The sequence below is a fragment of the Vidua chalybeata genome, chromosome Z (assembly GCF_026979565.1).
Source record: "Vidua chalybeata isolate OUT-0048 chromosome Z, bVidCha1 merged haplotype, whole genome shotgun sequence".
Lineage (NCBI taxonomy): Eukaryota > Metazoa > Chordata > Aves > Passeriformes > Viduidae > Vidua > Vidua chalybeata.
Window position 1 is genome coordinate 73,225,851 of NC_071570.1, and position 72,089 is coordinate 73,297,939.

Here is a 72,089-nt window from a genome sequence, read left to right on the forward strand (position 1 = left end):
TAGGGAATTAAGAATCTTTTTGCTCTCTGTTTTAAGTAAAGAAATCAGAATCATATAATGTTCATGTGGTGGTGTAAGTATACTCAACTTGGTGAAGAAATTTTTTCAGAAGGCATTTTCCAAAAAATTTATGGTGAATGTAATAGCAGCAGTTAGTAGACAATATTAATGCACTTCAGATTCACCCATTCTATTAAGGAAAATATTGCAAGAATCTGAAGAGCCGTGTGTTTTCTCGATCTAGATTGTGCCTGAGATTCTTGCACCACGTTGCTATCTGCTAATGGATGAAGCTGGATATCAAGTCAGAGAGGTTTACAGCTTTCCAGTAGGAAAAGAGGAACCTCTTTGCTCATCCCTTCCTCATTTTCCAAATAGGAAGGAGAAAGAAAATGGAAAAACATCAATATGTGAAAGTGTAACATTTTCCTTTTCTTTTTTTTTTTTTTTTTTTGTACCACTGTTCTAGGTAACCACAGGGTGTCTTGAATATGTGTTTAATTTTCGTTCTTGTCCCTTGCCACCACCATCCCCCTCCAAAAAAACACCCAAAACCTATAAAAAATCCAACAAAAAACAGAGAACTTTCAAACACTTACATGAAATTCAAGTTATAAGGGGAAAACTGATATCATGTACATGACCATGTACTTTTACTAGTACTGAATGCTTCTAAAATTGAATAACTGTACTAATTAAAGGTGATTTACAGACATGCAGCTAATACTGTAGTTTTGAAGACTAACATGTAATTCAAGCTCTTATACCCAAAAAATGTTGTTCTGTTGTGTATTTTTAATGGAATTTTCTTTTTGTTTTGGTAATATGTTTTCATGCTCTATTCAGAAGGTGGCATGTTCATGAACTTGTTTATTGCTGTTATTTGTGTAAACACTTGGTGATCTACAAACATCAGAATTAGTGAAGTATATTGCAAAATAAGGATTTGTTTCTTACCATAATTAATTGCAATCTGTTAAGCTACTTTTTTTTTTTAATATTCTTTGATTTAGCCTCTAATTTATTTGCCAGCTTTATTTCTTCTGTTCCCTCCCTGACATTTTCAGCTGAATCGTGCTATCCTGTGTATATATTTTGTTTGTTTGTTCCATGTGGTGAGCACTTTTTTCCTCTGAAATCTGGGACTGGGATTGGAGAGCTGGATTGCCACCTCCTTGTCAGTACTGATTCTCACCTGAGGCTTGTCTCCATCTTCATAGCTGCAACTGTCCTGAACCCAGGAATGCTGCCTTCTGCTAATGAAAACATTCTGGCAAATCCAAAACTCCCCAAAAGTGCTGTGATTTAAAATGCAGTAATTCTAATCCGTCATCTGTGTTTTTTTGTCATTAAATCATGCAGGTATATAACTTCTTCAGTCCCATGCTACTTAACCTGAACACGTGGAAACAAAACTTCTGGTAACCTTCTGGGATTTGCACAGATTGAAAGCAAGAAATACTCCCCAGGCTGAAATTTATAGGAAGCAAAGAAATCTAATCGCACTTGGAACTCCAAATTATGGTTTAAGGAGCATAAAAGTAAAGCATTGTTTTATTGGATTGGAATCCAAGGGATTAGAAGCTCCTTCACCATTCCAGAAATGGACTATGAAGAGGAAGAATCATTTGAGCCATGGGCACAATAAATAGCCAGGGGCTCCTGAGGAGCTGGAGAACCCCACACATTCTGATGGGCAGAGGTCTGTGCCTGTTGAGGCTGTTGAAAATGAGATGGGGCTCAAAAAGCATTGACTGCAAATGCAAGGCCTGAAAAAGAGTTTTAGGTTCAGACTTAATGTGGGGACAAATCAAAGCTGAGTCTGATTAATTGAATCCCAGTTCAAATTTCCCTGACTAAAAGAAGCAGGGAAGAGTATGACTTGGGGCTAACCATACTGAAAGTGTTTGTTAAGTCCAAAATATATGTGCATATGAGATAATTACTTGATGTGCTGTTATTTCATTTAGCAATTTCTACAAAAAACGCTGCTGATACCTTGATAAGGGACAAAAAAAAAAAAAAAACCCAAAAAACCAACCAAACAAACAAAAAAAACCCAAAACCAACAAAACCAAACAAACCAAACCAAAAAAAACCCCACCAAAGAAGCACAAGCCCCCTTGAAGTCAGTAGAAATTAGTCAACAAGAATTAGTGACGAGACATAACGTTAAATGACAGTGAGAAAATATCTGAGATGTCTATGATAAAATGATTCCGTGTTTTTATGACTCTATAAAAATACTTTTTATATTTTCCTCCCTTGTTATGTTTTTTCCTCTTATATCTTTCTCATGCTGCTCTGTCACCACCTTGCACTTGAATGCTGGCAGTGTGGTGTTATTCTCATTATCTTTTTCTAGTTCCATTCTCATTCTCAAGTCCTTCCCTTTATTCCTATTGTTCCAGGGAATTTCAAAATTACTGGAATTTTTTTTTTAAAAAAAGCAAACTAGAATCTATCTGTTTTACTTGTGGCATTAGAAACTGTTAATAAATAAAAAATGGGAAAAAAACCCAAACATGTTTTACTCTTGTGCAGAGTGAAAAGGTATGTTTGAAAACTCAGTGTGAAATAATGATATTCTGGTTCTTCTAAGTAACCATAATTACTAGAAAAAATATCTCCAGTTCCCTCAAAAGCCTCAGAGACAATTCTACAAAATGCCTTTGTTGGGAAAGAAGTTGTATAGCTAAAAGTGGAATGTTTTGGGGTTCACAAAATCATATCTATAAACTCAAAGATAAAACGGGTATTTTTGTTGTCTTTGCAGTAAAGGAGAGTTCTCTTCAGGGTTTTAAAAAAATATAAGTGACTAATTTTCCTGCTTAGTTATTGCAGCTTTAAGTGAATGTGGTACCAGTGGTCAGCCTTGTGCATGGGGACACTGGGAATACAATGCAGGCTGCAAGGATTCCATAATTCTCCAATTCTGTGCCTCCATGATTCTTTGATTCTAGGATTCTATGATGCCATTACTCTACTATTTAGTGATTCCATCATTCCATAATTCTCTTATTATAGGCCTCTATTAGTCTATGACACTATGACTTCCTGATTCTGATTTAATTATTCAATTATTCTACCATTATCTGATATAGCTTTTCTACTACTCTATGATCCTGTGATTCACTGCTTCTGAGTCTATGACTCCATGATTCTGAGATCCATGATTCCCTGATTACATTATTTAATTATTCAATTATTCTGTGATTCTGTAATTGTATGTTTTTTTTGGGTCCATGGTGCATTGATTCCATGACTCTATGACTCCCTGATTCTGATTTATTATTGAATTATTCTGCTTATCTGACTGTAGGCTTCCATGCTTCTATGATGCAATTTTTCCACTGTTTCCTCATTCTTTGATTGCATTAGTCTTTGATGCAATGGTTCTGTGACTCCACAATCCCATGACTCTATGATTTCATGTTTTTATAATTGTCTGATTCCACAATTCTTTGATACCAAGATTCTATGATTCCATGATTCCATAACTCTATGATGCCTTGGCTCTATGAGTCTGTGAATCCATCTCTGTATGCTGCAATGAATCCATGACTCTAAGACCCTGTAATTCCCTGAGTCTATGAGTGCTTGCATCCATGATTTCATGATTCTCTATGTCTATGATACAATGATTCCATGTTTTTATGACTCTACAATTCCCTGATTCTATTCTGGATTATTTTCTGATTTTGTGCTTGTATGATTCCATGACTCTTGTGATGCAATTGTAATGATCCCACTATTCTTTAACTCCATTACTGTGATGCAATGATTCTTTGATTCCCTGATGTAATGATGAAAATATTCCTTGATTCTATGATTACATCAGTATGTGGCTCAGTGACTCCATGATTTTATGATCCTTTGAATAAATAATTTCACAATCCTTTGATACTATGATTCTATGATTGCTTGATTTTATGGTTTCACGTTTCTGTGACTCTTATTATTCCCTGAGTCTATGAATCCAAGATTCTCTGAATCCATCATTCCTTAACTGATTCTGCGCAGTTTCAGCACTTTGTTTGCCCAATAAATCCTGCTTTTTCTTTTTCTTTTTTTTTTTAATCATAGTCTGTGTTTTTCAGAAGGCTTTTCATTCACAACATTAAAAAGTTTTTCTGAAAAGATAAATACCATTATAAAGACCAGACATCTATTTTTTTTTTCCAGGTGAGATCTGTTTCTGAGCTGCTGCTGACCCTGAGCAACTCTTAAAAATGAACAAAGCTGATGTAACTCCCTGTAACATGCAGGGGAAATTTAAGTTCAAGTAAAGTTGAGAAATAGTGTTAGCTCACTTTGATGGCTACATGCTGAAAGGTGATATCCAGTTTTGAAAAATTTATATGCCACTTTGATGTTGTAATGCTGGGAAGATGGGGGTTACAGAGGGATAAATGAAAACACATTTTCTTCACTGTCTGGCAGTTCTTTCCAGGGGTTGGGAGTCAGGGTGTGAGCACAGTGGAGGTTTAACATGAATGTGAAGAATCCGTGGTCAGAAAAAAAGAGTCCAAAATGTCTTACGGAAATATTGCCACTCTGAGGAGTGCAAAGTTAAAGGAGTAAAGGTAGAGTGTGAACAGTGTCCTTGGAAAACTCGGTTCTGGAAGTGAAAGAAGCAGGAACAAAGACCAAGGACTAAAAAAAAAAGAGATGGTTGTATTCACTGCTGCCGCGGCTCCGGTCTGGCGGGGGAAATCCTCGACTGGCCGGTCCGCGGTCGGCGCGATGGGGTACGGATAGCTCCACCAAGAATACGAGAGGACGCTCAGGCTGCTATGATCCTCGAGAGTTTATTGAGGGTAAGGCAGAGGATGAGGGAGGAGAGAAAGGTGCAGGAAGACAGCCACTCGGGAAGGGAGCAGGCTCTGAGAGCCCCGAGGGAAGGCAGGGCTGGGTTTATAACTGTGGAGGAGTGGGAGCGGTTAGGGTACAAACAGTCCAGTCGGGAAAGGGATAAGGGGAGGAGTAGGGATGGGGTGACATACACAAAACCAATGAGGGCACGGGGAAGGAGTGGTCTTACAGAGGGAGCCAATGAAGGTAACAGAAACCAAGAACTTACTAGAACAGGGGAGTAGATTAAATGCTGATTGACATTAACGAGGGAGGGTACAACATTTGGTGAGCAGATCTCCTTAGACTTCCGTCACCTCCCATGACAGTGCAGGGGCCCCTCCCACAATGGTTTTTAACTTGTTCCCATTTTCAACACAAAAATGATCTCCTAAAGCACATGGTCTGCCTGGGTAGAGTCCTAAAGGGTCAGATAAGGCTGTGCAGAATGGACTCCTCTGAATCAGAAAAGGACATGACAGCTCATTAAAAATGCAACATCTTTTGAACCAAATAACGACAGATTCCGCACTGAATTGTGTTCAGTTGCCTTAAAGGATGTGAACCAAATCACTGGAGTGTAGCAAACCTTAGCTTCAGGACGTTAAAAAAAAGAAAAAAAGAAAAAAAAATCCATCTCATCAATGTAGATGACCCTCAGACATTTGTAAAAGTCGATCTGTAGGAATTATGATTAGTTATGTAGAATGCACACATTTATTTTTAACAAAACAGAGGTACACGCTCTTGCAACAGAATGAGGATAACATTAAAAAAATGTTCAAATGTGGGTGTCAAATATACGTAAGTGACTGGGCTGAACACGTTTCTTGCCCATTATTTGAAAAATATCATAGTGACAGTTATTATTTTTTTTTAAATATGCATTTGAAATATATTGTTTTCTTTGATAATTATCACATTTCAGAGAGTTCATGGAAGATGTTATCACACCGATCATAAGGAGTTCATACACAGGATCCCCCAGGGTGCTTTTTTGGCTCACAGAAACCATATTTTCTTGTGGAAATGTATGATAATTAAAAAATCCATAGATATTTGGTATGTTATAATGAATTCTAGAGTGCATTACTGTTCCAGAAGAAATTCAAGGTGTTTAAGGCTACATTTTACATCATCGCATGCCATAATAACAGAGTGCTCCAATCTGATGTCCTTGGTGTTAAGGCCCCTGTAAGTGGTGATCTGAACCTGACTTCAAACCTTAGCTCTGCTCTGCCAAATTCTCTCCTGATTGTTCCTCTGAAGATTTTCTTTCATAATTTTCTGTACTTGACTGCACTTTCTTTTTCAAGTGTGGAATGTTATTTATCAGGTTGCTCTCATGCACATTTAAATTCTGTTTGAAAAGCTGCTTGGGACAAGAAAAAATTCAAATTAATTACAAGAAATTTAAAAATTTAAAAATTTAAAATTCTCTCCTTTATGGCCAAAAATCAGGAAGAAAGTAGTAAGTCCAAGCATGCCATGATAAAACTGGTTTAGGAGCCAATTTCAGCTTCCAATGAGTTTAGTAGGAATGGAAGAGGAAACTCAGTCCTTGTTTGCTGCTTCCTGTTGAGTTCCATCAGCCATTCAGGCACTAATGACATTAGGTCAGTGACAACATTTTTGTGAGATGAGCTTTGACACATAGAGGAAAAAAAGAACATCTTCATAACATAGAGAGTCACAACTAGTAAGAGCCAATTTTGCCCATTAATAACAGTGAACAAGTGAAGATAAATGAGGTGTAATGCATAGCTTTGAAGCATTAAAAATTGTTGTAATGCTCACATTTAATTATAATTTATCTGCATTCATTTCTCTTTAGATACCTGACAAGACACTGTTTCATTTTCCTAACACTTGCTACAATAGTTAGCTTTTTATTTCCTGCAATAATTTCATCACTACACTTCAAAAGCACATCTATTCCTTTCGGACCCAAGACAAATGTGTTTGTTGACTTTCAAGCTGTTAAAATTAGCCATAGCAGTGGATTAATATTCATTTGGAGCAGTGACTCCTTTCATCTATCTGAGTCTAGGCAGGCAGAGTCTAATGTATCGTCTGACTTTTATGTAAATAAATATGCCTCCCGCCTGCAGAGTTTGATGGCAGCTGCAGACCTTCCTGAACTTTATGGAGTTCTCCTAGTGCAGCAGCATCCTTCCCCTCCTGTCCTCTGATTGCATAAATAGCCCTCGTTGCAATATTTATCAGGAGCTTCGTTCAGCATGGGCTGGGTTCAACTCTCCAGCACTTTCACATCACATCTCAGAGAGGCCCCTAAAATACTTCAAAGGCTCTGGTTTGCTAAAAGGTTGTGGGTTTGTTTTTCCTCCTCCCTTTTCCTATCTCTGGTGCTGTCACATAAGTATTTCAAATGGCAAATTTTTTGCTGTTTTATCCTGTGTGTCTCTAGCTCTGTAATTTCCCTGCCATTTATTTCTCCCTCATAGCTCTGCCACTTTCATCCTTTGTACATAAGTAAGGAGGAATTGGTTGGAAAGGACTCGACTTTTCCCTGTGATGATGGCATTAAAGTTACATTAATTTCAAACTTTTGAGATCCACTGGGAATGTGAAAGTTTTTCCTGTACATTTGCTACAGTAAACAACCTCAAAAGAAATGTGAAATTGCATTGGATCCTCCTTTTATTGTTATCATTCTTTTCTCAGGACCTAGAATTTTAATTTAAATGATGATGTGGCTTTGTTCACTAATGATGTTCCTTAGAATTCATGTATCCAAAACGTGTATTTTAAAGTGATATCTCCTTGTGTATTAACTTGAACAGAAATATCCCTTCACAATGTTGCTCCTTATGGTTTTCTTTCACTAGGAATCTGAAACTGACAATGCTTTGCTGATATTTGCTTAGAAATATTGTTATTGTCTAATCTTCCAGTCTGATGGTGGTTTAAACAAAGAAAAACCTAGGAATGCTTTTGAACATTGGGGAACTTGTTTAGGGAAGTGCTGTTTTATATCAACTGGTAATCTGTCCCTTAAAATTTTCCCCTGCACCCCTATGATCACTCAGATTTGTGCAAATAACATCTGTCTTTATTCTGATACATTTAGGTTTCTGCTTTCATGGATTTGCTAATCTGTACCACTCAGCATTCCACACACTGAATTCAGTGATAAATCCCCAAATTTGCTACCTGTTTTGATTCAAAGCTTGGCCAGCCCCCAGCCCCAGGCAGCTGCTCGCTCACTGTCCCACCAGAGGGGTTGGGGAGAGAACTGGGAGGGTAAAAGCTGGAGAATTCATGGATTGAGACCAGGACAGATTAAAAGGGAAAGAAAAAGCCTGTGCACCTGTCCCGGGTTGTAAGGTAAGTGTGTATTCTATCGCCATCTGTCAGAGGTGGGCAGTTCTCTTCTGATCACTGGGCAGCTTTCTTTATCTCTTCCACAACCAATCCCCCCTCCAGGAGATCTCTTCTGTTAGTTTGCCATGAATTATTAATTATCTCCTGTTCATGGGCCAGTGAGTGTCCCTGCATGGCTGAGAAAATTCCATCATCCCATGGGGAGATGCTCTGCCCAGGGGGAGGAGCCAAGCATTCCTACCTGGATACAATCTGAGCTTTTGGACACCACAGCAGCCTTTGCCCACTGCATTCCCAGAGGAGCAGCTTTCTGCCCCACTGCATTCCCAGAGGAGCAGCTTTCTGCCCCACTGCATTCCCAGAGGAAGCCCAGGCTCATCTCCAGCAGCCCTGGAGCTCCAGAGGAAAACTCCAGCCTTGTCCAGGATCCTGCTCCAGCAGAAGCACAGCTGGCACTGCAGGAGGGCTGAGCCACCATGGAATGGCACTGCTGCCATCACCTTGACCCACAGGGTGTCTGGCAGTGGTTTTTTTTTTTTTTTATTTTTATTTTTATTTTATTTTTTTTTTCTTTTTTCTTTTTTCTTTTTTTTTTTTTTTTTACTATTTCATTTCTATTTTTAATTTTCCAAGTAAAGAACTGTTATTCCTATTCCCATATTTTTGCCTGAGAACCCCTTAATCTCAAAATCATAACAATTTGGAGGGAGGAGGTTTACATTTTCAATTTCAAGGAAGGCTCCAGTCTCCCTCAGCAGACACCTGTCTTCTCAAACCAAGACAGCACCAGCAATAAAACCCCAAGGAATCAAGTCCCTGTTTCCCTGTTTCCCACAGATGAGCAGGTCGTGAGCACCTGCAGCAGGGCAGGGTCACATCCTGCAGAGCAATGACTTGGAAAACAAACACCATCATTCCAAACATCCCCTTCCCACTTCTGCCCCCAATTTCCATACGGAGCACGATGTCACATGGCCTGGAACATCCCTTGGGTCAGTCTGGGTCACCTGTCCTGGCTGTGTCCCCTCCAAACCTCTCAGGCACCCCCAGCCTCCTCACCAGTGTGGCAGTGTTGGAAATGATAGAACTTTTTAATAATTTCAGTTAATGGTTTTAATTAACTCCTAAATTAATTGTTTTAATGAATCATAACCAATGTATATATACTAATTATGACTGTGTGTTATTCTTAGCCAGCATTTATCAAAGTTGTTATGAGCTACTTTTGCAGGAGCACAGCTTGGGAAAATTACTGAAACTTAAAGTTTTGATAAACTAACTCTCATATGCTTCAATGTGCAAAGCCTGGGAGAGAGAGAAATGTATTGTTGAGGTTGGACATCTGGAATGCAGAATCTGTGGGCCACAAAGGCATTTTGCAGAAACTGGAGGAAAAAAAAGAGACCAAAAAAGACTCAGTATATGCATTGGAAAACCCAAACCAGAAAAAAAAAAAAAAGATGAAAAAAGACTAAAAATATGGACTCATTAGCATAAGAAGTGAGAAATCAATAACTGATAGAGCAGAGAATACTGATTAATGAGGATTATGTAATTTACAACCATCAAACATTATTTTAATTGTTTGAGAAAAATGTGTAAATAAGTGACAAAGTTTTGTGTCTGCATCTGTGTGGAGGCCAGAATTTTGTCACTCACAAAGACAAACCCCCAAGGTAATGTCAAAGTACCCCCAAAGTAATGTACAAACAAAGTCTGACTTACTGACAATAAAAATGCAGTGTTAAAATGGTTCGTTTAACCCAATGATTTTGGAGGATTTGGTACCACCAGAAAGAGGAGTAAAAAAATGCTTTGGCTCTCTGCAATCCCTGCTCATCAACAGTAAAAAAACATTTCTAAATTTCCAAGTCTGTGCTCATCACAAATCCAAACCAGAACCCCATAACAGCCACTAGGAAGAATAACTCCACTCCAGGCAAATCCAGCACAGTTGATAATCTAATGTTTAATTTTGGTCAGATCTGTGGACTTCACTACCAGATTTGCAGTAAGCTATTAAAAGTAGATTTTGTTCTAACCATCATAGAAATAACTGCCAGAACTGAAAAGGGGCAGTGTGCAAACTGATTATTGTTTCAAAGCATCCTGGTAAGTAGAAAAATTATTCTTACTATGGTGGTAGTAGTAGTAGTAGTAGTAGTAGTAGTAGTAATAATAATAATAGTTCCCTGTAGGTCAATAAGCTCTTCACAAAAATCTCCATTTCTCAAACTTCCCCAAACAGGAGTGGGGCTTTGTAGTAGCAATATCAGGAGGTTTATACCAGCAGGAGTACCACCCTGATACCTCAAAAAAAATCTGAAAAAGCCTGGATAGATCCTAGTCAATCTGATTTTTAAATAATTGCTGGGCAGTGGAGAGGAAAAAAAAAAATCACACTGCTTTCGACTGTTGATTTGTGAATAGATTTTTTTTATACAAAATTTTTTGTAGCATAATTTGACTTCAGTGTGTCAAGGTCAATGCTCTCCAATGAGTACAATTTCTATGGAAAAACTATGCTGCTACTTTTGCAATTGACAACACAGCTGGGTTGTTTGCAATAGATCAGAAAAGACAAAATATGAAGGACTAGTAAGTGACAGACAAAATCAAAGAGCAGTAAAGGCTAGTAGCAGGAAAAGCGAGGAATGGAATATGCTATGGAAAAAGAGAGAAAATGGATATTAAAGGGCAACTTCCTACCCCACTCCCTCAGTGTTTTCAGTGTTTTGGCATCTCTGTGCTTACACAGAGATAGCCTTTTCACCTTTGGTTAGTTTAGTACCTCCTGTATTTCCACTCACTATCAAAATCTGTGGTGTGGAGGCCCCTTTTTCTGTCTCACTTGAAAGGCCTTAATGAGATCTGTCTGCAGTATTTACAGAAAAAAATGGTGAACTATGGGGAGGAGGAAGAATTTATTCCTTCCACCTCCATCAGGTCCAGTGGAACATGATTTGGAACTATTTTGGGAGACTATTCACAGCAAAGGAAGAGGGGAGATAACAATTCTTCAGTTCTCTTCCCAAGTGCAGTAGGAAAATCCTGCCACCTTGGCCGAAGTGTCAAGCCCTGACTCAAGGAGCAGTGGGATCAGACACAATTATCTTCCTGTCATTAGGTTATTGAAACCATAACTCTTGCTCCCAGGATTCTGCAGAGCACCAGGCTCTGTGAGTCTCTGCTGTAACAGTCTGAGGCTGGGGATGGAATAATAATAAAAAAAAACCACAAAAAACAAACAAGCAAAAAACCCACAAAGACTGGTAAAGTTTCTAATTCAATAGCAAAGGGCAAAAAAGGGACCAGAGGGAGTAGGAGCTTGTAACATGGATTTTAACAACTTCCCTTGGGAAAGGTCAATTCAAGTTTTAATTTCAAGGAGTGATTATGTACATAGTGTTTAACGTCAGACATGAAATGCAGAGATAGACCTTGAGAAGAGGAGATGAATGCACTTGGTTTTTTAGGTATGCAGCCATCCTCCTCCTCTTCCCCCTTAAAAAGAATTCTGGGATGTAAGCCTGAAAAGCAGGAAAGGTTTTTTAAAAAAACCTGCAGAGGTTTTAAAAAAATGCTTAAAAATTCCTGCTGCAGAAAATAAAATCTGTTTCTGCACATGACTGAGGCACCAGCCATGTTAACATGTCACCCTCAGTATTATTCCAAAACATCCAAGACTTGCACACCAAGTGTGCAACTGAAGTCCATTTCAACCACTGACATTCTTTATTTCCTAGAGGCACAGTGTTCTATTTGTCAGCATTTTAATCAGAAAAGTGAAAATCAATCAGTGGTATCTACTTCATTGCTAATTGCTGGTTAGATGTTTAAATCAAGGCTGAGACAGGTCATACATGTTTTTTTTTTCATTTTCCATGAGCACCTTGTTTGCTGCCACAGCAGCAGAAAGGGGCTATAGTGTCAGGTGTGTGGCCAGAAAACTAAAAATGTGTTGCTGTTCTCTGTGGCACACTTGTCTTCTTCCAAAATAAAGTCAAGGCAGAAAAGAAAAGTGAAGAATTGGGCACAAGAAGGTGTTTAAATTCTTTCCTGCTATTCATGCAGCAAAGTGAAATTAAAGAAAAGGTATGTGTGTTTCTCTCTCTATATATAGTTACTTTAGGAACAGCATCAGAAGTGAAGTTCTCTAAAAACACTCAAATAAAGAAGCCAGCACAAAAAAAACACATAAAGAAAAATAAAATAGAGAACACCATGAGATTACCCAGAAGGGGGAAAGGAAAGTGCTAGGATTTGGGAAGAAGTAAAAAAATGGCACAGACTAAGAAAAACAGTCGAACAAAAGTAACCACAGAAACATTAAAAATAAAGGAAAGAACACAAAGGAAATCTCTTCTTAGGGATCAGAAAATATCATAAGCTAGTCACAAACACACAGACATACACACAGACAGAAGGGGAAAAGCACAGAAAATGACAGCCCAATATCCAGAAGAGAAAGATCAAAAGAGATTAAAAGAAAAAATGGTTTGCTGAAGATAAGGATGCAGCAACCTGACCAAAGTAAAAAATGACAAAAAAAAAAAAAAAAAAAAAAAAAAAAACCACACCAAAAAAAAACAAACCCAAAAAAATCCAAAAAAACAGAGATAAGGAAAAGTCAGCACAGAGAAAAACATAAGAAATGGAGTGCTGGAGATCACTACACAAACAAGTAATCAATGTGAGAGGAGGTTTTAAGGAAAAAACAACCAACAAAACAACAAAGAGAAGTTGCAGTAAACGAAAAGACAAAATAGTCTGTCCAAACTGTCTGCCTAGGCTTCAGGAAAAGCTTCAAGAGTCAGATCTAAAGATGCCCCTGGGTGAGTCAAGAAGCACCTCATTGTAATTTATCCACAAAGAGCTTTAGATGCCTCTGATACCTATTTGCTCTATACCTCAATGAGGATGACACCAAAGTCAAGAGACAGAGGCTAAAAAAAGGTTGTCAGAGTCTATTAATCTGGCTAATTCTATATAAAGGCTCATTAAGAAGAAAATAAGTGTGAAGTTTTGCTACCCAATTTTTCCACAGTTACCCCTCCAACTTGCCTTTTTTTTTTTTTTTTTTAGTGGTAGCAGCTTTAGAATTTGCAGCAGGAAAACCCTTATGGAGTCATGGTCCATCCAAGTGCAAACTGAGGGGCCCTTACCAAAGGGTCTTGGTCTCTTTTCAAGGGGAAAAAAAAAAAAAATTGTCTACTTTAACAGAAATCTCCTGCTTTCATTGCCTCCATCCACAGAGTTCTGTCAAATCCCCGTGTCCCTCTGATCCCAGACAGGAGCTCCCACATGCAGCAGCCTGGGGCCAGTGGGGTCAACCCTGCCCCGAGTTTTCACGTCCCAAATTAATTCCATGAGAAGGGTATGATCTCTGAAAAGGATGCCGCAAGACCTTCAATTCTGCTGGCACAAAAGAAGGTTCAGGACAGATGGTCCTTAGGCTGGTGGTGGTGGCTTTCACGGTGAAGTGCCAGGCTGTGTCTGCTTGATGTTTCAGAAAACAGAGTTTGTACAAATTTATACACATTTTGCATTTTTGTTGTTGCAGTTTTATACAAAATAATTGCTTTTCCAACACCTTTTATCTTAATATTATTAGATCTCCGTTCTAATAACAAGATTATAATGAAATACAGGACACATTTCAATTGTCTCAGAATTTTTATTCATTGAAGAAATAGATGTAAATGAAACCACAGATTTTTCTTTAGGTCTAAATCTTATTTCTAAGTTAATTTTTAGCAACTGGGACTTAGAACTGTCACATTTCTTCACTTGGTAACAATTTAATGTAAGAAAACTTCCAGTCTGATAACAAAAATTTAGTCACTTCAACTTTCAGATTTCTACAGTCTTGTGTCTACAGGCATGCCCCTCAAAGTAAAAAAAAAAAGAAAAGGAAAGGAAAGGAAAGAAAGAAAAAGAGAAAAAAGGAAGAAGAAAAAGAAGAAAAAGGAAAAAAAAAAAAGAAATTGATTTTATTGCAGACTTATAAGGTAAACAATCTCTATATTTTAAGAGCATGATTCTCTCACTCTTTTTCTTATAAAGATCATAGATATGCTACTTTCCAGGTACTGCATTAGTACCAGGACTGCATTATCTTCTGTTCAGAAAAAAGCTTTTGAGAGTCCTAAATGCTGCAGAAATATTTTTAAAACACTTGGTTTATATTCTGACATCTTCCTCTCTTTAAGTTTAGAGGGTAAATTGTGCCTTAACTTCATGGCTGTCTGGGCAGAACCAATCCCTCACGAAAGGTAACAGAAGTCTTTCTTTTGGCTTTACTTGAGGCTCATAGAATCATAAAGAATCAGCCGCAGAGATGAAAAACTGCTGCTGAAAGAGGCTGCAAAAATGTATAAATTCAGAGCTGTCTAATCACAGAGACAGAAAATAGGTTACCTCAGCCTAAAGCATCTGGTGCTGGGCTCTGCCTTCCTCTTGCACTTCTCCCTTTGACTACAGATTATCCTGGATATGTAAATGCTTGGCAAAAGAAAATATTTGCAGCTTTCTAAAGCTTTGCAACTGTGACATACTTTTTAATTAAACAGTAACAATTGTAGCCTGTGGCATTTTCTGAGAGTAATGAATGGATGGAAAGCATTGCTGGCCTAAAGCAAATTAGCCCATCATTAATTAATCATAAAAACCCCCTTGTTCTTGGTTTTGGTTATAATCTGTTTGGACACAGAATCAAATGAAAAGAATTAGTTTTCTTTTCTGTAGTGCTGTCTCTTTTACACAAACTGCTGGGAGTTTCAATTAACTCTCTCACTCAATATTGTTGTAATGCACTGTGAACATCCTGGGCTTTGCACGTGGTGAATTTTTTTCAGCAAACAGAACACTTCTCAATCCTTTTCCCACTGTAAGAGGTGCTTTCTCAGTGAGATAGAGTTTTCCTGGAATCCAAAGAAAATCAGGGTTATTTTCTGTTTTTTTTTTCCTCTGCCTCTCTGTCTTCATGAAAGTTGTTTTCCCTGGTATTTTCTATGCCAAGACATATTTCAACAACATTCCAAAATTGTGTTGACCTTGTTAAACTCTTTTAAGGGTTTATAAAGAAAACCAAATTAATTTGCCCTTGCCTCCAAAATTCATGATGATTTTAGGAAAAGTCTAAAAAGTAAATCTGAAAACATTTGGAGCACAAATGGACACTCTTGATCCAACATAGACTTCAAGTTTTTTCCCATTTCTGATTTTGTCTCAGTCTTGTGCTGTGAGATAAGAAAAACAAAACAAAGCAAAACAAAAAAACCTCACTGAAATATCTGAGAAGTGCAGGTGAAACCTGACTGCAGCTGTCCTGGGCTAAAAGAACCCAGACAGAGAAAATAAAACCACAGATCAACCCAGTTTGGAAAGAATCGTGAAAGATCACCTGATCCAACATTTCACAAGAAAGGCAGCTCAGGTGGGATTTTCTTGCCCCCTTCCCAGTCTCATCTTTAAAACTTCCATCAATGGGGATTTGATTATGTGATTTTGTCTTCTACAGGCCCTAAGATTTATGATCCCAAAAGATATATTTCTGAGTTTTTAAGAAGACTATTTGGCACCATGCAGATACTTTATCAGAATAGGAACATACTTATGGCTTTTGTACAAACAAACAAACAAACAAAACCAAAAAAACAAAAAAAAAAAAAAAAAAGAAGGAAAGAAAGAAATTAAAATTAATTCAGAGCACAACATAAAAAGCCATAAATGGCCAAGGAGAAATGCAGAGAAATAAGAAATATGACATATTCATGGATAAGCAGTGAATGAATTCTCAAAGAAAACAGTGAAGTGAAATAAATCAGGTACCAAAGCAAGTTAAGTAAGAACAAATCAAGTTTTTGATGATGATGATGATGATGATAATTATAATAATTATTATTGGTCAGTAATTTGACCCACAACTCTTCATTTCCTTTATTCAGGGGATCACATTGTCCCCAGGCTGGAAATGAAGGCAGAGTATGGCAAAATGTTGATGAAACAGATGCTCCTCTTCCAGAAAACCCAAAAGCCAAATAGTCAAGAGAAGTACAGGTGGGAAAAAAAAAAAAAAAAGTTCTTTTATCTGTACAAAAATGAACTTTTCAAGCCAGGAGCCATGAGCAATATCATAATGCTTTTTTATATGATAACTGCTACAGTTAAGGGTGAGAGAGTTAATTTCTTCATAATTAATGAGGTCTTTCCATTCATCCCTTGCAGAAAAACAACTGATTTGCTTCAGTTCTGAAAGTATTCCTCCTCATCATAATTTTATCTTTGTCTTCAGAACCCTAGTGAGGGTTCTTATTGAAACAGTGTGATTGCTCATAGCTAAAAAAAAATATTTTCTCAAGGCTTTGAAGGAATATGCACCCTGAATTCACTGATTTAACAACAGAGACATGCATGATAAAAATTATAAAGGGCCCTCTTTACTTGGAATGATTGAGCAGACTAGGACTCTTTAGTTTAAAAAATAAATTAATAAGAGGTCTGGTGGACATAGATGAAAGCAGGAGCAGCATGGAGAAGGCATCACTTGGTCACTCTTTCCCTCTTTCCTCTGATAGAAGACCTGAAGGGCATCAGAGCTATCAGCAGGCAGCTTCAAACATAATTTTGGCATTGTTTAAGCAGCAATACTTGTTGCAGAACAGCAGTGTCCTAGCTGTGTTCAAGATTAGAAAAGGAGAATTAACAGATACAAATTCTACCAAAGAATATAAAAAAAAAGTTAAATACATGACATTCCCTCAGTCTCAGGAAGACCCCAGGATACAAATTTTAAGGGACAGGAGGGCTTGAGCAAATAAAAAAAAAATATGGTAAATTAGATTTATTTTATTATTTATTATTCAAGTCATTTGCTCGTGGTCACTTGGAGTGGCTTTGGCTTTGGCCTGAGGTTTTTCCTGCCTCTCTGCTCTGTTTTTATTCCCCCAGTTATGTCTTTGCTGCTCTGTCTTTAGCTGTAGAAGCCTGCTGTCTGTCTAATGACGGAGTTATTTCCGTAAAACATCTGAGTAACTGGAGTTTACACGAGGCAGAGTGTGCATTTTTACTGACAAATGTATTCTCGTGTTCTAAATATGAGCAGCTTTGCTGACCAAGTGAAAAGTGTGATTCTCTGTCTATTAATTCAGACAGAAACTTGGTATAAAGGCTTAAATAGGTAAACAAACAGAAAGAGCTACAGTAAAGGCTAAAATCAAAGAGACACAATTTACATACCACAAGTGCTTCCAGACTGGAATTGCTCCTTTTGGAATGCCTTTTTCCCCACCTAATTTAAGATTCAAGTGTAATATGTCCATCCAGTGTGAGGTAAAATGATATTTCAGGTTTGTGCTATAATCATCTATAAAATCAGCTGATCAAAAACATCATAACATATGAACATATGCATAACATATGAACATTGGCTTCATTTATTAAAATTATCACAGAGAATTTTGCTAAGCATGACTGAGATCTACCTGTACCACTAGATGCTGCAGAGATTCCACTTCTTTCCTCAAATATCCAAATCTTCATGGTCCATTTATCAAACTCTCAAGAGACACCTTTCCATTCTCTCTCACATTTCTCTGGAGTTTTACACTTTAATTTTACACTACCCAAAGATAGTTTTAAGTTTCTGTTTGCAATGTGCCTACAAATTTGATAAATTTGCTAATTATCATTACCAAATTTGGTAATGATGTATCCAAATGATAATTTAGATAATCACTTACCAAATTTGGTAAATTTGATAATTAACAGACTCTGACTGATGTATAAGCAGTCAAAATTTATGATTCTTTAACAGCCTAATTGCCTTCTCCTTAAGTGTCTAACAGCTTTTCATTTTTTTTTTTGGGGGTGTTGATTTTTTTTTTTTATTTGTACTAGGAACCTTTACTATAAGCATATTAGAAGTGGAATTAGAAGGTACTAAGCATTATTTTTTTTTTTTTTAATATCTCACCATATGCTATACCAGAACTAGGAAATCTTAGTTTCTCAACATTGAAACTCTCCTAATGTAAGGACTGGCCTGTGCTCTGAAGCAGGATTAATCATAAATTCACACAAAGAGCCATGAGAATCCCATGTTTTATATACCAAATGCTTGTTAAACTTGATCTATCTGGAGCAAAATACTCACAATTCAATGGAATTATACTTTGAAGAGAAACTTCTAACTCCCTTCTTTCCTAGAAGCAGGCCTGCAGAAATGTGACCAAAAAAAGCATCCCCAAGGCATCAACTTTGAACACGCAGCTGAACTGAATGCCCTGTGGGAAAATGAAACTGTCCAAGGGTCTTTCCTTGCCCATGCAGCATAGGTTTTCTTCTGCAAAGCATGTCATTAATTATTTATGGAACAATGCTTTCTGATTGCAGAATCAGAATGTACAATAGCATTAACCATTATTTCCACCAAAACAGTTGCATTGACTCTACTGCAATGCCTGGATGCTTTACCTCTGGCATTCCTGAGGGGGGAAAAAAAAAATAGTAATCTTACCTTGCAGTGGGCTCTAAAACAAAATGTTTCTAACAGGAGAGAACAGAAAATGAAAATTGTTTTTCTTTTTTTCCAATGTTATTTTCTGTCAGATGTTTACTTTCTATCTTCACTTGTGAAATATCTTCCTACTATTTGTGGGTGATTGTTGACTTTAGCAACAGAGAGATGTATTCAGTAGCTCAGCCCATTGACCCAAAGGACAGAGAAAGTAGTGTGCAAATCAGACTTTACACATTTTATTTCAGTTATGGGGATTTTCTATGAGTGTGAAAATGTTTAGCAACCAGCTATACCTGTGGTTGCACTTCCCTAAAGTTCTTCATGGCCACAAATTTTCTACTGATTTATTTTACAAGGTTTATGGACCAAATGCTTTGATTCCTGTGACTCAAACCCATATTTAAGTAACTCATCTTTGACAGCTGGGGTCAGATGCTTAAATGGTCACAGGCCATGACTTCATTGTTGCTGTGACAATTTACCTCATCAGAAAACCCATCTTTTGGTAACACTGTGCAAAATATGCAGCTTATACTTGATAAAGTGATATCCATAATATTTTGAAAAAAAAAAAACCCAAGCCCATTTAATTTTTTTGATGCTACTTTGTATCACAATATGCTTCTTAAATGAATGGATGAGAATAATGATTGTAAATCAATATTTTAAGCAACTGAAAGTGAGCATATTGGTTTAGTCTAGCTACTGCAACACCAGTGTAATGATAAGATTCAAGTGTCCATCAAATACTGTTTAAAAAAACCTATAAAGAATATTTAAAACCGGATTTGGGAAAAAAAACAAATGTAACTGAAATGAATACTGAATACTGCACTCATTATGGAATGCATACTAATTAGTAAAACAGCTATGACTGTAGAGGGAATGGAGGAAAAAGTATTGAGCTTTTAATAAATGAGCTCAACATTTAAATTATTCTAAAATTACTCTATACAGGGTACAATTTCCTTCACTTACAACCTTCTTACAGCACTTTTTAAGGACTAAATGAGGATTAGCAAAATGTGAGGTTAAAAACCTGTCTAAAATAAGTATGTCAGGGCTGTTAGCAGCCCATATTTAGTTAGAGAATTAACGTACAGAGAGTCAGTACTCACTTTTTCATTAATTGTGTATAAGTAGCAAAATGCCCACAGGTCTAAGCTGATGGAACAGTGCAGCTTATTGGTTCAATTCATTTTTGTGCTTTTTAGGTATTGAACCTTTCTGGTAAAAGTAATGAATCTGATTTCTTTTCTGTGGGCTGGTATTGGAGTCTACTGTGTGATTTGGAAAATTTTTCTTTTCACATGAGAAGAACTTGGTGGAATGGCAAATGAAGCCTTCCATAGGAGGTCATAAACAGGGAAAATGAGTGGAAAATATTGTACTGCAGGCAAGGCACTTCATCCAGTGCTGAGAAGAGTTTCAGATCTTGTACATCTTATCCATCTTATCAGACAAGTGTTTGGTTGGTTTTTTTTTTTTGTTTGGTTTTTTTTTTTTTGTTTTTTTTTTTTTTGGTTTTTTGGTTTTTTTTTTTTTTTTTTTTTTTTTTTTTTTTTTTTTTTTGTTTTTTTTTTTTTAATAGAATGCTAATAATCACATAATGGATACTGTGATAGCAACAGTGTCCTTCCAGTTTCTTGATATCCAATTTATCCTTGTCTGCTCAATCAATGGGATAACATAAACACAAACTGGGTCATTCTGGTGATTAATCACCATGTATGTGGCTCCTGGAAAATTCCCATATTAGGAAAGAATGCTGCCTGCCCTTGCTTATCTATCAGGAGAAGATTCACATCATGAATACATAAATTCTGATAAATTATTCTGATCAATCAGCCACAATTTCTGATCTCCTGCTGTGGTGGGTTGGCTCTGCTGGACGTGGGGGAAGCTTCCAGCAGCTTCTCACAGGACCCACCCCTGTAGCCCCCTCAATAACAAAACCTGGACACACAAACTCAGTGCAGTTATATTGGTGATTTCTTTTGTGTAATTTGATTACAGACCTGCAGGGTCTTAAAAAAAAAAAAAAAAAAAAAATCAGTGTATCAAACTTCACTGTTGTATATGAGTCAGATGCTTTCTTACAGTAATGGATTTCCTTTTTGACTTACAGCAATGTTATTTCCTTAATCAAATTGCCAATAGTTCATTGAATTTGCTGTTAAATATTATATTTCATTCCCTGTTTAGTCTTCAGGGCTGCAGATACTTTTTTTGGCATTATTCAGAAAGACTCAGTAAACAGCTGTAAATAATGTTAGTTGCCCTGCAGTGTTTATGTTAGTAACAACTTCCTCTCTTTTCTCTGACATATGTGAATATTTCTCAGAAACAGAATCAATCCTTGGCGGGGGGGGTGGTGGGGGAAGGAGATGATATTTAAGGTCCCTTCCAGCCACAACCAGTCAGGGACTCTGTAACTCTTTCCCACCAAGATCCTAGGCTGATCATAGTTCCATTTTCCTCTATTCCACCAAAGAGACTTTTTGTTGTAGATTTCTAAGGAACAATTCATTAAAACCAAGGATGGGCCCAGCTGAAGCCCTGGTAATCACATATGCATGCCATATTTGAATTCAGAGCTGCATTCACGACGCAACCTCTTCCAGTATTCAAGTTTTGTACTTAATAACTTACTTTGATACATGAGGAATTTAAATTTGTCTTACTCTTTCAGATGTTAAGTTATGCAGAAAAATAGCGAAGCAGAGTTCAGGGCATGTGTCTGCATTTTTTAATGAGGCTGATGACTTTCTTCAGCACCAAAGCTGCGGTTTTGAAATTTATTATTTCTTTTTTTTTATGAGCTTTGTAGATAAAGAAACATAAAGAATCTGGTGGAAACTGCTGCTCTTCAAAAAAAACCATTTGTATTTGCATTTGAAATGGAGATTCAAGCTCTAGGCCATTTGTCTTAACATGAGTATACGGTTTTTACAAATGAAGTTTTCTAGAATTAATGCTGTTAAAATATGAGTTTCTTCCAGGAAATGAAAAGAAGACAATGAATCTGTGTGTGATGTTACGAGATGAATAAACGCTTGGAAAATGAAAACAATTTCTGACTTGAATATGGATGAAAAATGTCTTGCAAATGACATGGTGAAATTTATCAGGTACTTGCATCATGTTTGCTTGATAGGCTCTGACCCTGAAGTTATACTAGGAAAGTCTTCTGCTGAAGAAAGTTGAAAATAACAGCCAAATAATTCTGAAACATATTTTATGAGTACTATGAGATGCTTATGTTGTAGAAAAAAATGATTAAAGTGATTTACATTTATATAGCTTCTGCATTGAGAAAGGGCTTCAGAGTTTTATAAACTGAATGCAGAGACCAGTGCAACAAAAATGAGGAGTCTTTGTCCCCAAAATATTTTATTGTAATACCACATTACAACATTATATTGTATTTTGGACAGAATACTGTGACCACTTAAAAAAAAAACTCAGGAGAAGTGACTTGGCCAGGAGAATTAAGCTAAAACCTGAACTCTTCAGAAACAGTGCTGTGTGGGAAATGTATTTATAGAAAATAAAGTGCTGACATTTATATTATAGAATTATTTTAGAATTTATATTCAGATTTAGAATTTTATATTTTAGAATTACTTTATTTTATAGAAAATAAACCACTGTCATTTATGCTGACATAAAGAAAATGACAGTGTTGCACTTGAGAAATGTATAATGGTAAATATTAAACACCACCTCTGTGAAAGAGGAAACATTAGACCAACTGGATAATTATGCTGAAGAGAACAACTGATTTTTGCAGGAATATTTTTACCTTTACCTACCTAAATAACCTTTGCTAATTATCTGAAATATTTCAGAGCTGTCTGGGGACTTGTGCTTTAGAAGTAACCTGATACATGCTCTTGCAAAGTCACACCTTTTGAAAAAAGATGCAAAATGGAGTCCCTCAGTGTCCCCTCATTAGTGTGTCTCAGAGGTGATCACTTGTGCCACTGAATAACAGAATTATTCTGATTTTAGCATATTTTACTTTTTTTTTTCTTTTTTTTTTTTTTTTTGTTGTTTGTTTGTTTGTTTGTTTTTTCTCTCTACCCCTTTAACATGTCACAAGCCACACAGCACTTGTTAATCACATGTAACATTCTTTTAGGGGAGCCTTCCTGAAATTTAAATAAACTCCTCAGTGTGACTACTGTCAGCTCTCATTATTCTTCAGTGATTTTCCTCAAGCCTGTTAAGCAAGGTTTCCCTTTATAAATTCACACCAGTTTTCTGTTCTGTATGTGCTTTGTTCACCTTCCCAGTCACAGAGATCTTCGCTACAAGAGCAGCACTTACACCCTTGAATTTCTATTTAATTTGCTGTTCTCACAACATATTAGGTTCTTTCTACCTTGACATTGTTTTTTTCCCCCCCTGGTTTTCTTATATTTCAGGGCTCTGGAGAAGTTGGAATCAGACAAAAGCTGTCCAGTAAAACTGAGATCTCCTCTAGAGCTGTTGCTCAGAACTGTTGTATATGCCTCTGTTTTTAGGATTATTGTGACAATACTGCACATATTATTTACATTAATGTAAATTATTACTGAAAGAGATGAGAAGCATCTCTTGCAACCAATCAGATGACAATGGGATTTTCAAAATTTTCCTGAAAGGAAGAGTGGGAACCACAGTGTGTTCTCATGAATCCCATGGCGCAGATAACCAGATTATGGAGATCTCTTTATTGCAGGAAATCATTCCTAGGAGACCCAAGAGTGAAAACTTTGTAATGCTTTAAAAATAAAACCATAAATCTCTCTGATTTTAGTTTGGCATGTATTGAAGTGCTGTATGTTAAGCTGTCTCCCATTTCAGATAGTGGCTACTCTTAAATCGATCTCCATAACACAATAGCTGTCTTGCAGACACCTTTGGACAGGCAATTAATTTTGAAACTTGACAAGGCAGAAATAAAGTCAATTTTAATTACTGTACAGTATGCTTCTGTCAGCTGACTTTTACAAGGTCTCTTAATTATTATTTTAAAATTTGTAATTTTTTTTTTTTTTTTTTTTTAATTTCTAAATGCAGGGCATAGCTAATGAGGTTTTGAAATTTGTGGTCTCCAGAGAAGATTTAGACTCAACATCCAAGGAAGTGTGTCTCGGTTTTTCATAGCCTCATATAAAACCTCAGTGTGCGCCCTCTAGATAAATATAAAAGATGTTCTTATTATTATAACCACAGAAATACAGCTTCAGTTCTCTGCCATTCATGGATTTTCTGTCTGATTTAGACAAGTGATTAATTTCTCTGCTTTTCCATCTTTCTTTCCTAAAATTAGGATAATATTCCATGGCTGTAAGAAGTGATATTTTTCCCTGGCTGATGGCTGAAGGTACCCATATGTAACAATACCAGTTAAAATAATACAAATAAATAATATAAATTAAAAAAAAAAAAAAACAAACAATAAAATTGTATAAGTAATGCGGAGGGAAGAATTTTAAGCTGATAAAATTATGAATTATGTGCAAGTTGTAGGGAGTCAGTGTAGGTATAGAGGGTGTGCTGAGGGTGTGGAAGGATGCAAACATTTTTTTCTGCTAAAGGATTTGAGCTTTCCTGTTAATGGAGCATAGAGCATTTACCTTCTCATCTCAGTCTGTCCTGCTCTAGCACGGGAATTCTGAAAGCTCAGCTCAGGAAATCAACCCTCCAAAGCTGTTTGTTCAGTTGATGTGACTTGGCCCTGAGTGGGAAATAATTGCAGAAAATGAAGAGTAATTAAATATTTGTGGGTATGGAGTAAATTATTCAATATTGGCTATGTTCTGCTACTGCTAAAACAGATTTGGTGGTGCTAAAGCCCTATTATTAGTAAATGCCTGACTTTAGGACTTATATACCTATTAAAGAAATCCTGCTGAAACCTCAGGACACACCTGTGTTATTCAAAGCAGCACTGAGCTGACTCAGTCTGGTGCAGTCCACACAGTGCTGTGGTCAATGCTGTAAATGTTACTTCTAACATTTAGCATAGCCTTGAGTGCTAAAAATATTTTTCTGAGTGGCAGGAAATGGGTACTGTCAGGCTTTTTCAGGGCTGGAATCAAGGTTTATCATGCAAGGAAGAGTTCTGCTCTTGAAACTGTCATGCAGACATCACAGTAATTTTTTGACAACGCCAGGCCGTAGATAATTGCATTTTGAGATAAATTCTGTGCTGCATATTAAGCTTTGTGGGTTAAAGGTTTTGTCAACAAGGTGCTGTCTGCTTTCTGGATAGGAGCTGGACACACTTTGAAGGAGAGGGTGTTTCTAAGTGCACTTTACATGTGCAATTACGCATCACTAGTAAAGACAGACAGAGGTAAACTGAGCATGCCTCAGAAAATGGTGACTCTGATCCTAAGTATCCAAACCCACCTTAAAAAATCTAGTTTAGGTGGTGAAGTTCTTTCTACATGTTTGTCCTCCTCTCAAAGGAGTGAATTTCTCTTCCAGAGCTGAGAAAATGAGGAATTGGGCAGTTGCATCTGCCACATGTCAATATTGTGGGATTAATGGGAATATTTAGGCTCTGGGAAGGGGGCTTGTACTCAAAAGAAAGAAAGGAAAACAGACTACAACTAAATGAAAGTCAGGGCTTTGAATTATGTTTGATATTATGTGAGCATTTTTGTTTTGCTCGCCAGCAAGAGGAAATTAAACAAATTGCTCATTTGCACGGGAGCTGGGTAAGTGATTCTGAGAGATGGACCATGGTATTTTTATTTATAGTGGCTTTCTTAATGTAATGCCTTCATTATTGATGTCTAACATTGTATAATATGATATTACTGAGATTAAAATAGAGTTTTATACCATGCTTAAGTTTTTTGAGTTTTTTTTTTTTTTTCTTTTTGTCTACTCTCCAGGTCTCCAGAGAACCAGGAACAAGAAGAACAGAGATTTGGAGGAAACTAAAATGTAACCTAAATAAATCATTCTACTGATCTAACTTTTTAGAGGCAGCAAAACTTTTTGATTTGGGCTGCTAAAGTGCAGGGCCATAATTCTCTTTTATTGAACAGAATGCTCCTTCTCCCATCTTCCCTGCACTTATGTTCCATGCTAATAGATGTCTTGTAGTGAAATTTTTTTTTTTTTTGCTTTTCGGTAATGATTGCAAAGTAAATAATGATATTAAAAACACTTATTCTCAATTCAGCCCATTTTTTTTTTTTTTTTTTACCACAAGAAATGCTGATTAAATTGCCACAGAACATTCTTAGGTAGCAGTGAGGCAGAAGAAAGGCTGGAACTAACTGTGGGTCCTAGGTAATCCGCTCCTCTGGGATTACTGATCTAATTTATAGTATCACTGTCATTTCTGTCAGCTGTTAGGACATAAAAGGACAGCGGGATCAATAAATAGCCCAGCTCTTTTCCAAAAGTCATACCATGTGTAAGGATTGCAATAATATTTCCATAGCACCTGGGACTTCATTTTGACAACACAAAAAATACATGTTTCGTGCAGGAAGTAGGGTTGAAAATCTGGCCAGAAAAACCATAATGTATTAGATTTGCAATTTTCAAAAATTTCTTTTAGGTCTCAGTTTTCATTAGATTTGGCTCTTATTTTTACATTTTTTGTTTGTTTGTTTGTTTGTTACACATTGCATATTGGTTGGGTTTTTTGAAAAGAAATAAGTTTATTTTTATAATGTTGATTTCAAACCTTTTGTTTTTTTTTTTTTTCCTAACTTAAGTGACTAACTCAAAGCTTATGTACATAAATCTTCCCAGAGATAAAACCTGGTGTAAGAAAAATTGAGTTCTACTGAGAGTTATGAAACACAATGAACCAAACATCCTTGAGAAAATGTAGCCCTGCAGGACCACGAGGATTCACAAAAAAAAAAAAAAAAAAGCTCAGATGGGCACTGAAATCTTCATTTTCATGGTGTAGATATTTTTGCTTTAACCATGGCTGGGCTTGTGCCTCCTTAGTGAAGAGCAAAAGGCAGTTTAAAGCAGCCAGGGGAAGTTTTAAGGGTCAGTCAGTGAAGATTTTAAAAGCATCACAGTGGGGGCCAGATGGAGGAAGATGCTCCAATGCCTTCAGGAGGTTGCAGGAGGACCTTGCCTAAGTTTCTAAACACAAAAATATGTGGAGTTTATTCTTCTTGGGCACCTTTCACCGCTGCTGGTTGCCCAGTGTCATCGTGTCTGCTTTTTGAAGTCTTAATGGATTCGTCACTAATTGTGTAATTGTTTTTGTAATTGCATCCCAGTAATGTAATTAAGGGAGTTTTTCCCTGCAGTGATTCCACAAACATACTGTCACAGTGCTTTTTGGGGACAGAATAGTAGGTTTAAATGCTACATTAATATTCCTGTCAGTTGTCTGTCAAAAGCAGGACACCTTTTGCAGAAAGTAAATGTTACTTAGAGACATAAAATTCACATCAAAAATAGGGTCTGAATGTGGAGACTTTTTAAAAATTTATTTATTAGAATCCCTGTATAAATGCATTGTATGGAAAATGAAGAATTGCTCTCTGGATGTGGGCCTAAAAGAGCTAAATTTTGAAAAGCAAATTAACCTTAACTATGCACAGATTTTATTTTTTTCTGGACTTGCACCTTTATTTCAAGGTGAAAGATAAAACACAACTTTTCCCCCTTTAACAGGATATTACCCCATATAACAGGAAAAAAAAAGAGAAAAAAAAATAGGTCTCTAATTCTTCACTATGCTCTGTGAGAGATCTTGTAAAAAAAACTTTGAAGAATCTTTGGCTGAATTTGACCTGGATCATGAGGGGAAAACCATGGGGTATTTAGGCAGTAAAGCTTAAAATGTAGTCTTGAACAAGTATTTGCAGTTCTTGGCAGATCAAGCAGCAGCAAATGTAACATTTACTTTTGCTTAGAAGAAAAGTCAGTATCAAACTTACATGCTTGCATTTAGTTGGAATATTGGAAACATCTTTAACTCCTTGACTCCAGAAGGCGAAATTGCCTAAAATCCCAAATTTGCCAGGAAAAAAGCAATGCCTTTCTCTGCTGTGTTTATGTTTTGACAACTCTCCAGAGCCAACCACTCTAGAACTTAAGGAACATTAGACTCATTGTTCTGATCTCAACATTTTGAAAAATTAGATTTACACAACACTTGTACATTCTCCAGTAGCCAGTGCACAGTGAAGGAAGTGCAGTAGCAATTATTTTTTTTTTTTAAATAAAAAGGCAGTTTATTTTAAACTTCGGTTCTAGAATTTTGAAGACTGAATTTTCCATAAGAAGGTCACAGATCATATGAAAGAGACAAGATGTCCTGCCTGTAAACTCATTTTGGCTACAGATCAAAACGCTGTTTGTTTGTAAAGAATAACAATATATGACACATTCTGTATTTTTCACTGTAAATTATCAATTTTAATATTTTCCTGGCCTATTTTTTTTTTTTTTGTAGCATTAAATCTGGATCCTGGACAGATTTTTTTTTCCCCTTCATTTTTCATTTATTTTAATGAAAACTTTGGGACAGCTTGCTATGGAGAAAAACTTGTAGAAAAGTAGACAACTAATGTTTGTTCTTTATATTTGCTATGTAAATAAAAATATCTTGTTCCTAATTATATTTTTACCTATTAATTTGCCAGTGATAGGTAGCTAATGTATATTATTATATTAACAACTATTAACTAGGTAAATCTTAAAAACCTGAAATATTTGTTCTCATAGCTAATGCTGGCTAGAGTATAAAATTATCTTCATAGTTGATTTAAGATGTAATTAAAAGGCAAGATTTGGTCCAAAGAGCCTGTTTTTATAGCTATGACAAAACCAATAAAAATCTGAGCTGAAAAACCTGGTCTGGGGACAGAATATAGACATGAAAAGAGGAATTACTCTTTTTAACTGTTGGTTTGTTTTTTCCCCATTGAAAAGTAAGTGTATATTTCTTATAGTGAAATGGAGGATGAAGCTTTCTGGTTGGCTAGTTTTCATTTTCCATAAATAACTTGGGAGGAGTAGGAGGATAACACCGTGAAAACAGGTAATTATGCAAAGCTGTGTTTGGAAATAAACCAAGTTTAGGGAGTATTTATTCATTTCAAGAAGTGAAGTTCATGTTGAGGCCCATAATGCAGATAAATTACCTCATGTAGTGCTCTCTCTCCTTAAATTCTTAATAAGTTTTATATATATTTACATTCAGGTGACATTTTCATAGGATTACCTACTTAAACTCGATTTTATATTTCATCAGGAGCAGTAGGTCACTCAGATCCCTTAACTACCTAGAAGTTTGGGCTTTCCCTATGTAAATAATTTTAAATTATCAACACAGAATTTAGTCAGATTTAATTAAATCAGAATCTTGAAATCCCTCTGTAATTACTTTGTAGCCAACTTTTATTTTGCTGACTGTGGCAACTAAAAATTTCTTCTCCAAATCACTCTTGTGTAGAAGTTTCCAGAGAATGCTGATGCTCAAATTTCTAAATAGTTATTTTATTTATTTAATTCCCTTGAAGTTCCTAACACTTAAATTTTTGCTTGGGATCTGCCTTCTTCGGCTTGAATTTTTGCACTCTTTTCTTGTTATTTTTTAATGGTTTTCTGGTTATAGAAATGTATCATCATAGGTTTATTGGCACTCTGCCGTTAGCTAAAATTGACTTTAAATTTGTGTTGCAAAGCAAGAGATTACAAACTTCTTATGGCATAGCCAAGAAATAAAACTGAGAGCAGAATAATTAGAGACAGCTGGAATCATCAGAGCACAAAAGATACAAGGGAGAAGGCTCGCAGGATTTTAATTTTTTTTTTTTTTTTTTTTTTTTTTTTTTTTTTTTTTTTTTTCTCAATCAGGCAAAGCAAAAAATAGTAGAAAGATTGGTCTGTTTTTCACAAATTTGACACAAAGAACAGGTCTTTCCGTGCTAACCTTTCATTTCTCACTTGTGTTTGAGCCAGTTTCTGCTCTGATGGGCAAGAATGGCAATGGCATCCACCTGCCACAGGAACTGGTCCTGTGATCAAATCCACCTGTCAGTAAGGTATAATTTATTTTTCTAATAATAACATAGAGCAGTGTTCCTAAAGTTTGGTACCAGAATGTGCAGTGGATAGAATAAATACAGAGATTTAATATATTTTGAAATAAATGGTGACAGCTCAGTTATTGCACGCATCTATGCAGCATCAGATTCAGTGATATTAGTTTTTGTTACCTGTTTACTTTGAAAAACAATGATTCCTTCATTTTCAGGCATCTCCTGCCTGACATCCCTCAAAAGTGTATTAAGCCTTTAGCAAACAATTTCTCACACCTTCATGGTTTTGTTTGTTTGTTTTTGTTTGTTTTTTGTTTGGTTTTTTTTGGGGGGGGGTTGAGGGTTATTTGAGGGGGTTTGAGGTTGTTCTTTTTTTTTTTTTAAGTTCTTTAATTTTTTTTTTTTTTTTTTTTTTTTTTGGGTAAATCAGATTTTTTGAAGTACAGAACTCAGTCCATGAAAATGAAGCCATTTTGATGGTGTAGAAATCCGTGCAACAGCATCAGTGAATGCCAGGCAGGTTATTTAAACTTGAGTGCTTGCTTTTTAAAATAATTTGGATCAGAGGAAGTGTTTCCTCTGCTGCACGTAGTTATTTATCCTGATAAAAAGCAGAAAAGGAATTGTCTTTCTCTTGTTCTAAATCGTCCTGGTGGGCTGCCCTTTTCTACTGGACGCATCACTGCTCTTTGGATGTAAAAAGGGTGCTAAGGATGGGTTGGGAAGGAAGATGATTCTTGCTCTGTGCTTCATAAAGTTCTCCAAGGCTTTTGCTGAGGAATGACAGCAGTGGTTAAAAAGTGCAGTTTTCTGTGGATGCAGATTTTTTGAAAGCTTAGGGGGAATCGAGGATGATTCCCTACACGACTAAAAATGGTTTCAAAGTGCAGGACTCGGTAGAAAGCATTTTTCTTCAGGGAAACACTCAACCCTGGAAATTACAAATGACAGATGGTGGAAAAGGCATTCCAGTGAGTCTGTGACTGTCTTCAGCAGCTACTGAGCTTGTGCTGAAATCAGCAGAAATATCCTGGTTGGAAAAGGGCAGGGCAGCTCCTGAGAATTCCTAAATTCATAATACCACCAGAAAAGCAAATAATCTTTGTGAGACAAACTAGCAAAAGGTAGGAAGAGAAAAGCCCTACAAGCAGGCATTTGTTTAAAGAAGACCTTTGAAAAGCCACACCTTTAAAAAGCTGTGGCAGGAAATTGCCAGGCCTTTCAAAATGGTGAATGTCTAAGGAGACACAAGTTTAACACAGACTTTTAGATCTTAGGAATCGACATGTCGTAGCTTCATACAAGACCCCATAAATCACTTTGTATAAAAATATAGAATCCCAGAATGGTTTGGGATGGGCATTTTTAAATGGGATCAGGACGCATCAAAGGATAACCAGTAATGGTTGAAAGGCAAAAAAGCCCTTGGAGATGGTCGGGGATGAAGTCAGAAGAAGCTGCTGATAGAATCATAGGAACACAGAATGGTTTGGGTTTGGGAGGGACCTTAAATTCCACCCAGTGCCACCCCAGCCATGGCAGGGACACCTCCCACTGTCCCAGGTGCTCCCAGCCCCAGGGTCCAGCCTGGCCTTGGGCACTGCCAGGGATCCAGGGGCAGCCCCAGCTGCTCTGGGCACCCTGTGCCAATGGCTTTTAAAATTCTCTATGCAACACCAACCCACTTTCATCATCCTTTTCTTGCAAAGTCCAAATTTTATCCCTAGTCAACTTATGTTTCTCTCCCAACACGACACAGGCTGCAAACAAGGCTCCTGTCCAACAAAAGTGGAAAATATATTTTCAAATATTCTTCAGACAGGAGTACGGCGTAAAACATGACTCAGTCTCTGAAGACAAATTAATTTACCTTCTCAAAAACTCATTGTTATTTTAGATGAGAGAAGGAGAAGGAATTTTATTGGAAGATGCACTTAAGCATATTACACCATGTTTAGAGATACTAAACTTCCTATAAATATATATAATTCAGAAAGCATCTCTTTTGATTAAATTCTGTTAAAGGCCATGCCTTTAACTGAACAGTTTTGATTATGATATATCATCCCAGGTGACAATTTTATTATGAAGATCTATGGCTGGTTTTAAATAACTTTTCATCCTCAAAACATACATTGGTATTAAAAAGAAAAAAAAAAAAGAAAGCTATTGAACTGAAGCAAAATCTGCTTTTACAGAAACACACATATTCAGTAAACATAAAAATAATTTTATTCTGGTAAAAAAAAAACCCTGTTTTATTATGTTTTGTTGGATTAAGAATGGAAACAAGTTGAAACACTGAGTAGTTTCCAAATACATAGAAAATTAAAGGGTGTGAAAACCAGATTTTTTCACGATGCACAGGTGGTAGAATAAATGTTTATATGATTTGGTCAGAGTCCGCAAAAAAAATGTTGGCAGGGGTTCCCTACCTTTTGTTTTCATCACTTGCCCATCCTTTGAAAGACACTTTGGTTCTCTCATTTTCAGAGTTTAAAATAACAAATTCCTTTCTACACATCCTTACAGTTGTTCTCAAACAACCACTCAGCTGTTCTGGAATTGAGAGAGATTTAATACATACTAATTTGCTGTGGTATAATCATATAAAATACAATTACCACTGAGAATGAGTTTTAAATTAGTTATAAACAAATTGAAATAATTTAGAACCATTTAAAATAACTGCATCTGGCTAAGTTTTGCTGTACCAGCTTCACCACAGGATTTCTGGTTTAGCCTGCTCTTTCTGACTGACAAATTCTTTTTTCTTAGCATGAAACCATGGGTGGTGGATTATGATTGTAATTGAGTACCTTTTAATTAAAATTAAAACATCACATGAGGTTGTTTAGAGCGGAGAATGGCTTTGCAACCAAAATCTGTATTTAAAAAAAAAATCAAACCATTATGTCACACGTGATCGAGTGCTGGAAAATTTCATTTGCAGTCTGAAACAAGGAAACTGGTTTGATTTTTGCCTTCCTCCTGTAGGACTATTTGACAATATTTCTGTGCCATCTCATCACTCCAGGACTAGGGCCAGTGTTACTCCAGTGAATGCTTCTGCAGTTGATTTTAGCTGTAAGGGCACAGGGTAGTTCCTGTGATTCAAGAGAAAGGAAAACCAGTGAAATTTGCCATTAATATGGAGCATATTTTCCACCACCTGAAGCATTTCTGCACTGTCCTTTTGCCCAAGATCCAGTTGCTTCTATAGCCCATGGTGGTATCATGTCAGAATTGTACTCTAACCCACTTGAGATGTTTGCTTAAATTTTCCTCCAACCTTTTACCTACGCATTTATATCCTTCAAACGGATGATTGAAAGCCTTTTTTCAATTTGTTTTTTAAATATATATAGGTATTAATTCTCATAAATAAATAGTTTTGGTGCACCAGAGGCATTTTGCTTTACCTTCTGCCTCATTGTCTTCCTGAGGTATGTACAGATTTGCACTGTGTCATGATTTGTCATGTCTTACTGCTTAATTAACCTTTAGTGTGGTGGCATTTCCCAGATTGCCTGCAGAATTATTTCAGATGGATATGTCTGTGTAGATAGGCAATGTCAAATATTGCCGCTTTCTGCTTAAAATATTGTTATTTGCTATCACTAGGGACATTATTCATGGAAATAGAGGCTGCTGAGACTCCCAGACCCAAACTTTTCTAGTGGCTTACTTTTAACCCCAGCTTTGAGCATTCAAGATCAATGCAAGCCTTCTTTTGCTTTATGTGGAGAAATTTTTAAACATTAAAACAGCTATAACTTGAAAGAAAAGCTGTTTTCAGTGCTTGCTTATCTGTTTTGCACTAGCCAAGAACCTGCTTGCCTATTTGATGTAGCCATGACTGTTCTGCACCATGCAATAATGAAGCTGCTTTAATGAGAGAGAATATGAAGTTTCCTTTCTTAGTCTTGAAGTGGTGGCAAGAAAATATTTCTTAAAAAAAAAAAATGCAAACTTGAAAAATTTCTCAATTGTCCCCTGTGAGAAAAGGTTATTTTAGTTATTGAAACAGAATGGATTGGAGGCCATCTCCACTAAGAAGTTTAATTGAATCCTAAATTTTCTCAAAGGACAAAATATCAAAAGTTAAAAAGATACTTCAGATGGTTCTTTTTTGTTTGTTTCTTTGTCTGTTCAAGTAATCTGTTAATAATCTCCAAGTTTATTTAGCCTTTGCCTGTATTTCTTAATCCACCATTGCAGCTGTGATATCCTACTGCATTTATAACCTGGACTGTAATGTTCAGTGAAAGGACAATAAATTCTTAACTATTTTATTCTGAAACATAATTTCAGCAAAATTAAAATGGAATGGTTCCTGAGGATCAAAAAAGGGGGACAATGGATACTTGAAAAATAAAAGCAGTTTCCCCTTCCGTAACCTTCAAACCAACAAAAATAGAGATATTGACATACCCTAGAAAGAGATTTGAGGAATAACATCATTTAGGTAACCTATCAAACTGTTTAGATAGGACTGGCAGCTGTTTAACACCCTCAATATAAAAGCTGACAGATTTATAAAGTGGAGGACACAAATCAATGTTTCACACCTTTTCAGCATAAAACAAGTGAAGGTTGGCATATTTTTAATACCTAAAGATTAAAATTTAAATTAAAAAAAGCTCTGAGACATTTTGTTTCAATATTTTTTCCATTCTGTTTCAATTTGTTTCCATTATGTTTCAATAAAACATGAAAAGATTATGAAATATCTACAAAAGGTTTTTTAAAAAAATATATTTACTGAAGGTGAATGAAAGAGTTAATGACTGTAGAGGTACTGCTTAAAATAATGTGAGATTCATAAAGATAATAACCTCAGTTTTATTAACCAAGAAGGGCAGTTCTGGGAAATAAAATGATTACATGGGAGGTAAGTAATAAGGATTTAGTGAAAGATAAACCACTAAATCTTCATAATTATCAGGTTAAAGAAGGTTAGTGTTATTTATTTCAGTAGTTGTAGGAAGAGGAGGAGGAGTATTCTTGGAATGATAATGCTTGACTTACAAACTTGAATATTCCCAACTTGAAGAGAATATTTTCATATTCAAATTGTCTTATTCCTATATAAGTATTTGAAAACCTTTGCAAAGCTTCTGTTTCAAATGTGTATTTTTTTGGGGTTTTTTGGTGTTTTTTTCTTTTTTTTTTTTCCTTCCCAATTTCCATCTTTTGAAATTAATGTAGTGGTAATAAACAATATATAAGTTCATCTTAGATTTAATAATAAATCTTTGTGGATATGCGAGGCAAGTACGTCAATTAGCACAAATTAAGGTGCGCTATTATAGATTGCTTACTTAACTGCTTATTACTATACGATTGCTTACAATTATCAGTGTAGAAAGACATTTCTGCACTTCTACTCACTGAAGTAACAGAACATATATGCTAATTAATGGGATCACCAACACTATTGGACTCATCCAATAAATCCTCACAGTTCATCACAGCAAACAGCATCTAGGGATGGTACAGGGCCACCCTGTACTCTAGATTTAGGTCAAAACCACGTTGCCCCGAGGCAGATCTGTTCATTTTGTCTGTTTGCCAGAACTTTCCACCCAAATTCTGCAGTTAACGAGGTAAGGACCCAAAAGTAGAGTGAGAGCCCATCAGAGAGGACAGAATTTGGTGAGGCACAGCTGGGACCCCAAAGCCTGTGCTGGGCTGAGCCCAAAGCCTGTGCTGGGCTGAGCCCAGAGCCCAAAGCCTGAGCTGGGCTGAGCCCAAAGCCTGTGCTGGGCTGAGCCCAGAGCCCAAAGCCTGTGCTGGGCTGAGCCCAGAGCCCAAAGCCTGAGCTGGGCTGAGCCCAGCGGGGGCAGCAGGGCAGGGGGGATTCTGCCCCTCTGCCCCTCAGCTCAGAGCCCACCTGCAGAGCTGCCCCAGCCCTGGGCCAGCCCAGGGAGGAGCTGGAGCTGCTGCAGCCAGGCCAGAGGAGGCTCCAGGATGAGCAGAGGGATGCAGCAGCTCTGCTGGCAGGAAAGGCTGGCACGGCTGCCATTGCTCAGCCGGGCAGGAGAAGCTTTGGGCTGAGCTCAGCGTGGCCTTGCAGGGCCTGAAGGGGCTGCAGCAAAGATGGAGAGAGACAATTGCCAAGGGCTGCAGGGACAGCACACAGGGAATGGCTCCCACTGCCACAGGGCAGGGCTGGATGGGACATTGGCAGTCAGGAATTGTTCCCTGGCAGGGTGGGCAGGCCCTGGCACAGCTGGGGCTGCCCCTGGATCCCTGGCAGTGCCCAAGGCCAGGCTGGACCCTGGGGCTGGGAGCACCTGGGACAGTGAGAGGTGTCCCTGCCGTGGCAGGGGTGGCACTGGGTGGAATTTAAGGTCCCTCCCAAACCAAACCATTCTGTGTTCCTATGATTCTATTAGCAGCTTCTTCTGACTTCATCCCCGACCATCTCCAAGGGCTTTTTTGCCTTTCAACCATTACTGGTTTTCCTTTGATGCATCGTGATCCCATTTAAAAATTCTTCTAATATTCTGCACGCAAAGGTCGTGATTTTTTGCCAAAACTGTGAAAAGAGCTGGAAGACAGATGTGAGATATATGCTTAGATTACCCATTTTTTGCTATTTGGAAGACTAGTAAAGAGGTATAAACGTGTCTAAATATTTCTGAGCATGTTTGGGTATGGTCACCTGTCATGGAAAGTTCTCTTTTTACCTCTTTATTTTTAAGGGCAGCATATTATATTAATAACAAAAATAGCAATTTCAGTTTCAAACTTTTCAATTTAAACTTCCAAAATAAAAATTTCAGTTTTAACAAATAATGTATTACAGCACATAATAAACATTATAATAACATATATTAAAATATATTATTTTAATTAACAATATATTATATTATATTATTATATAAGATATATACCATATCATATATAATATATTATAATATGATATGATATAATATAATATAATATAATATTTGTTAAAATTGGAATTTTAACAAACTGTTTCATATAACCCAAATGTATTTTCACGTCAGAATTTTCTGAGGGACCCTTCAGCTTTTCCCTCCTAATTTACTTTTCACAATATATAACACGGATGCCTCTTAATAGAAAAGTAAATTGTTTTTACTGTAGAACCATTAGAGGGTTAAGTGGCAGAATCTATAATGGTTGTAACTCTTATTTTTCACTCTGTCTTTACCTGTGAAGTTAACTGCACAGTTATCCCATTATCCTTTGTGACCAGGAAGTACAGGTAAAAATTTTCTTAGTCAGACCTCAGGTGAGTAAAGCTGTTGTTTTATCTTGACTCTAGATGAGGCAGAAGTGCCTTCACCAAGATGTCTGGACAGAGGTGAGAATGACCTGTTGTTAAGTACGTGTGTGGAAAATTAAATATGGTAAAAACATATATTTAAAATATTTCTCAAGATGTTCCAAAGTGAATGTGCAGGGTTTGCTCTCTAAGGGTGGGTGTATGCACCTTGGTAAAAGTTTGGGGAAAAGTGATTAAAAAAGTCAATGGTAAATATGCTAGTTTTGACAGATTTTATATAAAATGCTAGAGGTTTTAGATTGTCTTCCAATCCACAATTCCTTTCAAATTTTCCTGAAAAATTTGAGTTTTTTTCCTGAAAAATGAGTTTTTTAAGAAAATCTGTGTACACTTGCACACAGGGTCATTTCCACTCTGCTAATTTTTGCCCTGTAAAGTAAATATGATTTGAGGGACTTGGTGAACAAATGCCTGATTCTTTTGCTAAAGAAAGGAAAAAAACCCTACATATCCTTCACCAATCACAGCTAAAACTCTGCCTGAACCAAAAAAACCCAACATTCTCAGAAGGCCCTGTGTTCTCTCTTCCCTTGTGCTTTAAAAACCCATCATTGTTTAACAATCAAATTTAACATTAATATTGCCTTTTGCAGGAAAAAAAGCGTGAAGAACACGAATCTGTGAATTCACTATTCTTGGTTCACTGTAATTTATATTCATGACCTCGTAACAATCAGTGGAAAAATTAAAATGCAAAGAGACAAATGTTATTAAAAAATGGTGTTTTAAGGAAAGTATTTCATTGCAGATGGCAAAAATAATTTTTTATGCAGTCCATAACAGAGAAGCAAGTTTTATCTTACAATATCATATAATACATAGAAATGTGAGCATTTTTTAATGATTCAAGAAAGTGTTTGCTATGAAAACTCTCACTTGAAATTGCTGTAAGTATACCAGAAATGATGGATGGGAATAATTTTAAACCATTCAGAAGTGACATTTAGATGGATATTTATCTTAATGTAGCAGAATTACAGTGGTCTGAGAATCACTAGAACAAACAGTTTCTCTGTACAATTTCCTTAAGGTTTTATTATAAGATTTCCACAAGGTTTTATTACCAACAAAAATCTTAATATTTCAGGTTGTATTCAAGTTAAGGCATGGCAATATAATGCAGATTTGCTTTTCAATTTGGATGTGAAAATGATGTGTTAAAAATAATTACATGATACAGGAGTGGCAAAAACAGATAGAAGAAGGAATATACGAAGAAGAAGAAGAAGAAAAAAAAAGGAGAAAGTAATTTTTCTGCTTGCCTGAGGGACTGGGCTAATGGAGATGCTCTGGTCATTGGCATCAGTGGATGGCACTGGGAGGAAGGTCAGTGTAGAAAATTTCCCACTGCTCAGGTTTACAGGTGCTCAGTCAGGACCTGGAGGCCACTTCAAATTGCAGTCAGGCATTTCCAGTATGCCCTTCTGCAAAAATTTCCTTACTGAAGTTTCCTCTGAATAGGAGCAGATTTAGGTCTTCACCCAGCATCTGTTAATACTTCTGAAAGACAAGGAGGTTTTCCCCTACAAAAGGGACTTTTTGCATAAGAATTCTCTTCGTATCTTCTGTCGTGGAGTGATTTTTAAAAACTTTTTCTCTTCTCTGCAGCACAATCTCTTGGAGAGCTTTCACTTAGCAAAAGTCATGGTGTCCTGGCCTCCCCTCACACGTCAGGAATTCTGCAGGACCAAGTAAACCATCACATGGGTTTGGAAGCTGCAGTGGTTGTAGCAGAAAACTTTGAGACCATTTCAAAGGAGGAAAACAGGGCAACATTTCTGGGAAGATGAGGTACCCGGAGTCTGAATGTTCAAACTTTGAATGCAAATGTGATCCCGTGTGTGGATTTCAGACTATTCCCCAGCCCTTGAACAATTTCAGTGGCTTAATAACATTTCTCCACAATTTACCCAAGAAAGCCTGGAACTCTATTTCATAAACTCTAACTGCAAGCCAGAAATAAATTGGGATCTAAGACTCATTTTATTCTTGCTGTTTTATTTAGCTCTCGTGATACAAAGATTTGTTCTTACTGTGGCTGTGTGATAAATTACATTTGGAAGGAAGTCATGCCTCAGTTTTTATGTTCAGTACCATATATCTCATTTCATTACTTCATTCTCTGTACTGTGTGGTGGAGGAAAGAATATTTAGACCACCCTTATGCTCAAGTTGATGCTTTGTAATTTTAAACAGGCTCCTGAGTCTTGTTTATTCCCTTTTTACAATAATGTTGCTGTAATGTTCTGGTATGTGTATTATATGGATTTATATCTTGTATTTCACCGCTGTTGGCTCTCCAAAGAGTGTCTTGAAAGTTTTTCATAGAGTTCCACATCCTGATCTTTGTTAACCTTTGCATGTACACATAGTCCTTATTGGCCAATTAAACTGTTATTTTTTAAGGATTTTTTTTTAAATAATATTTTATTTTGTTGCATGTTTCTTCCCTGATTTCACTGAATATTGATATTTGTCTTCAGGCATTATGTACAGAAGTGTCACAAGATCAGTACCAAACATACAACAGGTGCAAACTCGTTCCATTTCCAAAGCTATGGGAAAGAAAAATATGAAAGAAATTAATTTCTGTGCTTTTTTGATGGCTTATTTCCATAGCACAATGAATTGCCTCAAAATGAATAAGTGGCTGCTAACTGAATGGAGTCAAGAAGTCCAGTGCTTTGTGCAAGATATTAATTTCTGCAGCATATATAATGCAAGTATGAAATTATTGATTTTTACTAAGAACAGGGTTACAGTAGGTTTATTTTTTTCAGAGCAATATATCATTACATATCCTGCTGTCCTGCTGGCAAACCCCATACTTTATTTTTCAGGGCTGAATCATTATTCTTGCATTTGATTTCCAGGAAAAAAGCATTTCATTCCAGCTGAGCCCAAGTCCCACAGCAAAGTCTCATTAATTAGGACCATCTCTTATACAAATTGGCATACCAGTTATGTGTTTTTTGTTTTTTTTTTTTTTTTTTTTTTTTTTTTCCAACAATTTCCTTCTGGAAACAAAATTTATCCTTCCATTAAAGTCTTCCACAAATTGTTTTCTGACTTCCTGGGTAAACCCGTGGCCTTTGGGTCAGTTTGTTCTGACGGGGTGCACAATAATGATCTTAATATAATTTTTCTAACTGTGTTTCCCAAGCATGAATGTCAACTGCTCTCCCTACTTCAACTGGAGAATGACCCAGGAGCTGAAGTTTTTTAAGGGAAATGAGAACACCCTGAAGAACCCATGGAATTTTAGGTATTCCAGCACCACTCTGTTGGCAGGACAATCCTCTTTTGGTGTCTCTCAGGTGTTTTAGTTTCAGTCAGAGTTTAGGTGGGATGAAAGAGCTATGGATGACAGGAAGATCCCATGCACATGAGAATGGGAAACTCCATTCCTAAAGCCAAGCTGCAGGAAATTAAATATTTCTCCAGGTTTTATTGGTCATCAAAAGGAGCTCCACGGAAATGCTCAGCTCATTCTCCTCTCTGTCCACCACTTGACCAAATATATTATTTGGGACAACAGGGAAGTGTTTCAGTAATTTATTTAAAGTGCTAAAGAGCTTTGTGTTTGGGTAGAATACATCAAAATTGCAAGATTTTACCTATGCTATTGTATTTCTCACAAAGGCTTAAAATGAAAACTAGAGAGCCATGAAGGAGCAATATTTTGGAAATATCCAGCTCAAAATTATTTAATACAATATAATCATATTTAATATTAATAATTAATATCCAGTAACATTAATTATTTAATAACATATTTTAAAATCTTAAAGATTTCTTCTTGATCTCACCTGTCCCAATATTCATTCTTTTACGTTTCTTTGAAATAAATCAGAACAGAGGCACAAGATTAATTCAAATATTTAAAATATAACATATGGCATCCTCTGTTATGTGATCATGTGCCACAATGTGTGGCCTGTTCACCTGGGAAAGGTATTGTCTCTGCCAACAGGGAACCTTTAGCTTGCCTTTAAAGTTCTTTCCAATCTAAATAATTATATGGTTCTTTGTTGTTTATTATCAGTAACTGTCCATTTGACACGTCTGCATTTTAATGGAGTAATAAGGACTGCACTTTGGAAATAGAATTTATGATCATCTGGATAAGAAATTTCAAAATGACCTTAATCTGGGGGTACTGAAAATGACATTAATTTATGAACTAGGAGAGTTGGCTGGCAGACTTCTAAGTGTCCTGTGAAAACTTGCAGATATCTTCCATATTCATTAAAATATTAATTAAAGCTGCTTAAATAAATTGTGTAACATCACATTTTATAACAGCAAAATAAATCAAATAAGCATTTAAAGTGTTTGCTTAGGACATTCACCTCAAAGAGTGCTGAAAGCAGGAGAAGCTAAGAAACAGGCGAGCCTCTGGTTTATGCACAGTTCAGTGCTATCTAAATAGACCTAAAAGATTTATAAGTTCTACTTGTGTATTTGCTTCAGAAATGACACAAGGACCTTCCTGATTTGCAAAAAAAAAACCTCACTCCTGCTGGCTGCTAATTAGTTGCATAGCACCAGAGATGATTCATGAGTTCACAGCTGCCTAACATGTTGGAATATACTATATATAAACCCTGTTTATAGTCTCATAATATGGCTGAACACGGCTTCTTTTCAACTTTAAAGCTTCTGACAAATCAGCATATTTAAACCATTTAGCCTGAGTAAGTATACTAGTCTATCAGGTGAAGAAGATATACTAAGCCTATTTTTCTTTTGAACTTGCCCATCAAAGAGGCTTGCACACCCTTTAATCTGTTTCGAGGGAATGTGTAGTGTTTGCTGTGTAAATCAGCAGCAGGGTATAGAGCTGTCTTATTTTCACAGTGCCAGAAAGCTGAAAATTACCGGGTTGTGCATGTGAAATCTCTGCTGTTGATGAATTAGAGGAGCACTGGAAGGAGAGGCAGGTAAATTCTGTTACTGAATTTTTTTTTTTTTTTTTTTTTTTTTTTTTAATGCCGTGAAGAAAAGACAAAAGGGGAAAGGATGAAAGAGACCTACACAGTTTTTTTTTTTAATCCTATGGCAAGAAGAAGGGGCGGGTGAACTTTGAGAAAATTTGCAGGCACACACTAATAAACAATTTTTACAATCTAGTAATAAACCAAGTCACTGTTGCAGCTCTTGATACATGAAAGAAGTGCCAAATATCTTTCTGGTCAGTTTTTGGGCTAGATAATAAAGTTATTCCCATTCCTCAAACTGAAAAGTTTGTTGCACCCTTTGCTAGTACCAGTTTTCTTGGACTTCCTCACCAAAAGTCCCACCCAGGCAGATTTTATTAACATCTGTGTAAATTATTTCCATGGTACAACTGCCAGAAGAGAGCTCTAAGATAATTTCATTATTAAAATTCTAGTCCTGTTGAACTAGGGAAATTATTTAGCTGGTGTGACTTTGGTGGTGTTGTTGGTTTTTTTTTTTTTCTTTTTTTTGTTTTTTTACCTGCAAAAGATGGATTTGATTCATGGTATCTCCACAAAAGAAAACACCTCTTCACTAGACACCCTCTCATTCTATATTTTAATGGCATAATAGTTAGGACAGCCATATTCCCATTATGTCTTCTGTTGCTCTTGTGGGGAGATTTATATGACTGTAGAGCCCATCACTGATAACAGAATAATGGGATCATTCCTAAATCACACCTGCTATTTGCAACATAATTCATGCTTTGGCTAAATTCCAGTCACATACACCTAGCAGAAAATTGAGAGTGGAGGAAAAGCTAAAAATAGGTCTTGGCAAGGCCTGGATAGATTTGTGTCTCAGCATTCAAACCCTATAAAATATTGTAAATGTAAATGTAAGATATTCACAGAGGGGAATGAGCAATAATATACAGAAGTGTTTGTCCTCTCTTGCAACACTGGTACAGCCAAGGAATCAAATAAATATCACAGATGTGTGAATTGTCAGGGCAGAGTAAGAATCAGAACCAAAAAAATATTAGAATAACACATCCAGCTGTGAAATACAAGATATAAATCCATATAATCCACATATCAGAACATTACAGCAACATTATTGTGAAAAGGGAATAAACAAGACTCAGGAGCCTGTTTAAAATTACAAAGCATCGGCTTGAACATAAGTGTGGTCTAAATATTCTTTGCTGATTTAGGCATAAATTTGGTGAATAAACTATGAACACTTTATGGACAAGGATGTAACAAAGGAGAAGGGAGCTTTTGAGGATTCAATCTTATTGTCTTTGACAAACACATTCCAAACCAGATAACTGAAATAAGTAGATGGAACCACCCAGCCTGGCTAAATGTCAACAAAAAAAAATCCACATTTTAACTTTGTCTGTATACAAAAACTCCTAAAACTCTACCCAGAGAATGGACAGAGTTCTTCCTGAAGAAAGGTAAAATATAAAAGGCTGATTGCCTAAATGTGGCATACCAGAAGCAGAGACAAACGGTGCCTCTGTTATCAAATTCCCATGGATTTGATCACATGAGCTTGTGAGCTGGACAAGATTTGAGATGAAAAATGTGTGACAAAGAACTGTCCTGCTCAACACTGGCTTCACACTCACCATGTCTAATATTCCCTTCATTTGGGAGAATAGCCAGAGTAACTGTGGAAAAGAGGTCCTAAGCCACCACTGCCTTGAAATGGTAAGAAATGAAAATGGAATAACTCACAGCATCACTCAACACACCAAGGATCTTGAAGGTTTCAATTTATGGCATGACATTTCTTTGCTGTTCATAGGGCTGTATTTATTGTCATTTTATTAGGAATTGCAATAAATAAATAAATAAATAAATAGTTGATGGGCAGATTGCTAACATTTTGTGAAATTGTCGTGTGAATTTGAGGCACATCTTAAGTATATTTTTACTGCCCAACTTTTATTTTTGTATGGCGAACATCAGGTAATTAGAAGAAAATTGCAGCTGTAGTTAAAGATCTAAGTACTTTCATCCACAAAACTTGAAGTTATTTACGTGAAAGTTTACACACAGCTCTTTATGGTACATACTGGGCAGTCTAAAAATATCATTCTCACTTTTTTGAATGATTGCAAATCTCCAAGATTTACTGATGTCTAGTCCTTGACTTCTAAGAGGACATCTCCCATGAATGATGTTTTTTCATCCTCTCTGTTTCGAGAGATGAATGTTTTAATTTGTAAAATAACTTTTTGAGGTTATTTAGTGTTTCCTTCTAGTACATGAATCTGTCATTATTGTCTTTTATAAAGAGCCATTAACTTGATTAGAATAAACTTGGACACTAGTTCTGGTATTTTATCTTTTTCATGCACATTATTACGTTTCTGGCAGGCAAGATAAATGAGATTGGCATATGGTTTTGACATTATAAGTGAAAGAAGAGATATAAAAAAATATTGTCATTATGTTTGAAGTTACAATAGAATGTTAAATTATTACCAGTGAGGATGTCTCTCAAAAGATAGAATCATCTCATGACACATGTAAGTCCTAATAGACACATTCTTGAAATATTTTTCAAATTTTCTTTAAAAGTAAGAGAAGAAAAGGACATTATTCAAAATATATAGTTAATTAAAAAAAAAACCCAAAAGCCAACAAACCCACAACTGTGATAGTAGAATCCAATGCAAGAACATAAGTAAAAACCAGTTGCATATGTTGAAATATACCCGTAAGATGACCCAAGATATTATCAATTTATTTGGCTTATAAATTATAAAAATAATATTTGTCAATATAGCATGCAAGCCACTCATGTTTCAGGGTTCTAAATCCATTAACACAAAAATACAAAATAAATACAAACTGACATGTAGAAAATGTTCAATAATTACGAAGTGGGTTGCTCAGTTGTGCAGCTTGTGTCAGGTAAAGGTCTGAAAATAGTGATAAAGTTTGTTACAGCTTTGTGCTGAAAGCAGGACACAGATCTCTCATTAATTAAATAGAACCCACAAAGTCAGATAAAGGAATAACCATAATTTTTGTGTAAAATTATAAATACCAGCATGTTTAGTCAAGTAAAATAATTGTAAATATTCAAACTCTATAAATATTTATTGTTTTTGAGGAACTTGAAGAGAAAGCTATAAAAATATTCTCAGATTGAGAATGGACTTAAAAAAATTGAGCTACTTAATTAGTCTGTCAAGGAATGGTTCATATGTTGCAGAACGTATTAAAAATCATAGAATAGTAAATGTTACTCCCGTGCTACTTTAAAGTAAATCTAAATAAACAAAATAATGAAGACTGAAAAGCTTCCATATTGCTGTGTGTTGAAAGGACCAAATATGGGTGTTAAAAATAATGAAGTTACATAATGTGTGCTAATACATTGGTTGATGCAGACCAGTTTGAACTTGAGGAAACCTGAGCAAGAAGTAAAAACTCTGGAGTAGGAAGTCAATACACAGAATTTGAAAGTAATTTTAAGACTACTAGGTTATAATGGTATGGAATGACATGAAATACCAAGATTAGACTCATTAAATTTTACATTTACCATTAGAATTTCCAGTTCACCCAGTATTGGAAAAATTCTGCCCCTAAATCCTAAGGCAACCAATAAAAAAGTATTCTAATTTGTAGAAAAATTTCTTAATTGACTTGGGTAAATTTGTTATATTTTCACATGTTTTGGATAATGAGATTCTTCCAAGTCAATGAAAATAAAAAGAACATATCTAAAAAAATGATGATGGGCATATTATTTCAATTACTGTTTATTTTATTTCTTTTTTTTTTTTTTTTTTTTCAATACTTCAATATTTTCAAGATGTAGTAATGAAGTTTACATTCTTCTTTGGCAATGCCTGTGATTTCCATTTATTTTCTTCACTGTAGCACAATTCCAGATTCGGCAGAAATAAAGATGCTATGTATTAAGAACTGAAAACAATTTTACTGAGGGGTATGGCACACCATTCCCCTTTCTCCTTGTGCTAAGTGGTTTATGAATGCCACTGCCAAGACTTCCTGAAAATATGTCTCTTGCTGCTGCTTTTAGGGGGGATTGGGAAGTGGGACACAGGACATGGCAATCCATTGAAATAACACCCTAAATAAACAAAAAATGCCTAGATCTTTTTTTTTTTTTTTTTTTTTTTTAATAAGCAAACACAAAAATTTACTGAGATGAGTGAAATAGCCTTCTGCTTATTCTTATTATTATCTCTATAATTATATATACAGACAGCTTTTAGCAAAGTTGTAATCAAATGACACGCATGTAAGAAGCAGTTTTCTCCATATTTATGGTTTTTTTTTCTGAGCTTTTAGTCCTCAGCTTTTGCTGCCCCTCTTGTCTCCCTCTCCCAGTCCTGTGGATAAAATATGAGAAAAAATAATCCAAAATAATTAAGAATAAGAGGGAATATCTGGTTGATGAAATGCAAAATTTGCCTTCAGGACATAGATTCATCAGAGGCTATTTCCATCTCAGAGAAAGAAATGAATGAAATGGGAGAAAAAGATTCTGTTCTTTGTGAATCATGCATTGTTTAAGGGATTCCTGAGAAGAATACTTCATCTGGACCATTTTTAAAGATGATGAACATGCTTTTCATTAATGTGTTTATTCTTCAAAATTTATTTATCCCATTCACTTCCATCACTTCAACAATGGCTCAATACATGTGGAAGATGATTAAAGGACACGGAGTATTATAAATTTTGTATTTGCTCTGAAAGCATTAGCTGTATGGTTGGCTGAGTGCTGCCATCAGATGTTTCACCTGTGACCTGATATGAAAATTATTTTTATAGATAAATAGTAAAAGTCTAAGATGTGATAAAAAAAATCTGAGATGTGACACGGGGTATCGCCTCTTACAGAAATGAAGTGGGCATTTTCCCTCCCAAAATGCATTTCTGTTCATGAATGCTTATTTAAAGATACCAAATAACTCCAATTTTTTTTTTTTTTTGAGAATGGGGAGATTCTGAGTCAAGCATGGCTCAAAATTTAACTACTTAAGTTTGGTATATTTAATGGTGAAGCAAAACTTGCAAGAATGCAGATTAATTTGAAACTTAACAACCGGAGTTAAACAAGAAAAGTTTTATGTCCTGATTCTTGCAATTGGAAAATATTGGGAATGTGTATCTTATAGATAATATTATATAGTTTTGGTTCAGTAAATCCATAATATTGGTTTAATAGCTAAAGTATTTGTTTATTGTAGGTTTGTTAGTTTGCTTAATTGCTTTGGCTTATTGGTTAGGATTTTTTTCTGGTTTTCTTTTGTTTTTGGCTGAGTTTCTTTGGTTGATTGAGGGTTTTGTTTTTTTTTTTTTTTACAGACATAGGACAATAATTTTAAAAGTAGGTGAATAAAATATTTGGTGATATTGACAGCTCAAGGAGATAAGAAGAAGCAAAGGTTCCACATAATAATTCCAAATAAAATTCTGTGTCTTCTGTGGTATCATTTGGTCCTCTGATTTGGCCCCCTTCATAATTGATGTGGTTTGGAAGAAAAAAAAAAAAAATCAGAGACAATGAGAGATATTTGATCTCTTGCTTTAATCCATCAGTCCTGTTCATTTTGGTTTTGACAGTGATCTTGTGAAGTAGAATTATCTCTACAATTTTAGAGCATAGTCTACAAACCACTCAGAGGTTCCAACCACTGAAAACTTCCCTTGGAAACAGTATTTTGTTTTTCTTTCTTTCTTTCTTTTTTTTTTTTTTTTAATGGCTGCATGCTAACTACCGTGTGTGGACTATGGTTGTAAAGGATAGAAAAATAGAATAATCACAGTTAATATTTTCTGCTGCTGAATAACTGATGTACATAGTGGGTACGTAAAGCAAAATTAGGAATCCAAGTGAATATTGACAAACAGTGTGAAAATAGCAATAGGCAGCAAAAAAGTGATATATTTTTGCTTTTGGCCCCCAAGCATTTTAGAAATTCTAGTGCAAAAATTCTAAATCCCTGTCTTGAAGAAAGAGTGGCAAATATGTAGCAATGGCTGATTAAAGTACCTTAATTTTTATTCAGACAATCTGTGCAAAAGTACTTAAGGGAGCATTTACAGAAGTGTAAGGTTACACTGGTACTACCCTATACAAAAATTAGGAAATTATTTGTTTTATTTTATTGCTGTCTCACCCACTTCTAAGATAAAGAAAAAAAAAAAAAGGCATATTCTAATCCCAAAATACAATGTGCTACACTGAGCCCAAGAAACAGGTTTATAACAGACACAAATAAACCTTTTTTATCTAAGGAAGGCAACAAATAACATCAAACGTGTTTGTTTGAAAATGTTCTTCTATTTTTTAAAATATTTTTTTGCCTTGCAAAGTGTTTTTCATTTACACTTTGTTTTATTTAACTGAAGACTCCTGTTTCCCTTTGAAGGCAATGTTTAATCTCTTCACCACAGGAGGATACAGGTTAAAACTTCAGAGGAAGTATTTTGAAAGTAAATACATGTTGTGAGACATCCAGCAACTTTCAAGTCTTGGAAGTGGAACTGTCTGAAGTGCTTTTTTTTCACTATTAGTGTTGAATCATGACTGCAGCCACCAGGAGACATCTTAAATACATGTACCAGTCGTACTGCCTGGAAAATCTAAGAGTTTTCTCCATCCATTAAAAATAAACAAGGTAATATTTAGCCTTTTGTGATTGAGAACAGGGCCACAGAGAGAGATGAAAAGGCTGTGTGAGTCTAGAGTCAAGAAACCCATCAAATTGTAGATGCAGAATAATTAAGTTTTTTAAAGGGAGGCATGTCTTTGAATAGTGGAATAATAATAATAATAATAATAATAATAGTTATTATTGTCATGATAATGGTAATAACATATTGTAATAATAATAATAGTAATAGTAGTAATAGTAATAGTAATAGTAATAGTAATAGTAATAGTAATAGTAATAGTAATAGTAATAATAATAATAATAATAATAATAATAATAATAAAAATTAAGAGGTCAAGATTTTAAAAAAATATAATTCTTTCCTGAATATCAAATTATTGCAGGCTGGAACAGAGATTATATTTTGGCTTTCAAGGGTTGTTCACTTTTTATGTTCATGACCCAGTTAAGGATAAACCTGTAAAAGAAACAAGTTGGAATATTGAGAATTATGCTGTGTTTGTTGAGGAATTTGTATGGCAGTAGTTTGGCAAAAATATGTTTGCAGGTTTATTTTAAGATGTGTCAAAGAGCGAATGACAAGAAAATGGGGGAAAATTAGTGGACCTGCTGTTGGATTATTTAATGAGATCTGGAAAAAATAGTTTGTTTCTTATTATGTACAATAGTAGTTCAAGTAAATTCTTGCATTTTCTATTTTGAGGCATTGAAGTCCAAAATTCTCCAGTCTGGCATGAAACCACGTGTTAAGAACAAAAAAGGCTGGGTAACTTAAATCAGACTTCTGAATCACAGCTGTGAGAATAACCATCTCTTTGAAAGTGCTGTGTCTAGAAAATGAGGTGGAAAAATACTTATTCACTTTATCTCTGCAACTTATGCAGCCCTCTGTTTACTTAGTTTGAATATGACAATACTTGAATATGACACTTATGAGTTTCTAGAAAAATCTTTTCACTATGTGTTGTAACTAAACTAGGAAATGTCCATGAATAAGGGTAATTTTAAAACAATTTGCTATTTAAAATCGGAAAACTTTTCAGTGTTGTTAAAATAATCCTGTTCAAATTTGAGAGAAGAAGGTTAATTTTTTTTTTTCATTTATGCATCTAAAAATAAAGGTTATTTATATTATAGATATGTGGCAATCACACCAACATATTTTAATGAATTAAAGCTACCCTAAAATTTTACTTTAGGAAACTTATGTTCCGAATTGCCAAGATTGGAGATACTTGGAATTGAAAGATGTTTTTTGATTAGTTTTGCCTTTGAAGGATACACAGAAAAGGAAGAAACAGCATCATTGTGTTAGGTCCTTATCATCTGAACAATTCAGATTTAACTCTGAAGTGTGAGTGGAGTGATGCTACACCTGGGACAGGACAATGTCAATTTTAGACACGTGGCACAGATTTCTCATTTAAAGTGTGCTCCAGCTCTTCCAGGGAATCACCGGAAAACAATTCCTGCCGTTTTTGAAAACCACGTTGACACTGTAGAGGAGAAGTTTCTCATATAATTCATAGGAACTCTGTACTTTTACGCATGAACCTCAAGGATATCCCTTCTTTGAAATAAAATCTGATATAAATGCAGGCTGAGGAGACAAAAAACCATAATTGCGTTGTGTTATTCAGGTCTGAAATGCAGCATTTAAGGAATTATGTACAACAGAGGGTAGAATGACCCTTATAAAACACTCATCCTGCTTTTCTCCTCATCAGAGTGGCATCGTGATGTGGAAATGTTTGCCTGCGTGACACGCCAGGGAAAGCAGATTTTGTTTTCTGAGGTAGTGTCTGCACTTCATAAATTCAAACAGGATAGCTGTTGTAGGAGGAGAGCCACAAACTGCTGAAAAGATAATTTAAAATAACTCTTGGAAGATACATAAGAGAAAAAAGGGCAGGTCAAACCATTGTTAAGGATTTGTGAAAAGGCCCTTGTTCAGCTTCAAATGTTCATGCATCTGAGTGGTGTAGGTTTGCAAAAATCTACAGAAATGGAAAAATAGCTTGAAAAACACAATACACTAACTGTACTCAACATTCAATGGAAATCTTTTATTTTTCTGAGTGTCCCCTAAATTCACTCCAGTGTGGCAGCACCAATACCAATGAACTCATTTAAAATTAATTTCAGCATCACAGGAACAGCCATAAGAGTTCCACTGTAATGCAGAGCTAATTTAATGGAGCACTAAAGTGGCTTTGGCCGCTTAATGCTTAATACTGGATTTATTAAAATTGAGCAGAGGGCTTCCAGAGAAACTCAGTAATCTCTGCAGTGATAGGAGGTGGGTTGCTGCATGGTCATCCCCTAAACTTTCCCTTGGGATGGGGAACCTTCCCTTCATGGATGGGTGATCTCTTTGGGGACATAGGAATTAAATTGATGGAAGAATTTGTGCATTCCAAATGCTTTCTTCTAGTCTAAACCCATTTGTCATAAAACACCTTGCTCAATTTTCAAAAGGAAATTTTATTTTTCTTCAGAAATGTTCAGTCCAAATAATTTTTTTTTTCCTAATTTAAGTTTCCTTTTTGATCTACATGCCATTACAAAATATTGGAGTGGAATTTATTCCAAAAGGGGAGTCTCAAATAGGAGAGGTGATATTAAAATATTTCTGTGTAAAGGATTTCATATTGCCTCAATTTCACTTCCTAAATGTAGTCTAAACTAAAATTATCCTGAGATCACCTAAAAGCCCAAAGGATGCTTCAAGTTTTTAGAACAGGGAGCTTTGATGGGACAAAGTTGTCCTGAAGTTTCTTTGACTAACTCCAGCTCTGGCATGTTGGGGTGGGGGAATTCTTGGAAGGCTGACAATTTAAGCCATGGTTTATAATTAATATTGACTGTTAGAATCTTGTTAATTATTAATAAGAAATGCTGGCATTTTCATTACATACCTTCTTTAATGTTTTGTTACATGGTCATATTAGGATTAAAAAAATTATCTAAACAAACAATTTTAAGAAACTGTGTGGGAAGTTCAACAAATTCCCCCTGCAGTTAAGAAAGTGAAATTTTCTCTCTATAGATGAGTTATTGGCATTTGATAGTATTTATATGAAATAATGGGTGACATTTCACCTAAATTGCTGTTTTATTTATTTCGCATAGTGACTATAAATTGTTAGTTTTATAATGTCTAAACCCCTTAAATGTGCAACTGTAAAGAATTGTGCCCACTAATGGATCATTAATTGAATTTAATTTGTTTACATTCTCAGTACATTTGGCCTATTACTATCAGGAGTTACAATAAGTTCTTTACTTTCTTCTGCCTAAGCTCTGATCAGTTCAAATTTGGGTGTGCACTGACTCTGCTCATGCTTGCTGTAAGCTCTGAGCATCCTAATGGAATAAGGAATTTCCAGAAACCTGAACTGAGATGCTTACATAAATTCTTTACATCTGTATTTCATCTTCTCTTCTTTTTATCTGGGCTCATAAGTGATACTTAAAACTAATAAAATTTCTAAACTTCACAAATATCAGTTGGTTACAGAGTTAATCCAGAAATAGTAGATCATCTTCCAGGATGCACATGAACCTATAAAACTATGCATGTCTCATTTTAGGAGAGCAAAGCTCTCCCTAAAAAAAATTTTCCTTCTTGCTTAATGTAATTTTAACGTGGTTGACACTTCCATTCCCTCTATAATACCTTCAATTCTGAAATCAGCAGGTGCCAAGAGCTTCAAAGGAAACAATCAGAACTCGCAGCACTGAGATCTTATATATCATGACAAAATTGGCTTGTTTAAAAATACTGAAATAAAAGTGAAGGGGTTTAGTTTATATGGTTCATATATATGATATAGCTAAGATTGTAAGATATATATTACATATAATAGTATGTATAATATCTATTATTATATAATGTATATATTATACATATGTGATAAATACATTACATGTAATAAATACATTTTTATAAATATATATACACATGTGTATATATATACACATATACATATATACACCTTTTATATATATATTATATATATAATTATATATATATACACCTATATGTACATATATGTATATATAGGTGTGTACATATATAAATATTAAAAAATATATAAAAATATGTTTAGGCCAAATATGCATGTGTTAAAAATCCATTGCTTAGAAGATGGCCATCCTTGGACAGATATTTCTGCTTGCCCCAGCTTTGAAGCTAATCCATTATTTTTAAGTTTTCTGTCTTTGTGTATTACAAGCTGATTATTTTCTTGAATTTTGGTCAATATGGGTATTCCTGGATTGCTTTGTGGGTGGGTTTTTTTTGGTTGTTTTTGGTTTGTTTGTTTGTTTGTTTGTTTTCTGCTTCTTTTTTTTTTGTTTGTTTGTTTGTTTGTTTTCAAGTTGCTGTTGGGGGTCGTGATTTTTCATTCTTCAGGCTTCAGGTTTGTTTTCAGGCTTTTTTTTGTTTGTTTGTTTGTGTTTTATTTTTAAAGGTGTTCTCACAACAGAACAGACCAGGTGCATGACGGAGATTGACCTGGGAGCCTACTGGCTCCTGGAACCATGCACTGCATGCCTGGTAAGAAATTGCAATTTTAGCTGGAAGGCTGCAAATCCCTGCTGATTTTATTTGCAGAGTCCTTATCACTCAGGCTACTTCCAGCACCCTGATCACCTTGATCTGCTAAAATGCTTAATTTTATCATCCCCCCCTTCTCCATCCCTGATTTCTCTTATGTAAATCCACTCAGATTTCTCCCTTTCTCACAAAATTAAGCTTGTTACAGTGCAGGGGAGGGGGGTGGGGGGGGTGGGGGGGGCTTGTGTGTCTCCACCGAAATTTGCAATAAACCTGGGATCTTTATCTCGCGGTTCTCGCTGTAACCACGGCAAGCTGCCTTGGCAGAAGGTCAGCAGCTCACTCCTGATGCGGGCACGCACACGTAGGTGGCTGCTGGCAGTTTGAAGGAACTGGGGTTTCTGTGTGGTTCTAAACTTCACAGCAGTGTCAGCTTTCCCCTCCCTGAAAACGACGCCTCGCCACCCTCTGTTTCCAGGCGCTGTGACAAAGGTGCAAAACACCTTAAAGTTTTTGCAGCACTCGGAGTACAGCTGGCTCCTCCTCTCACTCCGTAAGGCTTTCCATTTTACTGGCAATGCGATTAAGACAATTCACTGCTTTTGGGTGAGCAACCAAAGAAAGTCCCTTTTTAACCAAGAATGCCAAAATTCCTCTGCATTTTTTTGTGGAACGAGCCAGTTTTGATAAACATATCCACATTTTAGCTCCTAAATTTAGAATAATCTTAGTACATTCCATTTTTTTTTAATAAATACATCTGTTTAAATACCTGCTTTTCAAAGCAGAAGTGAAATGTATGATTTTTTTTCAGTCTTAAGGTTCAATTTGACTGTATTAAGTGGCATATTTATGGGTCATCAAGAGGGATATTGCCATCTTATTAATGTTGTGAAAAGTCTTTTCTATTTCCTTTCATAAAAACCTGTTTGGAAAGAAAGGGATCCTAGTCATGAACATCATTCCAACTGCAATAATAGCCTAACTGGGACCAGATTTCCAAAAAGAAACCAAGATTTCTCTCTTGATGTAACCAGATCTACAATTCTCCTGACTTTATGCTTCTATCTGTAGTTATTAAATACCCAAACTTTTTTGTTGCTGTTGTTGCTATTTTACCATTTAATCATTGAGGAACTAATATTGCTGGAACAGTGATTTAGTCTTCTGCTTATATGTATCAGTATACTATAAATCTTTAAAAACTATTGCTCAGAAAGCAATATTAACTGCATTAACTGAAACAAAACCCTGAAGTGTGTTTAAAGGAGCAAGAAAGAAGTGCAAACTTTTGTATCCTAGTAATTTATTTTTGTCTTTCCTTACTCTTAGCCCATCCTGCTCAACCATGCTCAGGTCACCAAAGTCTTAGGTAAATACTCACACAGATGAAAGGAAGATTTGTTAAATGGCATCTGTGATCAGACCTCTTTTTCTGGCTTCTCTTCATCTCACCTGGCAGTTTCACAGCTTTTTAATGAAGAGGCTCAATGCAGTTTATCCTCCCAAACGACATGCTTTGGTGTTTTGGGTGGGTTTTTTTCTTTTGTATTTGATAATTTCTTCATATTCACAGAGGGGTGAAAAAAAATATCAGTGAAACAGGAAGATGTACAAGAGAAAATGATCACCCATTCAAGCACCCTGAGTGCACAGCTGTGAGGGGCAAGAAAAGTTTTCCAAGCTGGCAGTTTTCAGCAGCCCAACAAAAGATATGCCCGAAGCCTAGGTAAGGTGATGGCAGTGAAAAATACCTAGAATTTGTGAGTGGAAAGGGAAAATTGTTCCATAATCCTCAAGTCAGTTGTCAGAAGCTTGAAAAGATGAATAATTAATGGTGAATACCTATATATATATATATATATATATATATATATATATATATGTTTAAATGTGCAGGATGTCTTTGCTGCTGTCATGTGGGAGGGGTCCCCGCCCTCCCTTGGGAGGTGACTTCAGGGAACCCCCGGAGGACCTAATTTTATACACTGTCACTTCACCAAATTAATACATTAAACCATTTTGCTAGAGTGTAGGTTTCCTGATCTCAAATCCCTTTTTTTTAAGGTCTATATCCAATTTTTTTTTTTTGCATTTATTTTCTGTTTGTTGTGGTTTAAGCCTGGAAGGCAACTGAGCTCCACAAAGCCACTTGCTGGAGGGAGACCTTGGAAAGGCAAAAGTGAGAAAAATTTAGGGTTCAGATAAAGACAGGTCAATGGAGAAAGCCCAAATCAACAAGGATTAAAGCACCCCATCTTTCGGCAGGGGTCACCAGGAGGGACATTGCCACCTTGTTAAACCTGTGAAAGCCCTTTTCTATTTTCTGTCACAAAAATTGTTTGTAAAAAATGGGATCCTAGCCATGACTGGTTCCAGCTGCAGCAATAACCCATTTGGGAGCAGACTTCACCAAAGCACTGCTGTGAGAGCAGCACTTCCCCCAGCAGCCTTGAGCCTGCCCAGCACTGTTCCAATGGCAGCAAAACACTTGGATCATTATTTTGGAGAGAGGCGGAGAGGAGCTACAGGTGAGAAAACACATTTTGACAAATATCAGCAGCACTTAAAATCGCAGACACTGCCCTGAGCGAAGGGTTGGTGTTCCCATGGCAGTAAATCACCTTTTAGCATTTTTTTTTTGTTCAGTCATTAATTCCCCTTGGATAAATTACTAGGAACTGGGAAAAAAAAAAAAAAAACAAAAAACCAAAAAAACAAACAAAAAAAAACAACAAAAAAGCAAAAAAACCCCAAAAAACCAACATGTATTAATGCAGATGTGTGTCATTTAAGTGGAAAATTATGAGAGTTATTGACAAGATTATTTCTCACCATCTCCAAGCAGCTTTCTGTGCCCATCTACACGTTTTAAATTTCTGCTCACATTTATCTCTGAAGGTGGACAGGCTTAGTAGGTGTTTAGTGGCTTTAGTGGCAGTACACTTGTTAAAGAGAGCCCCAGGGCCAGTAACACCATGTTACTGTTCCTGTCTCTACAGAAATTGTTCCTACCTGCAGTTCCCATGCAGCAAGGCATTGACAACAAGTAGGGGTTTCATTATTTTAATGTTTTGCCATATAGTAGAAAATGCAGGGGGAAAGAAAAAAAAAGGGAGACAAAGACATTCAGATGTCTTTACTTCATTTTTAAAGCAATATAAATAGATAGTGTTCTTAGAACTAAGGAGGGACATTCTGGACTGATGAAATAAGTGTATTAATTTTGACAGAAAAAAATTCTATGGATATTACATTTTAGTCCATTAATTGACAAAAAGCTAATGTTTGATGTTATTGACTGCTCAGATAATTACAAATACGCACAGAATCAGTACACAGCAAGTGTGCAAACCTACCTTTTATCACAGTTTTTACCCCTAGCTTTTATCAGATTGCTAATTTAACCATTGATAACTCTACAAATACAAGATATGCAGGAATTACCCTACCACTTTAATCTGAAAGAATTTTGAAATGTACAATCTTGTAGCTGGCTGAGAAAGCAATTTAAAAAATTAAAAAAAAAAAAAAAAAAGCCTGAAAATATTTTTTTGTCTTTGATCTAACGTCAATAGGATGCTAAAAGGAAATTGATGCAAATAATATGCAGGTGTTGACCGTGGCTGAGGAGGGGCTGTTTCCTCACAGCAATCATTATATTCATCCACACTGACCCACACTGAATAAATGTGTTCATGCCAGCTGGGAGGAAATGTAACAACACACCTTTGGTGCCACACCAGAATTTCAACCGTGCCAGAGCCCCAGAGACAAGCTGTTCCCTGGCCCTGCAGGGCAGAGTTATTGATTTACACACACTTTGCTCTGATGGAGTTATCAGTTAAGTAGCAAGAGGACTTTTGTTCTCTGTCATTAATCCTCCTGCTTGTCATACCACGAGGCAGTGGAGAAAAAATTTGTATCAGCTCTGTGGAAGCTGGAGGGGAGAAGGAAATGCTGCTTGATGATAAATCATGTCAAAATGAGAACGAGGGTGATACCTCCATGTGTGTGTTGTGTTTAAATGTCTCCATGAAACCTTCCCTGTGCAGGTCTGCTGTTTTGGTGAAGTTCTGCAGTGGCTTTCAGTTCCAAGTAAAGGGGATTTAAACAATTCAGAGCAGTCAAATGTAAATATTTTTCAAGAGCATCTATTAAAAAGGATAGCCCTATGTACCTGTGCCATTCAGGAGAAGTCCTTTCTGCGTGCTGAAAGGGAGTGAGCTGCTCTCAGAGCTTGGGTGTGGGACAAAATTATTTCTTTTCTTATAGGAGAAGGTGACAGAAAAAAGGAAAGCCCTGTTTTCTTTTCTGTTGCATTCAGAAATGATGAGGAAAGAAAAGTTGACAATCATGAAGTTTCTCTGAAGACAGAACCCTTCCTGTGAGAATTAAATTTGTTTTACAGAGTCTCTTTGGTGAAAAAAAAAAAAAAATAATAAAGAAGAAACACTTCCAAACTTTACTGAGATGAAAGCGTTCAAAAATGTAATGCAGCCTTTAACACAGGAAAGGTTGAGAGGAGTTCAACATGAACCATTTTTTTCTTTTGTCTGTATTCATCACATACATATTTTTGTGCATAGGTTCATTCTTAATAGAAACACTTTGCCACAAAAATTAGGAACACCATTCAGCTCTAATTACAAAGGAAAATATAGGATATTTTACTGTCTATTCTAATATATTACTTAGCGCTCTTTGTTATAGAAAAGCTTAATAATTAACCAGTGAGGAAACACATGATTTTTGCATAACATGAGGGTGAATTCATCAAAATATAATTATTGTTCTATAATTTGCTGTGCTGTAGCAGTGTTAATTGTACTTACTGCAATGTCTTGATCTGAACTTCATTTTTAATAGAGAAAAGACTTAGCTTAATTAAGTTCTCCTCACTACGGGGAATTTAACAAAAAAAATTACGTATGTCATGTTTTTAAATTATTTAAGTGTTTTTGCTGTGTTTTACATGCGCTCTATATACACCAATGTGCATGCTATCACCATCATTAAGGAGCAGTTCAGGAAATACATAAATAAACTCCCAGAGGTTTTGCAGGCTTCCTCAAATAGGTGCAAGAAGCCAGGGTGGGACGGATGGCCTTTCCACATGGCTGGAAGGTGTGGCAAAAATGAATATGCAAAGGATCCTAAACCACCTTTGGGTCCTCCATGACAATGGCATCAGGACAAAATCTCTAAGCAATTTTTCATTTCCTGCAGCTTTTTTTTTTTGTTGTTGTAGTGGTTTTTTGGTGGCTTTTTCTTTTTTTTTTTTTTTTTTTTTTTTTTTTTTTTTTTTTTGTGGGTTTTGTTTTGTTTTGTTTGTTTTTTTGCAGTTGGTTGGTTTTGCTTTCAGCTTTCTTTGCTTTTCTCCACTTGCACCCTTACTCCAGGAAGAAGCAGCAAAAAAACCTCTTTGGGATCCTGCCCTTGGCAGATGGGACAATTCCAACCCACATGGCAGGAAGAGCACAGCGATTTTCCCAAAACTGTCCGTAAATCCACCTTGTTTTTCTGAACTGTTCATTTTTTGACAATGTTCTGCTACCTCCTTCCCTTCTGTTCAGTCATTACCTTTCTCCTTCCTTTTCTCTTGGAGAAATCTCTCCCCCATGGTGCTTCATTGTAATGAACCATTTCTATCCAGGTTGCCAGATGACACAATTTTCTCATCTGATGTGCAAACAGCATTACTTTTCACTCTCCATTAATCATTCTCCACCACATCTAAATTTCTGTGGCTAAGCCAAAATAATACCCAGGTTTTGAAAATACCTTTTAAAATTTGCACTTTTGTCAAGTCCTGTAATACCATCAAGGGCTACATAGAAATCCAAATAATTTTCTTTCCATGCAGGTTCCTGTAATCCTTAACGTTTCTGAATCATTCAAACATGCTTCAGTGATGCAAGGATGACTAATTTTTGAGTGTAATACAGATATTTTAATTTCTTTATTACTTACTGCCTTAACCCCGAAGTCAGAGCTGTTGAGATCCAGACACCAACTCCTCCTCATCAAAAATTTAAGCCATGCCTCAAGCAGGGCCTGAAACACAGGGCACAGAGGGTCAGTGAAGCAGAAAGTGCAGTACACTGGACTGCTCTGCTGACTCCAAGTGAAAGAAGGGTTTGGAAATGTGGCAAAATTCATTAATTTCTGCTTAAAATATTTAGCATTCGCTCTGGAGGTGTCAGATTGACCATGGAGAAATATGAGGGTCATTCTGCTCAGGCTGAGATTTATTTTTATAGTTTAACTTACTGGTAAAAATACCTAGAGAGAAGAAATACAGAGAAAAAAAAAAACAAAAAAACCAAAACAACTCCCTGCACAAAATATATCCATCAAATACTCTTGGGTTTTAAGTGCTGGTCTGTTCTTCTTTTTTTTTCCCTGAGTAAGTTAGCTGCAAGCTCTCTTAAATGAGAAGAAGAGCTTGTGGTATTTATCTTCTGCACAGTAGCATCACTTAATGACAAAACTTTTATAACTCTTAATAATGGCTCATGTGAAACTGTTCTTATTTTAGCTTTCCTCATCAGGTTCCCATCTCCTTAATGAAGAAATGGGGTTTTTTTTATTAAAAGGAAACAAATCTTGTAGCACATACCACCTGCACGATCATGTATGGGAATTATGTACTGTTTAAAAAATAATAGTTACTTTGGAAAATATAATAAAAAAAATATAATAAAAAGTATATATTTAATCTTTGTTTTTCTACATTTGGCAGGCAACTTTTCTTTTTTTATTTATCTTTTTTTTTTTTTTTTTTGCACCTTTTTTTTGGTCTTGTTTTGTTTTTCCTCATGCCTGGTTGTTATGCGATGATGCTTCACAAGAAAAAGTTAACAAAAAACATTGCCTCAAAGCATGGTCTAAAACAGACTGTTGAGGCAAACTTTCTTTGGCCAGCACATCAGCTTTCTAGCAGAGTGCAATGACGCTCAGTTTTTAAGTGAAATGCTCCTTCTTGAAGTGCCCTCCTGTTATTGCTGAAAAATCTTTATTTATCTTTCTATTTCTTTTTTTTTTTTTTTTATATATAGAGTATCTATTAAGACTGTGGAGCTTACCCAGCAGTGCTCTCACCTGTTGGCCACGACCCTCTGGGTGGGACCATCCAACCACTTTCTTTCCCATATAAATGCCCACCCATCAAACCCCCGCCTCTCCAATTTACAGAAAATGATGTTGTGGGGCACAAAAATCCAGATAAATGACATCTACAGCCCTTCCCTTGTTCACTGATGTAGGCATTATAAATAAATATGTTAGGATGAGTCATTGATCTAAGAGAAGCTGTTTCTTAGGAATTTCTCCCTATTACTCATAACAGTTTGGCATCTGTTTATTTCTATCTCAAAACAGCCAGGCAATCTGTTTTCACTTATAAACTAAATTCATTTGTAAACACAAAGGGAACAGATCCCAGCATGATAATAAATTAGGAGACATTGTTTCCTTATAGTATTTGTCATTTGTACTAAACACACCAGATTTTTTTTTTTCCCCAATCTCCTGGTTTCTTTGCATTTTGCATGCTGACAGTGAGAGCAGATATGGGAGCAGATGCCATTGTGCTAACCCCCTGCCTTCAAAGCAGATTGAATATTTTGTTATCACCATTTGCAGGCTATTGTGTGCAGGCATTTGCTCTGAAATTTACGTGCCAGCGCTGCAATGGGGTGTTTTGTGAGAGATACAGGTGGGTGGGAAAGTTCTTAAATAAATATTGGTATTTTTCCCTGTGTGCTTTATCTGTATGGCACTTTATTAAAATAAACATAAGATAAGGGCTGGTGTATTTTCCATATAGTCACAATACATGCCTGAAAAGCTATGTTTAGGTAGAATTTGCTCTTATGTTGCAGTATTGAACACTTTCCTCATTGCACTTCACCTCTCTTCTGCTCCCACCTCAGGTATTCCTCCTTCAAAAAGCAACGAATTAGGTCCTTGGTCTCACTGAGGCTAATGTGAAATTTAAGATAGCTTTAATAGTGATTACAATGATAATTTTCTGATGTCAATAATAGTCGTGGTAAGACTGCTTTGGAACTTGTAAAGGTCTGCAAGATTGTCATATTCCTTTCCTCCCTCTTAGCTGGGGTCATCCTGCTGCAATGTTTATATTTATATTAAATTTATAATTGACAACAGAATAACCTGCTTCAGAATTTCTTACAAAAATATGCATAATTGCACAAGTATCAAGTCACTTTAAGTGGCTCCAGCTGTCAACTTTCAAGAAAACTCCTCAAAAAAATATGTAAGAAGGAGATCAAACACCCTTTGATGGTATTAGTTCGTCTTTCTCTGTTTTCTGGTAAAGTCCTTTCTTGTCATAATGAAAATGAAAATTAATTTTCTAACATTTATTTATGCCTGTAAAAATTTCTTTGTTCTCTAAGGGCCTCTTAAAGCAAAGTTCAAGTTTTAGACAGATAAAAACCCGCCAAAATCAAAACAGAATAAAGAGAAACCCAGACACCCTTTCAATATTTTCCACTTCTCTTATACAGGGCAGTTGAAAAGGTCATATTTCTACTCTCTGACACTTTACACAATAACAGGAGTAAATGAAATAGATGAGCTTTGCCATCCTTATAGACATGTCTAGAACTCTCTCAGGAAGGAAACATAGACAGAAATTCAGGTATGTTTACACAGGGGTTTTGTCTTTTTTTCTGTTTAGGAACTTATTTGTACAGCACTATATTTAACTTCTATGTTTCCCAAGTTGCTCATCATTAGCAGAAAGTGTTGTTGCAGTCATCATTACAAGTCTACCTGAATTTTCTGTTTTGACTGAACACTTTAATTCACCGTTTTACTGAAAGAGACCTTGTCAACATTTGATGGAAATTTTGTTAATTGTAATTCATATGACTAAAATGCATCTACTTATCTACTTTTAAATATTTTTAAACAGACCTTTTTTTTTTTTTTTTTTTTTACACTTTATTTTCAGGTTGTCCATCATGAAAAACTGAAAAATCTTTGAAAAATTCCTTTCTTTCTAAACATATGAGGAGTTTTTTTTTTCATATATGAACCAACTTTAATCTCTTTATCCTTAATGTCTGCAGATACTCCTCATTCCCACCTAATCCTTCTTCATGTTTATCTGATTTTAGCATCTGAAAAGGCCAGATGGAGATCTCTCTTCACAGAACACTGACAGTAAGGGGGGAAAAAAACAAACAGGGAGGAAAACACACCCTGTCCTGACATGGGCAGACACTGCCAGATATTTCCAGGTACCTGAAGAGTTCCCTCTGCCAAAACACAAGTCCAATATTTTAAAAGTTTTTGTTTAAGAGGTTTTATCCTTTTTACACCAATGCCAAATGGATTAATTTTTCATTATTTTCATCTTGACAAGTAAATGTGACTATGCCTGGCAGAACAACTTCTGAAAAGCAGATAGCATCTGCTTTTCCTAAGCACTCTCTGCAGAGGTATAAAGATGATGTGAGTCAAATTTATTATTTCTATCAGCAAAAACTTCATGCTCATCTGAGGGCAGAATTTAGGCTCTATTTATTTCCAATATAAAGTAATTTCAAGGAGTTAAGTTTTTTCCATAAACAGGCAGGGGAAGGAAATTGAAAAAAAAAACACAGAAAGCAGAACAAATACTGCCTTTGGTATTGTACAATTCCAGTATAAATTTCTGCAAAACATGAGCACTATAAATGTGACTGAGCTCTGAGCATGGGATACTCAGCTGCAAGGCAAGATGTTCCTTCCAGAGTGTTGTACACTGCAAATAACAGGATATTTTCACAACTGCAGACATTAAGAAAACGTTTTGGTCACATTTCTCCAGTAGTAACAAAGGTCCCAATGCAATCATGTTACTGAAGAAAATGATAAAATGTGTTTTAAGGCCAAAATCTAACTCTCAAGGTGATTTACACTGCCACAGTTTGCAAACCCAATGTTCTTGAAGAACTGCAAAATGTCATTATTGTCAACACTCCCTTGAGGCAAATGGAAATAATTTTACTTTTCTGATTTTTCCTGGATCAAATAAAAACATTATCTCTCTTTCATGTCGCTGCAGCCTGAGCAAGCCTCACAAGTTCTTTTTTTTTCCTTCTTTGTTGTAAAAGGCGGTTTGTCTGAAACCAAAATAGTCTCAATTGACTCAGACCCCACAGCAGAAGAAGGTAAGTAAGAAAAGCAAACAGTGAAATTAAAACTGCAAATTGAAAGAGTTACGTTGTTTTTTAGATTTTGCAAATTGTTTTCATAGTGACATTTCCCTCACCTTCTGAATGGTTTTTCTCCAGACAAAGCCAGATCTCTGAGCAGCGGGCACGACTTTGCTGCTTTTTGGGAATTTTATTGAGCAAAATTTAGGCAAGGGTTTTCCCAGTTATGTTTTACTGACACAAAAATGAGATTATGCCGTGTGAAAAATAGCAAAATCTGGTTGTTAGGTTTTTAGAAAAGAGTGGTCTGAGGAAGCAAAACCCTGCTGCAGGAGCTGTAGGAAGGATTAATGCTGGATAGTGCCAGTGATGAATGGGAAATTGAGGATTTTGTGTGTGTAAACAGCACCAGACACCAAGTGTGTCCCTCCATGCAACCATCCAAGATGAAGAGATTCTTTATGGCACAGAACTTATAAAACTATCCTAACTCCGAAGTCAGGAAAGCATTTCCAAGTACATTAACAATTTCAAAAGTGGGAGAAGGCCTTGCTTGTTCAAAGGTGCTGTCGTGGTAGTTCGTTGATCGATTCAAGACACCACCACATTAATTTAGGCGTTGCCACAGAAATCCTGGAGCTTAGATGGATAACTGTGGAAAAAGGCTGAGAGTGGTGGGTGGCAAGGTGGGATTTATCAGTTCATGCTTTGAAAACTATATTAACTTGTGTCTGATAACACACGTATCTGCTTCAGCCAAGGGAGAGCACCTGTAGAGGCACAATTAATTTTATCCTTAAATAGGTGTCTTAAAACAGGTTAAATAAATTGTGCTTGTTTTTCTCAGGCAATTGTAAAAGACATCCAGATAACTAGTTCAGATCTAAATGCCTGTGTTATAGATGTCTGGCATTAAGGTGAGATGGAGAGACTTTTCACAGAGCCACGGAGAATACTAAAGACCCACCAGGACTCTGCACCTCCTCCATCACCCAAAGCAATCTAAGAAGTGCTTTTCCCACTTGAGGCTGATATATAATACTTTAAATTAAAATGTAAATGTTTTCTGTATTTTTCCCTTGATTGACTCTGCTGGCTAGCTAAGCTGACCAAGTTCTGTGTACCTTGATTCATATTTCCAAGTTCCTGTAGAGCTGACCTCTCAAGTAATGAAGTTTTCTGGTTGAAATGTACAACCTTCACCCTTGTGCTGACATCACCATTACCATGAGCTTTACCTGGAGGAAGGAAACAACAACAAAAAAAAAAAAAAAAAAAAAAAAAAAAAGTTAGCTTTCTTCATTGTGCTGTCTCATTGTAGTGACTCTCTGTGCTTTGCTGCTGGTTTTTGCTTTTTACTTGAGAGCCCATTTTGATTCTCAATTCATTATGTCTCCTATCACAGAGCTATCTTTTGTTTTTATTTCCAGTCCTCTGATTATTCTGGCCCCCAGAACTGCGTAGTTTAAAGTCACTGGGAGAGGTTCATGCCAGGTAAAAAAAGACAGAGAGGAAAACATGAGAGAAATACAACATAATAGGATACTAAATTATGTCATAAAAGTAATTTATGTAAAAGTTGGTGGTTACTTCTTACACAGTCCATAAATTTTTCAATTCTTTAAAAACTTTTTATGTTTCTAGGCTACTAGTGGATTAATATGGAGAAAGCCATGCATTTAGGGATAATATAGGGAATGGTAAGATCTAATGTGATGATGTGTCTCTTCAGAACATATATTAGTAGTCAGATAGAAGGGTCCTTTTTTCCAGGTTATTTTCAGAAACTGTTTTACTATTTTCTCTCAGGAAGAGCTATTTTAATTTCAACGAGGTGCATTTTGATTAGGCCTCAGGAAGAATCTGAGACAGGAAGGATACTTTTTTGTTTTCTCCCCTCATAAATTCAGAATGTATAATATGGCTTATTCAGGCTCTGGTTACATTGATAATTGTGAATATACCTTAATATACTAATTTGTAAATCAGTCATGGTGAATACATAGGCAGGGATAAAATTATTGAAATGAAACTGCAATAAGGAATCTGCCTCTGTACAGAAACCTACTGTTAAGCCTCTATATTTAAAAAACTTCAAAGAAAATGTTAGGGTTTTCTTTAAGGACCTAAAAAAAAAGTCACAGTAGGACCTTGACCCAAGCTCTCCCTGATGTCACAAGGAATGCCACAGAATAGCTGAGGGTGAAAGGGACTTCTGGAGGCCACTGCCCCAAGCTCTGTGCTCAAGCAGGGACACCCAGGACCCTTCCCAGACAGATTTTTAGCATCTCCAATGTAGTGATGACACACTACAACCCTCCTGTCTGACAACAATCAATAAAAAACTTTGTGGGAGCATCGATCCTGAGCACCTGAGAGCTCCTAGATGTGGTAGTCCTCCGTGTGGGTAGTTTGGAAGCAGAGAGTGACCAAAATTAGAGGCCAGGAACAGTAATCATACAGAATTTCCTTGCTGAGTCCCCTGAATTAACCGATTGACTTACGATGGAAGTATTATATGCAGAGAAATAATATTATGTATAACTCTTTTGCTTCCATTCAGTTAATAGCTGTCTCGTCAGAATTTAAAAGAAAGGACTATACCAAGATATTTGTGAACAAGCTCTAGGCAGAAGATGTTAATAACAGTTCTGGGGAAAGTTCTGGATATAAAATGCTATAAATATTGTAAATAAAAGTTGCACTTGTGAAAATAATAGTAAAATTTTATTTCACAATAAATCTGATGATGATGCTTATTTTAAGAGCCTTACTTTAATGGGGCTTCAATATACTTCCACCCTTGAAGAATTTAGCACAAATATAAAAATAAATTTCTCTTGGTCCTCTGCTCAGAAAGGATGATAATTTCATGGCAGGAAAAGTAATCTTTCTTGTTTAAGCAGACTTGCGTTGGTCCTTTTTTTTTTTTTACCAAACAAACAGTATGAAGGTCTGCAGAGGTCTTTAACCTTTCATCTTTTTGGATTAATTAGTGGTTAGCCCCTTCAGTTACTGGCAGAGAGATATCTTCCCTTAGGGCAGTGCAGAGGCTGGGGGCATACCTCACATAACCCAAATTTTGGAACTTATGAACTCATAAACTCCCCCTCCATGCCCCTGGCTGAGTTATTGCCCTGAACTACAAGAGGCAGATTTTCTGTGAAAATAGAAATATATTTATAAATCTATATTCATGTTTATAAAATGCTCTATACTATTCACGTTCTGTGCTAAAATTGGCACAGGTTTTATTTTCTCACTTTCCTCTCACACAGACCACTAACAACAAAGATATTAATAAATATCTTTGCCTCATTCTTCCCACCTTTGGGCCAAAATAGGCCAAATACTGCTGCATCCAATCTTTGTGCACCAAAAATACGGTTGCTATTCACTTGGTGGAGTGAATGCATGCATGTCTCCATCTGCATATATTTTTGTATCTGGAGGTATTTATGACAACCTATTTTAAACATACTGAATCACATTCTGCCAGTGAGCTGTGTAACCTGACATTTCTGCTTTTAAAAACAGAGCTGGACCAGATAAGCTAAAATTTAACTTATATCAGGTTAGAATCAATGAGAAACCAAATCTGATTACATGAAGCTGCCCAACAATTCTATATAGGGGGAATATAAAGAAAAAAATGCTCACCCAATTTATAGAGCAGTAATTTGAAACAATCTGTGAGTTTGTCTTAGTGACTGATAAATCTGTTATTTTTTTTTTTTTTTTAATTCCAGATGTTGCTTTTGGTCTTGTGTCTATCAAATCCTATTGATACACCCTGAACAGAAAGAGTGAAATTACTCTGTCTAGTTTAAGATCTAGTCCATTATTCAGAAACCTTTCTTTTGTCTAAATCAAAGATCTAAAGTAAAATTTAAACCAAATTGAAATGAAAAAAAATAATATAAAGGACATTCCAACTTTTTTTCCTTCTCTCCATCACTGTGTACTATTTTTCAAGGCTACAATTCAGAATGCTAATAAAATCAGAAGACACATGTCAGTAACCATAAAAATTATAATTTGCAATTAATTTATCAAAAATTACGTTTCTGTATTGCTCATCTTTCCATAATTCATGTAAAAGCCCATGATTCTGTGGTGGTGGGATTACAAGAAAACAATTAAAGAAGTAAGGAAGAGTCAGTCTTAGTATCAAAATCCAAGTAAATTTTGGGTATAGCAGAATAATATGGAAGTGATTATTTTCAACCAAGTAAGGATTAAAAACTTTTGCAGGTTGAGAAATGTGATATAAAATAAACCAAAACTTTAAAAGTTGCAAAAAAACCCATAAAGGACTATCAGGAAATCAACACAAAAGTCACCCTGGCCTTGCTTTGCAGAGTTTTGGAATTGTTTACCCTGTCCTTTGTAACCCTCCTGAATCCAAAATGCTGGGTAGCAACCAACTGCTCAAAAGTGACACAAAAAAACACTTTTCAAAGAACCTTCCCCAGAGGATGGAGTCATGGGCTTGTTTAAATCCGTGGAAAAATATCTTTTGACTACAGGAAGGCCAAGATTCAGGCTTGATGCTTTAAATATGTCCATCCTGATTAAGTGCTAAAGGGTAAATGCAGTGCTAGCAGGAGGCCTGATCAGAGGGTCATAAATATTTAGGGAGTCCATTCCAGTTCCCATCAAAAGGGGGAAAAAAATGACACCAGAAGGACAAAACCAGAGAGCAATGAAAGTCCTTCTGTTTCTAAAGGGACGAAAGGTTCCAAGAGTGTTCTTCTTCCAAAGCAAACAGAACATGTAGCTCAAAAATATATGTTAAAACTAATAACAGCTCAGGCAAGCAGAGCTTTCAAACTTAATAATATTTAAATTATTTCCAATGCACATGAATTATTTTTAAAGTAATAAATGTATAGGTATATATTAAAATATATAAATATAAATATAGATTTATAGATATATTTATAAAACAAATATTTATATATAGATGTATAATACTCATTCTGGCACCATGAACACAAAGTTACTACATTATGTACAATATTCTTTAAAAAGAATTATTAATTGCAAATAATAATATAAATTTTTAATAAACAAATATAATATATTTCTACATATAACTAGATCACTAAATTTTGCATTGTGGGCATCAAATTGTCCTAGCAAAGAAATGATAGGAGCCCATACAAAATTGTATTTCAGTGTAAGTTTCAGAGCATTACAGCAACATATATCTTGAAAGAAAATTTTCAAAACGTGTGATACAGCAATACATTTCATGTAATATGTAATGAAATTCACTTATTGTATATGGGTATATATTTATTGTGTATGAAAATATAGTTTTGACTGATGAGGAATAAAAAAAGAAATTAGAAACTGAAGCTTACATGAAATGAACGCATGGAAAAATTTCCCATGCTAAGAATTTCCTTGATACTATAAATTTGCGCTCTTCTGAAGAAAAAGTTATACACAACAGTTAATTTTGAGTGATTGTCACAGTTTGGGATGACACATGAAATTCAGTTAATCCCCAGATGCCTTTGTGGAGGGGCGTTAATTTTATATGATTTAATGATGAAAAAGCCCTGTTTGTCTGTTTGAATTCTAAGAGATTAAGGGTGAGTGGCTGCAATGCAAAAATTGACTCACAAAATGCAGAGTTTCTCCTCCTTTGCTCCATTTGCTTCCTGATGTTGTTGACAGGAAGCCCCTGGACCCACTCTCTCCAGCTGGGATAATCCCTCAACAACCCTTTGGGGGATTTTCCTCACTCAGGAACACAATTTGCTTGGCTGTCACTTTCTCCCTCACAAGGAGCATTTTCTCCATGCTTGGTTCCAGCTCCTGACAATCTTATTTCTCATGGACGAATTATTCTGCTCATTCTGGGCTGTTTCATCCCAGTCAAAGATGAGCAAGGGAATTTATTTTGTGCATGCAGCTGGAAGTCACACCTTTTGATTGCAGCGTGGAGAGACATCTGAAAGCTTGTGGCTCTTGCCTAACAGGAATCTTAAGGATGTCCCATGGTTTAGTATTTCAGATATGTGTGATAGGACATTTACTTTTTATATTTTCTGAATTTAATCAAATAATTAAATTGTATACTGTTATCATTGCCATGAAAAAAAAAAAAACAACCTTCAAAAACTCAAAAATTAATTTTGAGTCAGGAAAAGTGCAAAGGATTTTTGCTTGAATTATTATTTGTCTTTAAATAGATAAGGTCCTCACCTTTGCACAGAATATAATTTTGAATTACATTTTAAATCACATTGTAAAGAACATTTGGCTCATATTTAAATTTTACTATGTGTACATAGTGTTGCATTGCTTCCACTTTTCTGTTAAGTGTTACAGATTGTCCTTGATATACATATATATATGTATTCCATATATATATCTCCATATATATTGTACATATACATGCATATATATAAATATAAATATAAATATAAATATAAATATAAATATAAATATAAATATAAATATAAATATAAATATAAATATAAATGCTGCACATTGTTCTCTGTTGCAGGTCATCCAGGAAGTTTGGGGTCTGCAGAGGAGAGATCCAGAGGAAATATATATCTTTCAGTCAATAAAGGCAAAGGTAGTGAAAATGGGAAAGGAGTTTGATATAAACAGGATGCTTTCATTGATAACTGATATGTAGTTTATTTGATTTATAAATAAAAAAATATGCCTACAAGCATATAAATATATATATATATTTGAATTAGTGGTGAATGTTTCTTTGTCCAGTCATTGGTTAGTCTTTTCCACATACAAATTCACTCGTGTGCAAGTGGAACTCATCAGAAGTAATCCAGGGTATAATAAATATTTTTGAAATATATTTAGTGTAATCTACCATGATTATATCTTTTTTTTTTTTTTTTTTTTTTTTTTTTTTTTTTTTTTTTTTTTTTTAAGGAACAGATGTTCCTTTCTGTATGAGTAGAGAGAAAGATGTTCTTTAAAATGAACAATTTTAACGGCCTATGAGTTAGGCCGCCCCAGTGGGAACTGGACAAAAAAGCAGAGAAGGGAGGAATTTGCTGCTGGAAGGAGCTGGTTCCTGGTGGAGGTGAGGTTTGTTCAGCACATCGTGGTTCATGGGCCGGGAAAAAAATTCCCGTTGTGGAAAAAAAAATGGAATAGAGATGCTGGGGAGCACATGGAAGAGAGCGGGAAGGGGCCAGGGAGGGGATGCTGCCCCTCTGCCCTGCCCAGCTGAGGCTCCTCTGCAGGGCTGGCTCCAGCCCTGGGCTCCTCAGCACAGGAGACACCAGGAGCTGCCCGAGAGGCTCCAGGGCAGGCACAGAGAGGATTTGGGCTCTGCAGCATCTCTGGGCTGGGCTGAGCCTGCGGGAGCTGGGCCTGGGCAGGCTGGAGAAGGGAAGGGCCAGAGGGGATCCCATCCATCCATCCATCCATCCATCCAACATCTGCCAGGGCTGCCAGAGGCTGGGCCGGGCTCTGCTCGGTGCTGCCGGCGGCAGCGGGAGCAGCGCTGCCCATAAAATCAAGGGCAGCGAGTTGCAGGGCAGCAGGAGGAAGAAGTTGTGTGCGTGGAGGGGCAGAGCCCTGGAACAGCTGCCCAGGGAGGGCCTGGAGTGTCCCTGTGTGGAGCCATGCCAGCCCCAGCTGGACACGTTCCTGTGCCGCTGCCCAGGGCACCCTGCCTGGGCAGGGCTGGGCTGGGTGAAGTCCACAGATGCCTTCCAGCTCCAGTTGTTCTGGGATTCTGTGATTCTTAAAGTCATACAGAGTGAATACCATGGTCCTAAAGAGAAATTTTAAAAGCATTTTGTCATCACCCGTCATAGAAGTTTAACTATATCAACACAGGAAAGGACTAAGTATGAATGAAGTGTATATTTGATTATTTATTAAACATATTTTATAGCATTCAAAATGCTTTGCAGTGTACTTTAGTGGCAATCCAGACTTCATTCACTTCAGCTTTTGATGTGAAGCAATTACTGAAGGATTAATTTTGAGTTAAACATCTGAGTAAAACAGAGAAATATTTATGTGATTTTGTGCACATATGCAGACATTTAAACATCTTTAGCGATATTTGCATGTCCTATTTAAGCCTGTTTATGAAACATGATAACATCTTGAACATCTGTCTTGGCATTTCTCTGAAGTGGCTAAAAATAAGCTGGGTCTTAGGAAAGAAATCCCATTTGTAGGTGTCAGATTTCTCATCTGAATTCCCAAGAGATCAGCGATATTTGCTTGTAGGTGTTTGCCCAGCTGGTTCTCAGACTTGGTTGAACAAGGGTCACGTTCCACATTTTTGCCTTGGACAGTCTGGTTTGCACATTGTTGGGCAGTTACTTTGGAAAGCTACAATAAATTCAGCTTCCAGGGGAAAAAATTGGATTTTTATGGAACTGCTCCAGAGCCAAGGTGCATCAGAGGTGCTCTGAGTCTTGGGGAGAACATTCCCATGTGGGCCAAACTGGGATGGGCAGCAGCTGAACTGGAGATGATCAGAGGTAGAGGGGCATCCCCTGCTCCAGAAATCCAGGACAGGTTTAATTTCCAGAAAAACACAAGCACATTAAATGTCTTGGATGTTCCTGGTTCTTGGACTAGGGGTAAGAAATCCAGCTAAAAAGGGAAAAAAAAAAAAGAAAAAAAAAAAGAAGT